This window comes from Aquarana catesbeiana, linkage group LG07 (genome assembly GCF_042186555.1).
Source record: "Aquarana catesbeiana isolate 2022-GZ linkage group LG07, ASM4218655v1, whole genome shotgun sequence".
Classification (NCBI taxonomy): Eukaryota; Metazoa; Chordata; class Amphibia; order Anura; family Ranidae; genus Aquarana; species Aquarana catesbeiana.
Window position 1 is genome coordinate 813,356 of NC_133330.1, and position 71,380 is coordinate 884,735.

Here is a 71,380-nt window from a genome sequence, read left to right on the forward strand (position 1 = left end):
CGTGATGTATACCCCCTTCTCTGTGATGTGTATCCCCTCCTCTGTGATGTGTTCCCCCTCCCCTGTTATGTATACCCCCTCAGTCATATGCACCCCCTTTGTGATGTGTACTCCCCCTCTGTGATGTGCACTCCCTCTTCTGTGATGTGTACCCCCTCTTCTGTGATGTGTACCCCCTCCTCTGTGATGTGCACCCCCTCCTCTGTGATGTGCGCCCCCTCCTCTGTGATGTGTGTCCCCTCCTCTGTGATATGTACCCCTTCCTCTGTAATGTGTACCCCTTCCTCTGTAATGTGTACCCCCTCCTCTGTGATGTGTGTCCCCTCCTTTGTGATGTGTACCCCCTCCTCTGTGATGTGTGTCCCCTCCTCTGTAATGTGTACCCCCTCCTCTGTGATGTGCACCCCCTCCTCTGTGATGTGCGCCCCCTACTCTGTGATGTGTGTCCCCTCCTCTGTGATGTGTACCCCCTCCTCTGTAATGTGTACCCCTTCCTCTGTGATGTGCACCCCCTCCTCTGTGATGTGTACCCCCTCCTCTGTGATGTGTGTCCCCTCTTCTGTGATGTGCACCCCCTCCTCTGTGATGTGTACCCCCTCCTCTGTGATGTGTGTCCCCTCTTCTGTGATGTGTACCCCCTCCTCTGTAATGTGTACCCCTTCCTCTGTGATGTGCACCCCCTCCTCTGTGATGTGTACCCCCTCCTCTGTGATGTGTGTCCCCTCCTTTGTGATGTGTACCCCCTCCTCTGTGATGTGTGTCCCCTCCTCTGTAATGTGTACCCCCTCCTCTGTAATGTGTACCCCCTCCTCTGTGATGTGTGTCCCCTCCTCTGTGATGTGTGTCCCCTCCTCTGTGATGTGCACCCCTTCCTCTGTGGTGTGTACCCCCTCCTCTGTGATGTGTGTCCCCTCCTTTGTGATATGTACCCCCTCCTCTGTGATGTGCACCCCCTCCTCTGTGATGTGTACCCCCTCCTCTGTGATGTGTACCCCCTCCTCTGTAATGTGTACCCCTTCCTCTGTGATGTGTACCCCCTCCTCTGTGATGTGTACCCCCTCCTTTGAGATGTGTGCCCCCTCCTTTGTGATGTGTACCCCCTCCTCTGTGATGTGTACTGTCACGGAACGCCCCACACTCCGCTTGAGTGCTTCCGTCATATACCGCTTCCTAAGTTCTGGAACACGAGTCCAATGGATCTGGCTATAGGAACCCCAAGAACTAGACAACACCAGTCTTGGAGTACATCAGAACTGCTCTTTATTTTGAGATCTCACAGACCTTTTATACAGCAGGGATGACTCAAAGCTAACCTAATTAACATGACCTAATTTACTACAAAATGTACCCAGACCAGATGACAGTCTTGTGGGCACCGAGCTTCACACATTAATACAATTAACAATACAAACAACAATCTCCCCCCTCCTCAGCCTAGACCATTCGTCTATTAGCCAATGCTGGTGGCTAATGTGATCAGCTCTCTCAATTAACATAAACACATGTTGATAACACCAGCATCTCCTCACAGGATGTGTCCCAGCAGAATGAATCAGTCTTATCAGCAGGGGGCTGCTGGAGGAATCCCCCCTCCCTCTTCAGGGACACAAATATACAGTAAGGAGTCCCCATACAATATATACACGACTGAGTCCGATTAATACAGTTCAGACTGGATTTCTCATTCACCTCAAATGCTAGGGCCCATAATCGGTGGGCAACAGGCTTGCACACAGTCCTCTCCAACAGCCTCCGCTCTGGCCATGCCCGTGACATGTACCCCCTCCTCTGTAATGTGTACCCCTTCCTCTGTGATGTGTACCCCCTCCTCTGTGATGTGTGTCCCCTCCTCTGTGATGTGCACCCCTTCCTCTGTAATGTGCACCCCCTCCTCTGTGATGTGCACCCCCTCCTCTGTGATGTGCACCCCCTCCTCTGTAATGTGTACCCCCCTCCTCTGTGATGTGTACCCCTTCCTCTGTGATGTGTACCCCCTCCTCTGTGATGTGTACCCCCTCCTCTGTAATGTGTACCCCTTCCTCTGTGATGTGTACCCCCTCCTCTGTGATGTGTACCCCCTCCTCTGTAATGTGTACCCCCTCCTCTATAAAGTGTACCCCCTCCTCTGTAATGTGTACCCCCTCCTCTGTGATGTGTGTCCCCTCCTCTGTGATGTGTGTCCCCTCCTCTGTGATGTGCACCCCTTCCTCTGTAATGTGTACCCCTTCCTCTGTGATGTGCACCCCTCCTCTGTGATGTGCGCCCCCTACTCTGTGATGTGTGTCCCCTCCTCTGTGATGTGTACCCCTTCCTCTGTAATGTGTACCCCTTCCTCTGTGATGTGCACCCCCTCCTCTGTGATGTGCGCCCCCTCCTCTGTGATGTGCGCCCCCTACTCTGTGATGTGTGTCCCCTCCTCTGTGATGTGTACCCCTTCCTCTGTAATGTGTACCCCTTCCTCTGTGATGTGCACCCCCTCCTCTGTGATGTGTACCCCCTCCTCTGTGATGTGTGTCCCCTCCTCTGTGATGTGCACCCCCTCCTCTGTGATGTGCGCCCCCTCCTCTGTGATGTGTGTCCCCTCCTCTGTGATGTGTACCCCTTCCTCTGTAATGTGTACCCCTTCCTCTGTAATGTGTACCCCCTCCTCTGTGATGTGTGTCCCCTCCTTTGTGATGTGTACCCCCTCCTCTGTGATGTGTGTCCCCTCCTCTGTGATGTGTACCCCCTCCTCTGTGATGTGCACCCCCTCCTCTGTGATGTGCACCCCCTCCTCTGTGATGTGCGCCCCCTACTCTGTGATGTGTGTCCCCTCCTCTGTGATGTGTACCCCCTCCTCTGTAATGTGTACCCCTTCCTCTGTGATGTGCACCCCCTCCTCTGTGATGTGTACCCCCTCCTCTGTGATGTGTGTCCCCTCCTCTGTGATGTGCACCCCCTCCTCTGTGATGTGCGCCCCCTCCTCTGTGATGTGTGTCCCCTCCTCTGTGATGTGTACCCCTTCCTCTGTAATGTGTACCCCTTCCTCTGTGATGTGTACCCCTTCCTCTGTAATGTGTACCCCTTCCTCTGTGATGTGTCCCCTCCTCTGTGATGTGTATCCCCTCCTCTGTGGCGTGCGTCCCTTCCTCTGTGACGTGCGCCCCCCCCCTCTGTAACGTGTACCCCTTCCTCTGTAATGTGTACCCCCTCCTCTGTGATGTGTACCCCCTCCTCTGTGATGTGTACCCCTTCCTCTGTAATGTGTACCCCCTCCTTTGTGATGTGTACCCCCTCCTCTGTAATGTGTACCCCCTCCTCTGTGATGTGCACCCCCTCCCCTGTGATGTGTTCCCCCTTCTGTGATGTGTACCCCTTCCTCTGTAATGTGTACCCCTTCCTCTGTGATGTGTACCCCTTCCTCTGTAATGTGTACCCCTTCCTCTGTGATGTGTCCCCTCCTCTGTGATGTGTACCCCCTCCTCTGTAATGTGTACCCCCTCCTCTGTGATGTGTACCCCTTCCTCTGTGATGTGTACCCCCTCCTCTGTAATGTGCACCCCTTCCTCTGTAATGTGTGCCCCCTCCTCTGTAATGTGCACCCCTTCCTCTGTAATGTGTACCCCCTCCTCTGTGATGTGTACCCCCTCCTCTGTAATGTGCACCCCTTCCTCTGTAATGTGTACCCCTTCTTCTGTGATGTGTACCCCCTCCTCTGTGATGTGTACCCCTTCCTCTGTGATGTGTACCCCCTCCTCTGTGATGTGTACCCCCTCCTCTGTAATGTGTACCCCCTCCTCTATAAAGTGTACCCCCTCCTCTGTAATGTGTACCCCCTCCTCTGTGATGTGTGTCCCCTCCTCTGTGATGTGTGTCCCCTCCTCTGTGATGTGCACCCCTTCCTCTGTGGTGTGTACCCCCTCCTCTGTGATGTGTGTCCCCTCCTTTGTGATATGTACCCCCTCCTCTGTGATGTGCACCCCCTCCTCTGTGATGTGTACCCCCTCCTCTGTAATGTGTACCCCTTCCTCTGTGATGTGTACCCCCTCCTCTGTGATGTGTACCCCCTCCTCTGTGATGTGTGCCCCCTCCTTTGTGATGTGTACCCCCTCCTCTGTGATGTGTACCCCCTCCTCTGTAATGTGTACCCCTTCCTCTGTGATGTGTACCCCCTCCTCTGTGATGTGTGTCCCCTCCTCTGTGATGTGCACCCCTTCCTCTGTAATGTGCACCCCCCCTCTGTGATGTGCACCCCCTCCTCTGTGATGTGCACCCCCTCCTCTGTAATGTGTACCCCCCTCCTCTGTGATGTGTACCCCTTCCTCTGTGATGTGTACCCCCTCCTCTGTGATGTGTACCCCCTCCTCTGTAATGTGTACCCCTTCCTCTGTGATGTGTACCCCCTCCTCTGTGATGTGCACCCCCTCCTCTGTAATGTGTACCCCCTCCTCTGTTAAGTGTACCCCCTCCTCTGTGATGTGTACTCCCTCCTCTGTGATATGTACCCTCCTCTGTGATGTGTGCCCCCTCCTCTGTAATGTGCACCCCTTCCTCTGTAATGTGTACCCCCTCCTCTGTGATGTGTACCCCCTCCTCTGTAATGTGCACCCCTTCCTCTGTAATGTGTACCCCTTCTTCTGTGATGTGTACCCCCTCCTCTGTGATGTGTACCCCTTCCTCTGTGATGTGTACCCCCTCCTCTGTGATGTGTATCCCCTCCTCTGTGGCGTGCGTCCCTTCCTCTGTGACGTGCGCCTCCCCTCTGTAATGTGTACCCCTTCCTCTGTAATGTGTACCCCCTCCTCTGTGATGTGTACCCCCTCCTCTGTGATGTGTACCCCCTCCTCTGTGATGTGTACCCCCTCCTCTGTAATGTGTACCCCCTCCTCTGTGATGTGCACCCCCTCCCCTGTGATGTGTTCCCCCTCTGTGATGTGTATCCCTTCCTTTGTGATGTGTACCCCCTCTTCTGTAATGTGTACCTCTTCCTCTGTGATGTGTGCCCCCTCCTCTGTGATGTGTGCCCCCTCCGCTGTGATGTGTACCCCTTCCTCTGTGATGTGTACCCCCTCCTCTGTGATGTGTGCCCCCTCCTCTGTGATGTGTGCCCCTTCCTCTGTGACGTGCACCCCCTCCTCTGTGATGTGCACCCCCTCTTCTGTGAAGTGTTCCCCCCTCTTCTGAGATGTGTTCCCCCCTCTTCTGTGATGTGTTCCCCCTTTTCTGTGATGTGTACCCCCTCCTCTGTGATGTGCACCCCCTCCCCTGTGATGTGCACCCCCCTCTCTGATGTGCACCCCCCTCTCTGATGTGTACCCCCTGTGATGTATACCCCCGTGATGTACACCCCCTTCTCTGTGATGTGTATCCCCTCCTCTGTGATGTGTTCCCCCTCCCCTGTTATGTATACCCCCTCAGTCATATGCACCCCCTTTGTGATGTGTACTCCCCCTCTGTGATGTGTACCCCCTCCTCTGTGATGTGTGCCCCCTCCCCTGTGATGTGTGCCCCCTCCTCTGTGATGAGCGCCCCCCTCTATAATGTGTACCACCCTGTGATGTGTACCCCCCTCCTCTGTGATGTGTACCCCCTTCTCTGATGTGTACCCCCTTGGTGATGTGCACCCCCTTTGTGATGTGTACTCCCCCTCTGTGATGTGCACCCCCTCTTCTGTGATGTGTACCCCCTCTTCTGTGATGTGTACCCCCTCCTCTGTGATGTGCACCCCCTCCTCTGTGATGTGCACCCCCTCCTCTGTGATGTGTGTCCCCTCCTCTGTGATGTGCACCCCCTCCTCTGTGATGTGCACCCCCTCCTCTGTAATGTGTCCCCCCCTCCTCTGTGATGTATACCCCCCGTGATGTATACCCCCTTCTCTGTGATGTGTATCCCCTCCTCTGTGATGTGTTCCCCCTCCCCTGTTATGTATACCCCCTCAGTCATATGCACCCCCTTTGTGATGTGTACTCCCCCTCTGTGATGTGCACTCCCTCTTCTGTGATGTGTACCCCCTCTTCTGTGATGTGTACCCCCTCCTCTGTGATGTGCACCCCCTCCTCTGTGATGTGCGCCCCCTCCTCTGTGATGTGTGTCCCCTCCTCTGTGATGTGTACCCCTTCCTCTGTAATGTGTACCCCTTCCTCTGTAATGTGTACCCCCTCCTCTGTGATGTGTGTCCCCTCCTTTGTGATGTGTACCCCCTCCTCTGTGATGTGTGTCCCCTCCTCTGTAATGTGTACCCCCTCCTCTGTGATGTGCACCCCCTCCTCTGTGATGTGCGCCCCCTACTCTGTGATGTGTGTCCCCTCCTCTGTGATGTGTACCCCCTCCTCTGTAATGTGTACCCCTTCCTCTGTGATGTGCACCCCCTCCTCTGTGATGTGTACCCCCTCCTCTGTGATGTGTGTCCCCTCTTCTGTGATGTGCACCCCCTCCTCTGTGATGTGTACCCCCTCCTCTGTGATGTGTGTCCCCTCTTCTGTGATGTGTACCCCCTCCTCTGTAATGTGTACCCCTTCCTCTGTGATGTGCACCCCCTCCTCTGTGATGTGTACCCCCTCCTCTGTGATGTGTGTCCCCTCCTTTGTGATGTGTACCCCCTCCTCTGTGATGTGTGTCCCCTCCTCTGTAATGTGTACCCCCTCCTCTGTAATGTGTACCCCCTCCTCTGTGATGTGTGTCCCCTCCTCTGTGATGTGTGTCCCCTCCTCTGTGATGTGCACCCCTTCCTCTGTGGTGTGTACCCCCTCCTCTGTGATGTGTGTCCCCTCCTTTGTGATATGTACCCCCTCCTCTGTGATGTGCACCCCCTCCTCTGTGATGTGTACCCCCTCCTCTGTGATGTGTACCCCCTCCTCTGTAATGTGTACCCCTTCCTCTGTGATGTGTACCCCCTCCTCTGTGATGTGTACCCCCTCCTTTGAGATGTGTGCCCCCTCCTTTGTGATGTGTACCCCCTCCTCTGTGATGTGTACTGTCACGGAACGCCCCACACTCCGCTTGAGTGCTTCCGTCATATACCGCTTCCTAAGTTCTGGAACACGAGTCCAATGGATCTGGCTATAGGAACCCCAAGAACTAGACAACACCAGTCTTGGAGTACATCAGAACTGCTCTTTATTTTGAGATCTCACAGACCTTTTATACAGCAGGGATGACTCAAAGCTAACCTAATTAACATGACCTAATTTACTACAAAATGTACCCAGACCAGATGACAGTCTTGTGGGCACCGAGCTTCACACATTAATACAATTAACAATACAAACAACAATCTCCCCCCTCCTCAGCCTAGACCATTCGTCTATTAGCCAGGGCTGGTGGCTAATGTGATCAGCTCTCTCAATTAACATAAACACATGTTGATAACACCAGCATCTCCTCACAGGATGTGTCCCAGCAGAATGAATCAGTCTTATCAGCAGGGGGCTGCTGGAGGAATCCCCCCTCCCTCTTCAGGGACACAAATATACAGTAAGGAGTCCCCATACAATATATACACGACTGAGTCCGATTAATACAGTTCAGACTGGATTTCTCATTCACCTCAAATGCTAGGGCCCATAATCGGTGGGCAACAGGCTTGCACACAGTCCTCTCCAACAGCCTCCGCTCTGGCCATGCCCGTGACATGTACCCCCTCCTCTGTAATGTGTACCCCTTCCTCTGTGATGTGTACCCCCTCCTCTGTGATGTGTGTCCCCTCCTCTGTGATGTGCACCCCTTCCTCTGTAATGTGCACCCCCTCCTCTGTGATGTGCACCCCCTCCTCTGTGATGTGCACCCCCTCCTCTGTAATGTGTACCCCCCTCCTCTGTGATGTGTACCCCTTCCTCTGTGATGTGTACCCCCTCCTCTGTGATGTGTACCCCCTCCTCTGTAATGTGTACCCCTTCCTCTGTGATGTGTACCCCCTCCTCTGTGATGTGCACCCCCTCCTCTGTAATGTGTACCCCCTCCTCTGTAAAGTGTACCCCCTCCTCTGTGATGTGTACCCCCTCCTCTGTGATGTGTACCCCCTCCTCTGTGATGTGTGTCCCCTCCTCTGTGATGTGTGCCCTCCTCTGTAATGTGCGCCCCCTCCTCTGTAATGTGTACCCCCTCCTCTGTGATGTGTACCCCTTCCTCTGTGATGTGTACCCCCTCCTCTGTAATGTGTACCCCCTCCTCTGTGATGTGCGCCCCCTCCTCTGTAATGTGCACCCCTTCCTCTGTAATGTGTACCTCCTCCTCTGTGATGTGTACCCCCTCCTCTGTAATGTGCACCCCTTCCTCTGTAATGTGTACCCCTTCTTCTGTGATGTGTACCCCCTCCTCTGTGATGTGTACCCCTTCCTCTGTGATGTGTACCCCCTCCTCTGTGATGTGTATCCCCTCCTCTGTGGCGTGCATCCCTTCCTCTTTGACGTGCGCCCCCCCCTCTGTAATGTGTACCCCTTCCTCTGTAATGTGTACCCCCTCCTCTGTGATGTGTACCCCCTCCTCTGTGATGTGCACCCCCTCCCCTGTGATGTGTTCCCCCTCTGTGATGTGTATCCCTTCCTTTGTGATGTGTACCCCCTCTTCTGTAATGTGTACCTCTTCCTCTGTGATGTGTGCCCCCTCCTCTGTGATGTGTGCCCCCTCCGCTGTGATGTGTACCCCTTCCTCTGTGATGTGTACCCCCTCCTCTGTGATGTGTGCCCCCTCCTCTGTGATGTGTGCCCCTTCCTCTATGACGTGCACCCCCTCCTCTGTGATGTGCACCCCCTCTTCTGTGACGTGTTCCCCCCTCTTCTGAGATGTGTTACCCCTCTTCTGTGATGTGTTCCCCCTTTTCTGTGATGTGTACCCCCTCCCCTGTGATGTGCACCCCCCTCTCTGATGTGCACTCCCCTCTCTGATGTGTACCCCCTGTGATGTATACCCCCCGTGATGTATACCCCCTTCTTTATGATGTGTATCCCCTCCTCTGTGATGTGTTCCCCCTCCCCTGTTATGTGTACCCCCTCAGTCATATGCACCCCCTTTGTGATGTGTACTCCCCCTCTGTGATGTGTACCCCCTCCTCTGTGATGTGTGCCCCCTCCTCTGTGATGTGTGCCCCCTCCTCTGTGATGAGCGCCCCCCTCTATAATGTGTACCACCCTGTGATGTGTACCCCCCCTCCTCTGTGATGTGTACCCCCTTCTCTGATGTGTACCCCCTTGGTGATGTGCACCCCCCTCTGTGATATGTACCCCCTTTTTTGTGATGTGTACCCCTGTAACCAAATGTCCCACACTCCGCTTGAGTGCTTTCATCATATACCGCTTCCTCCCAGTCTGAATTTAGATATCAGATATTCTAACCGCTCACGACCAGAAAACAAGACAATACTCATTTGGTTGCTGAACATGAACTGATTTATTTGAGATGACACACAAATATATACAGCAGGCTGACAATACAAACTGTAACCAGAAACCTAATTAACATGAGCTAATTATCTAATCATTTACGCAGACTAGGTGACTCAGAAATATGACCTTTCAGGGCAGCCATGCCGTCTCCTCACTCCCAATTTACAATACAGATAAGTAGAAACACATCCCCCAATAGTTTGCTAGGAGACAAACAGCAAAAAGCACTCACATGAGTGTAGACGGGTAGGCCGCACACCCCATACAGTGCATCAAAAAGACAAGAAAGAACCCCCTATCGGGGCTTTTAAGCAGCCAATAAAATGCAGTATAGATGGTTGAAAAAATTAGATTTTATTAGTACAAAAAATATAAATAACGTTAAAAGAGAAAATTCATTGAAATAAATACTGACTGTTGGAGTCAGGACACGAACTGAGTATGGCGTACATATGCAACAGACAACAGCCTATAGTGAAAACCAATGCAAGACACAATGTATACGAGGGCAGCCTAGATTTCCCCAATTGTAAGTCCTTGGGGTTAGATAACAATGAATGCCTCTAAATAAAAACAGTAAGCCATACAGTATATGTGGGACAATGATAATTGTATGTAATAATCCTGACGCGTTTCGACCCTTCCCGGGTCTTCTTCAGAGGATGGCTGTCCACACTAAAAGAAAGGGGGTAGCATTTATCAAACATAACATCGAATTTCCACGGTGCCGAAACCATACATGCATACCTTGTAATGTAACTGAATAAATTGTATAGTTACCTATCGCAAGAATTGTGACACTACAATGTCATTTTTGACATTGCAAAATGTTTGAGATGATACAATTACTCCTTCGCTCCCCTGTCTCCCCCGTGTCGGACCAACTCCCCCGGGGACGGGTGAAGGACCAGATGAATCTTACGAGAGATCACGCTTACCAGCCCCCCATGTGGGAGAGGGAGGGAAGGGAAGGGGCGAGACGGGCAATCCAAAACCGCACCCAGATGGAATTCACGTTAGTGCTAGAAATCAAAAATGAAAAATAACGAAGGGTCAGTTGGTTCATACCCTATAGTTGGGAAGTTTACCAACCATGAGGTTCTGTATGCTTGCTAAATTATAAGTCCATGGATGTACAGGAGGGCACTGCTAAAGAATGAAAAACGGGAAGGGAAAAAAGGGGGGAAAAGGAGGGGAGGGGAAGGGGAGGGAGGGGAAAGAGGAGGGGAGAAGGAAGAGGGGGAAGGGAAAAGCGTGTGAGGAAAGAGTGAAAAGAAAAGAAAAAGGTGACTAAAGAAAGAGTGAGTGAAATACAATTGAACTAGAAAATAGCAAATGCCCTGCTGACAGTTGTTCACCATGCGACTTCAAAATATATAAGGGAATTGATGGGGTAAAAGTGCCAACAGACCACAAAAGAATAGCCCAGTGAGCAGAGGGAGGGAAGAGGGGGAAGGACAGGCCAGCGGCGCTGGATGGGACAAAGGAAAGAATAGAAAACAGGGGGGGGGGAGTGGGGGGAGGGGGGAAAAAGGGAGGGGGGCAGGGAGGGGGGAAAAAGGGGAGGGAGGGGGGGGGGAAGGGGAGGGGGAGGTGGAAAAAGGGGGGGAAAAAAGGAAGGGGAGGAAGGCGGGGAGGGAGGGGGGGGGGAGAGAGGGGGAAAGGGGGAGGGGGAAGGGGGGAGGGGGAAGGGGAAAAGAGGGAGAAGAAAAGGAAAGGGGGGGGGGGAAGAAAGCTGGGGACGGGCAAGAAAGTAAAGGAAGAGAAGGAAGGAAAAAAAAACAAGGGAAAAGGGGGGGGAGAAAAAAGGGGGGAAGGGGAGGAGGAAAGAAAAATAAATAAAAATAAAAGAGACAGGGGGGGGGAGGGGTGTACAGGAGGAGTGTGGTGGTAAATGAATAGAAGTGAGTGAGGGGTGATGGGGATGGGAGATGGGGGTGTGGGGAGAGGGATGTGGGGGAATGGGAAGAAATGAATATGTGTGTGAGATGCACAGTGACAGTTTGCTAGGAGACAAAGGAGTGTTAATTAGCACAATAAACTATTGGGTAAAACCCGGGCTTTCCAGATCTTATTAATCAGCATTCCTTTCACATACATCTGTCCAATGAGTCCCAAGCTGGCCGAGACCATCATGGCCTCCTTAATAATGTCTTTTTGCATTAGATAACAGAATATCTTCCAAAATGCTTGTAGCTCCCTCAAATGCTAGGGCCCATAGTCGGTAGGCAAGAGGCTAGCATTCAGTCCCCTCCAAAAGCCTCTGTCCCGGGTGAGTCTGTCACATTTCACCCCATCAAAATTCGACTAACAAGGTCCAAGACCTCCACCTGGTCTGGACATGTGTTAGTCAGGCAGAGTGAACTCACATAGTCTTCCCGCATGATCTCATTTCTTGGCTGCAAGGAATAGTTGACCTCAGTAAGTGTGGGTCAGAGGTCATTGACTCTCTGTCCGGCTGCCAGCACTTCAGCTGGGTGGTTTTTAACATTCCGGGGCTCGATCTGCTGCTGGACTGAGGGGTCGATCACTCCAGCTTCCTGAAGCTGTAGAGACACTGTAGGTGCTAGGCAGAGGCCCTGCTAGGTGATCTGCCCTGTTGCCACTGATTCAGCTGGGAGTAGAAGCTTTACTACATCAGCTTGTCACTGGAGAGAGGGGCCGACTGCCCCGGCTCCCTGGAACTCCACAGTTGTTGCCGGTGCTGGGCAGAGGTTGGTAGAACTCTGCCCTGTTGCCAGCACTTCTGCTGGGCACTCCACAACCTCGGCTTCGGCTAACCGTTGGGGCAGGAAGCTGGATTCCTCCACTCCCAAACTGTGTAGCTGCCATTGGGGAGGTGAGCCGGCTGCTTCCTTTTCCATTCCCTCATCTGCCTGCTGGGACGACATGTCTATGGTACTGTCTCCCAGGTGCACTGATCTTTGCTTGGGAGGAAAGACCGCTTCCTCCACCTTGGCCGTCTGTTGGGGAGGGATGACAAACACCTCTCTCTTCTCCCCCTGTATCCTGATCTGCTGCTGGGAAGTGACTGCTACCTTTTCTCCCTGAGCCTCCGGAACTGCCACAGATGTGGGGCAGAGGTCTTGGACCCTCTGTCCGGTGGCCAGAGCTTCAGCTGGGGAAGTTCCTTGTAACTCCACAGATACTGCTGTTGGTGCTTAGCAGAGCACAGTGAAGTTTGGCCCTGATACCAGCTCTTCTGCTGGAGGCTCATCAGGTTGTTCTTCCTCAGCAGAAAAGTCTATCAAGTACCCTGTCTCTGCAACTGGTGTCTGTCGATAGTTCAGCATCTCCTGTCTGTGGAACCCAGTAGATGCTATCAGTGCTGAGCAGAGGTTAGCAGAGCTCTGCCCCGTTGTCAGCACTTCAGCTTTGGGGATGGCAATCTCCAGACTTTCCACTGCCAATTCTCTGGCATTCTGCTGGATAGGCACATTCCTCCATTCAACCTCGTCTTGTGCAGAAACAGGTTTGTCAAGGTCAGTCAACACTTGCTGCATCTGCCATAAGCCCTCCGCCTCCATAGCTGCTGGGGCAGGTTGGCAAAGCACACTATTACTCTGCCACCTTGCCGACTCTTCAGCCAGGATTTCAGAGTTGTCAACTGGTATTTCCTGATAGTCCCAGGCAAAGGGAGCCCAGCCCTGGTACTGAGCAATGTCTAGCAGCCGTCTGTAGGCGATCTCCAGCTCCCATTCCTGAATGGCCAGAAACTCTATATCTTCCAGTGCCCTTTCGAGACATTCAGTAGCTCTTCTCTGAAATCCATAATTTCATCCAACTGCCACTTCAAATCACTCCCAAAGTTAGGGTCCCTTGTCAGCTTCACATACAATAGTCCCAAGCCGCCGTAACTAAAGCCTTCTGTTGGGCTGTCATCTGCTATTCAAGGGTATGCTTGGGATACATGCCACCGGAGGGCTCTGTAGCTCTCATCCAGCTGCATCTCTGCCCAGACCAGCCTGCTTAATTCAGCTGTCTGCTCTTTGTATGTTTTTTCTCCCAAAAACCGCACCCGCAGTCCATACTGTGACCAGTACCTTTCCTGGATGGAGGGGAGAACTTTTCCCTGGTGGTGCTGCTCACGGGCTAGTGCTTCCTTCCAAAGTTCACAACGGATAGAATCACACCATCCCAGCAGGGCCTGCTCTGATACTGGTCCTCTGTGCTGTATCTGCATCTCTCGCAACCTCCTTCTGAATTCCTCTTCCATGGCGGCTGGTATCTGTACCTCTCCTCTCCTCTCCTGCTATACGGACCTTGGATCCAGGTGGAAGTTTGGATGTTCCAGACTGCAGGAAGCGTCCCGCTGCTGCCACCAATGTAATGAAACGTCTCACACTCCGCTTGAGTGCTTTCATCATATACCACTTCCTCCTAGTCTCAATATAGATATCAGATATTCCAACTGCTAACAACCATAAACAAGTCAATACTCGTTTGGTTGCTCACCATGAACTGATTTATTTGAAATGACACACAAATATATACAGCAGGCTGACAATACAAACTGTAACCAGAAACCTAATTAACATGAGCTAATTATCTAATCATTTACCCAGACTAGGTGACTCAGAGATATGACCTTTCAGGGCAGCCATGCCGTCTCCTCACTCCCAACTTACAATACACATAAGTAGAAATACATCCCCCAATAGTTTGCTAGGAGACAAAGGTATGTTAATGAGCACAATAAACTATTGGGTAAAAGACCCGGCTTTCCAGATCTCATTAATCAGCATTCCTTTCACATACATCTGTCCACTGAGTCCCAAGCTGGCAGAGTGTCAGAAACCAAGAAATCAGACCGAGACAGAAGTACAGTAAAATCACACTTGTTTAATAATAAAAGTAAAAAGAACAAACATAGTCAAAACATAGCCAAAGTTCAGTAACCGGAACAGATAGTCAGCCAAGCCAGAAGTCAGGGATCAATGTAGAGAAACAGCAAGCAGGATCTGGAGCCAGAAGGGATGTCAGCAAAGCAAGTCTTTTAAAAGGAACACAGGAGATAGTTTCTGTGATGTTGACCAAGGCGAAGGCAGAGCTCCTCTGGACTGGACGGCTTAAGTAGGCAGGACTGACGAGCAGGATATCATCAACAGCTGAGTAACTGTGGAGAGAGATGGGAGCTGGCAATTAGCCGACGGCTGAGCGGCCAGCTCAGAGAAGGAAGGGCTAAGCCCAGCCCTAACAGTACCCCCTCCTCAACAACCCCTCCCCCTTGGAGGACCACCAGGCTTGAGGGGAAAATGCCTTAGGAAATCACAGAGGAGGACAGGGGCATGTACGTCCAAGGACCCAAGAGCGTTCCTCTGGACCGTACCCTTTCCAATACACCAGGTACTGTATGCACCCACGGAACCTATGGGAGTCAACAATGGACTGTACTTCATACTCCTCATGGTACCCAACCTGTGGCACTAAGGTGGTAAAGAGGTTGCAGACCAAAGGTTTTAATAAGGAGACATGAAATACATTTGAAATACACATATTAGGTGGAAGGTCTAATGCGGAAGCGACTGGGTTAATCCTGCGAAGAATACCGAAAGGCCCAATAAACCGAGGTGCAAACTTCAGAGAGGGAACACAAAGTCGCAGGTTGCGAGATGACAGCCAGAATCTGTCCCCAACCCTCTGTCCCCAACGTGGTAGGAAGGCACAGGCAGGCATCTGAGGACTTGTGCTCAAGTAGAATGAAGACCACGGGGATGCTCCCCTAACACAGGAACACTCTGCGGAACAAACGAGTCAGGCAACATGGAAGGTTGGAAACCATAATTCGCCATAAACGGGGACAATCGGGAAGCAGAATTCAAGGCACTGTTGTGAGCAAACTCCGCCCACGGTAGTAGGTCTGACCAGTTGTGGTGATGATCAGAAATTTAGCAACGTAGGAATTGCTCCAAGGACTGATTGGCTCATTCTGTGGCCCCATAAGACTGCGGGTAATATGCAGAGGAGAAAGCAAGCTGAATTCCCAACTGTGCACAAAAGGCTCGCCAGAACCGGGACACAAACTGACTACCCCTGTCCGAGACAATCACCTTGGGTAACCCATGTAAACGAAAGATCTCCCGAGCAAAAATAGAAGCCAGTTCCTTAGAAGTGGGCAACTTAAGTGGAATACAATGAGACATTTTTGAGAACCGGTCAACCACCATAAGGATAACAGTGTTGCCTTGGGAGTTGGTCAACTCCACAATGAAATCCATAGACAAGTGGGTCCAGGACCCCTCTCCATTGGGTATGGGTTGTAGGAGGCCCACTGGAAGGTGTCGTGGAGTCTTACTCTGAGTACACACGGAACAGGCAGCTACGAAGGCAGTTACAGTTATCAGCATATAGACTAGGCCACCAGAATTGAAGGGAAAAGGCCCAGAAGAGTTGATTCTTCCTAGGGTGGCCAACAGCCTTGGGAGAATGGTAGGTCTGGAGCATGGCAGTACGGAGACTCTCTGGGACAAAGCAGCAGTCACAAGGTCTCAGGCGGAGCATGGACCTAAGCAGCAAGAATTTTGTCACCCAAAGGAGAAGTGAGACTGGTGCAAACCGCAGCCAGAATACGAGCAGGAGGAATCACTGGAACCGGAACCGACTCCGACTTGGAAGTGGAGGAAAATTGTTGTGACAAGGCATCAGTCCTTACATTCTTAGTACTGGGTAAGAATGAGACAATGTAATTGAAACTTGATAAGAAAAGAGCCCATTGCTCCCTTCTGGGAGAGAGGCATTTAGCCTCAGACAAGAATGTGAGATTCTTATGGTCAGTAAGAATGAGAACCGACACAGCGGTACCTTCAAGGAGATGTCTCCATTCTTTCAGGGCTAAAATGATTGCCAACAGCTCTCTGTCACCAATCTTGTAATTGCACTCCCCAGGTGACAATTTCTTGGAAATGTAGCCACAAGAATGCATAGCACTCTCAGAGGTAGGATGTTGAGTAGGGATGAGCCGAACACCCCCCGGTTCGGTTCGCACCAGAACCCGCGAACGGACCGAAAGTTCGCACGAACGTTAGAACCCCATTGACGTCTATGGGACTCGAACGTTCGAAATCAAAAGTGCTCATTTTAAAGGCTAATTTGCATGGTATTGTCCTAAAAAGGGTTTGGGGACCCGGGTCCTACCCCAGGGGACATGTATCAATGCAAAAAAAACTTTTAAAAACGGCCGTTTTTTCGGGAGCAGTGATTTTAATGATGCTTAAAGTAAAAAAAAAAAAGTGAAATATTCCTTTAAATATCGTACCTGGGGGGTGTCTATAGTATGCCTGTAAAGTGACGCGTGTTTCCCATGTTTAGAACAGTCCCTGCACCAAATGTCATTTTTAAAGGAAAAAATCTCATTTAAAACTGCTTGCGGGTTTAATGTCATGTCGGGTCATGGCAATATGGATGAAAATCAGTGAGACAAACGGCATGGGTACCCCCCAGTCCATTACCAGTCCCTTTGGGTCTTGTATGGATATTAAGGGGAACCCCGCACCCAAATTAAAATAAGGAAAGGTGTGGGGCCACCAGGCCCTATATACTCTGAACAGCAGTATACAGGCGGTGCAAACAAGACAGGGACTGTAGGTTTGTTGTTAAGTAGAATCTGTTTGTAATTTTGAACATTTTTAACGTGTTTAGCTCCAGCCAAAAAATCTTTTCTAAGCTTTTTGGAAAACATAGGGAAGGGTTATCACCCCTGTGACATTTGTTTTGCTGTCTTTCCTCCTCTTCAGAAGATTTCACCTCACTTTTTTGTCCCAATGAAAAATGTTTTTTGAAAATTTGGGTTTTTTTGTGGAACAAGGATTGGAAAGCATCAGTGGAAAGGAGAACTTGTTTTCCCATATTAACTCTTACAGGAGAGAATTTCCCTTCCTAGGGGTAGATTTCATCTCACTTCCTGTTGTCTCCTTCCGTTTGCAAGTAGGAGTCGTTTGTAAGTTAGATGTTTGAAAGTAGGGTCCTGCCCTATATACTCAGCAGAAATTTGGGCCTTAGGTGTTGCTGTGGCCACAACACTGTAAGCCCTCACAGGGCCCTGCTGTGAAATATTAGATCAAGAATTGTAATTACATGCCCCTGTTGAACAGGAGCTGAAAAATTAGGCCTTAGGCACTGGTGCTGGTGCCACAACACTGCAACCCCTCACAGACACTCTAGTTGGAACGCAGGAACGAGCCCTGCTGCAAATTATTGCTTCAAAAATTGTAATTACACGCCCCTGTTAGACAGGGGCAGAAAAATTGGGCCTTAGGCACTGGTGCTGGTGCCACAACACTGCAACCCCTCACAGACACTCTAGTTGGAACGCAGGAACGAGCCCTGCTGCAAATTATTGCTTCAAAAATTGTAATTACACGCCCCTGTTAGACAGGGGCAGAAAAATTGGGCCTTAGGCACTGGTGCTGGTGCCACAACACTGCAACCCCTCACAGACACTCTAGTTGGAACGCAGGAACGAGCCCTGCTGCAAAGTATTGCATCAAAAATTGTAATTACACGCCCCTGTTAGACAGGGGCAGAAAAATTGGGCCTTAGGCACTGGTGCTGGTGCCACAACACTGCAACAAGCTATCAGCGTGATGATTGAGGAGGAAGAGGATAATTACTCAGGGATAGTCACTCAGCATCAGCATAGGCAGTCTTTGAAGGGATCTGAGATTTCAAAAAAAATTATTCGGTTACATCAGCATCAGGTGCTTGGTAGCTGGTGGTGATCCAAGACTCATTCATTTTTATGAAGGTCAGCCGATCGACCGAGTCGGTGGACAGACGCACCCTGTGATCGGTTACCACGCCTCCAGCAGCACTGAATGTGCGTTCCGAAAGAACGCTGGATGCAGGACAGGCCAGTAGCTCAATTGCATACTGTGCAAGCTCTGGCCAGTGATCCATCCTCAAGACCCAGTAACCCAGAGGATTTTCGGTGGGAAAGGTGTCCAAGTCTGATCTTGCCCCTAGGTATTCCTGCACCATGTAAAACAGACGCTGGCGATGGTTGCTGGAACCGATCATACCTTGGGGCTGCGGACCAAAAAATTGTCTGAACGCATCGGTCAGACGGCCACCTTCTCCACCGCTCCTTCTTTGACTGACCGAAGCCTCAGCAACACGTTGTCCAGAAACAGGAGTTTGTAACCTCCCAGTCTCTGGGAACGCGTTGCACAGACCTTTCTGCAAGGCCTCCCGAAGATGTTTCATCCTCTGCTCCCTCTGCGATGGCAAGATAAGGTCCGCAACCTTACCCTTGTAACGTGGATCAAGGAGGGTTGCCAGCCAGTATTGGTCCTTCTCCTTGATACCACGAATACGAGGATCCTTACGCAGGCTTTGCAGGATCAGGGAGGCCATGCAGCGTAGGTTTGCTGAGGCATTCGGTCCGGAGTCCTCTGGGTCACTAAGAACGACATGGTCCGCAGCCACCTCCTCCCAGCCACGTACAAGTCCATGTGTTTCTTGGGACTGATCCCTTAAAGACTGCTGCTGATGCTGAGTGCCAGGCTCCACCTCCATACTGACACAATCTTCCTCCTCCTCCTCTTCCTCCTCGTCCTCTTCCTGTGTGATCGGCGGGCACGCAGGAACACTGTCTGGATAAAGGGGGCCTTGAGAGCTAAGGAAGTCCTCCTCTTCCTGCCTCTGTTCTGCCTCAAGTGCCCTGTCCATTATTCCACGCAGCGTGTGCTCCAACAGGTGGACAAGGGGGACAGTGTCACTGATGCATGCACTGTCACTGCTCACCATCCTCGTGGCCTCCTCGAATGGTGACAGGACAGTGCATGCATCCCTGATCATGGCCCACTGGCGTGGGGAAAAAAAACCAAGCTCCCCTGACCCTGTCCTGGTGCCATAGTCGCACAGGTACTCATTTATGGCCCTCTGCTGCGTGTGCAGCCGCTGCAGCATGGCCAACGTTGAGTTCCACCTGGTGGGCATGTCACAGATTAGGCGGTTCTTGGGCAGGTTAAACTCCTTTTGGAGGTCCGTCAGCCGAGCACTGGCATTATATGACCGGCGGAAATGCACACAGACTTTCCTGGCCTGCCTCAGGACATCCTGTAAGCCCGGGTACCTGCCCAAGAACCGCTGCACCACCAAGTTAAGGACGTGAGCCAAACAGGGCACATGGGTCATTTGTCCCTGTCGGAGGGCAGAGAGGAGGTTGGTGCCATTGTCGCAAACCACCATTCCTGCCTTAAGTTGGCGTGGCGTCAACCACCTCTGAACCTGCCCCTGCAGAGCTGACAGAACCTCTGCCCCAGTGTGGCTCCTGTCCCCCAAGCACACCAGCTCAAGCACCGCATGGCATCTTTTGGCCTGCGTACTTGCGTAGCCCCTTGAACGCCTACGGAGCACCGCTGGTTCCGAGGAAGAGGCCATGGAGGAAGAAGAAGAGGAGGGGGTGGAGGAGAGAGGTGTGTCACAATCAGCATTTTGGAGGCGTGGTGGCGGAACAACCTCCAACACTACTGCACCTTGTCCTGCATCCTTCCCAGCTGCCAGCAGAGTCACCCAATGCGCCGTGAAACTTAGGTAACGTCCCTGTCCATGCCTGCTGGACCATGAGTCAGCGGTAATATGCACCTTACCGCTGACCGCCCTGTCCAGCGAGGCATGGACATTGCCTTCCACATGCCGGTAGAGAGCCGGAATCGCCTTCCGTGAGAAAAAGTGGCGTTTGGGTACCTGCCACTGAGGAACCGCACATTCCACAAACTCACGGAAGGGGGCAGAGTCTACCAACTGAAAAGGCAGCAGTTGAAGTGCTAGCAATTTTGCCAAGCTAGCATTCAACCGCTGGGCATGTGGATGGTTGGGAGCAAACTTCTTTCGGCGGTGCAGCAGCTGGGGCAGGGAAATTTGCCTGGTACAATCTGACGTCGGTGTACCAAAAGCAGATTGCCCACAAGTACTTGGCTGTGACACACCTAATTCTACACCTTCATTCCTCTCACTGCAGGTCTCAGAGAGGACTGAAGGTCTAGTGGGGTTGGAAATCTCAGCTGATGAGGAGCAAGGAGAGATCCTCTTTGTTCTTTGGTGTGGGTCTTTTAGATACGCTTGCCAACGAACTGCATGGCAGGTCAACATATGTCTGGTCAAGCATGTGGTACCCAAGCGGGAGATATTTTGGCCACGCGAGATACGCTTGAGACATATGTTGCAAATAGCAGCGGTGCGATCTGATGCACTCGTCTCAAAAAAGGCCCACACCAAAGAACTTTTTGAATAACGCGCAGAGACTGCAGCGCCCTGCACATGTGGAGCTTTGGGGTGTGATGCAGTCAATGTGCTGCCCTTAGGCTGGCCCCTGGAGGGCATCCTGCCTCGTTGGTGATGTGCTGCCGCCTCCTCCTCCTCCTCCTCCTCCTCTCTCCTATCAGGCACCCACGTTGAGTCAGTGACCTCATCATCCCCTCCCTCCTCATCACTGGAGCAAACCTGGCAGTATGCTGCAGCAGGGGGAGCATGACTGCCAGATTGCTGTCCTTCTTGGGCACCCCCTCTGTCCGCGCTCATGTTACTGCCTTCATCGAGCTCAGTATCGTCATCAGAGCCTTCCAAACGCTGGGCATCCTCCTGGAGCATGTACCCAACACTGTGGTCAAACAGTTCGAGGGAATCCTCATGAGGACATGGTGGAGCTAGGGAAGGAGTCACTGATGACATTGAGCTGAGGGAAGAGGCCGCTGCTTTGCCAGACAAAGCACCCTGGGCATGGGTGAGAGAGGATGAGGAGGATGAGGACGGCTTGGTCATCCACTCGACCAAGTCTTCCGCATGTTGCGGCTCAACATGGCCAGCTGCCGAAAAAAAGGCCAAGCGTGTCCCATGGCCACGTGCTGATGAGGATGCACCGTCTCCACGACCAGCACTAGACACAGAGCCTGCTTGCCCTCTCTTATTGGCTTGTGACTGTCTGCCTCTCCTTCTTGGCCTTCCAGACATACTAATGGCCTGTAGCTGCACTAAGCTGGGATAGAACACCTGTAATTTTCTTCAAGTAGCTTTATATACTGTAACCAGACAAGCCTGCCTGTCAGTAGGAAGATAAGAGGAACGGATCTAGCTGAACACTGTGAGCAGGACGCACTGTACTAAATGTAAATAGTCTAGCTGCCTGACCGTGGTACTAATAGGATCAAATAGAACACCTGTAATTTTCTTCAGGTAGCTTTATATACTGTAACCAGACAAGCCTGCCTGTCATTAGGAAGATAACAGGAACGGATCTAGCTGTACACTGTGAGCAGGACGCACTGTACTAAATGTAAATAGTCTAGCTGCCTGACCGTGGTACTAATAGGATCAAATAGAACACCTGTAATTTTCTTCAGGTAGCTTTATATACTGTAACCAGACAAGCCTGCCTGTCAGTAGGAAGATAACAGGAACGGATCTAGCTGTACACTGTGAGCAGGACGCACTGTACTAAATGTAAATAGTCTAGCTGCCTGACCGTGGTACTAATAGGATCAAATAGAACACCTGTAATTTTCTTCAGGTAGCTTTATATACTGTAACCAGACAAGCCTGCCTGTCAGTAGGAAGATAACAGGAACGGATCTAGCTGTACACTGTGAGCAGGACGCACTGTACTAAATGTAAATAGTCTAGCTGCCTGACCGTGGTACTAATAGGATCAAATAGAACACCTGTAATTTTCTTCAGGTAGCTTTATATACTGTAACCAGACAAGCCTGCCTGTCAGTAGGAAGATAACAGGAACGGATCTAGCTGAACACTGTGAGCAGGACGCACTGTACTAAATGTAAATAGTCTAGCTGCCTGACCGTGGTACTAATAGGATCAAATAGAACACCTGTAATTTTCTTCAGGTAGCTTTATATACTGTAACCAGACAAGCCTGCCGGTCAGTAGGAATTTAACAGGAACGGATCTAGCTGAACACTGTGAGCAGGACGCACTGCATTAAATGTAAATAGTCTAGATAGAAGATAACAGGAACAGATCTAGCTAAACTGAATACAGTGTATATATATATATGCAACACCTGGGATGCATATATATACACAATACACTGTAAGTGCAGCTAACTGACTGACTGTTCTGCCTAATCTATCTAACTCAAATCAAATGACACTGTCTCTCTCTCTCTCTATCTCTCAGCACACCGGAACACACACTACACAGGGCCGCCGTGCAGGCGGCCTTATATAGTGTGGGGTGTGTACTAAATCCCCTGAGCCATAATTGGCCAAAGCCACCCTGGCTTTGGCCAATTACAGCTCTCTCTACTGACAGCGCTGTGATTGGCCAAGCATGCGGGTCATAGTGCATGCTTGGCCAATCATCAGCCAGCAATGCACTGCGATGCCGCAGTGAATTATGGGCCGTGACGCGCCACACGAATTTAGCGCGAACGGCCCATAACGTTCGCAATTCGGCGAACGATCGAACAGCCGATGTTCGAGTCGAACATGGGTTCGACTCGAACACGAAGCTCATCCCTAATGTTGAGACAGAAGGGTGCCAACACCAGTCTCAGAAACATCGACCTCAAGGATAAAAGGTAATGTAGGGTCAGGATGTGCCAACACAGGAGCAGAAACAAAGGCAGCCTTGAGACTCTCAAAGTCCTTAATGGACTACGGAGACCAACTCTGTATGTTACCATCCTTTCTGGTCATATCAGTCAGGGGCTTGACCAGAGATAAGAAGTTATGAATAAACTTCCCATAATAGTTGGCAAAGCCCAGGAAACCCTGCAGAGGATGTAACCCCACGGGTCAGGCCACTGTAGGACTGCGGAAAGTTTTTCTGGGTCCATCAAAAAACCAGCAGTGGAAACGACATAGCCCAGGAATTTAATCTGTTCACGATGGAACTCGCACTTCAGTTTACTCCAGTTTACAGTAGAGATTGTTCTCTCTTAGTTTCTAAAGCACACGACAGACATCTGTGTTGTGGCTCTCCAGGGACTGGAAAATTTGAGGATATCATCGAGATAAACCACCACACATAACTGCAACAAATCTCAGGGGACATCGTTAATAAATTCCTGGAAAACTGCTGGGGCGTTACAAAGGCCAAAAGGCATTACAAGGTACTCATAATGGGCTGTTCTGGTATTAAACACAGTTTTCCACTCCTCGCCCTTCTTAATCTTCACGAGATTGTATGCCCGGCTCAAATCAAGCTTCGTGAAAACTGTTGCTCCGTGGGGCGGTCAAATAACTCCATAATCAACACAATCGGATAGGCATTCTTAATCGTGAAAACAATTGAGACCCCTATACTCAATACAAGGTTTCAGTTCACCATTCTTCTTCTTCACAAAGAAGAAACCAGCACCAGCAGGAGACAAGGATTTGCAGATAAATCCTTGAGAAAGTGTGTCTGCAACATACTCCTCCATGGCCTTACCCTCCAAAACCAACAAAGGGTAAACCTGACCACAAGGGGGAGTGGCACCAGGTTGAAGGTCAATTGCGCAATCATTATACGGCCGGTGTGGAGGCAAACTACCAGCTTGACCTTTGTCAAAGACATCGCTAAAATCACGGTACTCCTCCAGCAGGGAGGAGAGTGAAGAGGTGCACAGAATCTTGGCTACCTTCTGGAAGCATGTCTCACTGCATTGTGTTGACCAGGAGAGAACTTCAGCACAGAGCCAATCAAAAGAGGGGCTGTGTCTCTGTAACCAAGGATAACCAATAGCCAGCAAAAACTTAGGTGAGGAAATAACTTGGAATTGGATTATCTCATCGTGAAGAGCCCCTACGGCCATGGACAATGGAACCGTCTCATGAGTCACATGGGCAGGCTGTGGAGGTCTCCCATCAAGAGCCTCAATGGCAAGTAGAGTGTCACGCAGCTGCAGAAGAATGGAGTGCTTCGATACAAAGGCAGCATCAATGAACAGACCTGCAGCCCCAGAGTCGATTGGAGCCTGTATCTCGACAGATGACTCAGCCCAAGAAAGGGTGACCGAAACCAGGGGCTTATCCTTCTGGATAACTGGGGATGAAACAACGCCACCTAAGGTCTGTCCATGACATGACCTTAAAGTTCGGGCGTTCCCTGGACGGGTAGGACAAGACTTCAAAAAGTGACCTGCCTGGCCACAATAAAGGCTCAATCTCTCCCTCCTCCTAAAGGTTCTCTCATCCACAGACAGACACGTGAAGACCAAGTGCATGGGTTCATCTTCACTGACCGACTCTGTACCAGGAGGCATGGGAGGTGAGGGAGGCACAGGTGGGACTGCAAAGCTCAGAGACAAACGTACAGGAGGCTTCCGCAAGCGCTCCTTAAAAGAGTCTTTCTCTGAGTCTGGAGTCAATGAGGATGGCAAACGTGATCAACCTCTCCAGCTCAGTGGGTATATCTCGGGCTGCTATCTCATCCTTGATGGTATCTGAGAGACCATGAGAAAAAGCAGCCATGAGGGCCTCATTGTTCCAAGCAACCTCTGCTGCCAGAGTACGGAATTCAATGGCGTAGTCGGCAACAGTTCCCGTACTCTGATGGACATGAGGCACTTGGCAGCAGAAGCGGAGTGTCAAATACCCTTTTAAAAGAGACCACAAACTCAGGGTAACTCAAGACAACAGGTTTTTGTGTCTCCCATAGAAGGTTTGCCCAGGCCAAGGCTCTCTCAGAAAGCAAAGATATCACAAAACCTACTTTACTTCTATCCGTGGGAAACGCCTGGGGCAGCATCTCAAAGTAAATCTCAACCTGGTTGAGAAACCGTCTGCATTGGACTGGATCACCCCCAAATCACTGGGGAAGCGGAGCGGAACCAGACATACCTCTTATAGAGGTAATACTCAAGGTGTCCACAGAGACTGAAGCAGCAGCAGGGACAGCCTGCAACTCAGGTTGTACCGGAGCAGCCACAGTGGAAGATTCCAGGTGAGCCATGTGACTCAGGAACGTTTGTGACGCCATGGCAAACTGATCCATGCGGTGATCCTGTTCATCCAACCTGGAAAAAATATTACCAACAAGTGGATTGACTGTATCTTCTGAATTCATGGCCTTCGCCTACTATCAGAAACCATGAAAGCAGACCGAGACAGAAGTACAGTTAAATCACACTTGTTTAATAATAAAAGTAAAAAGAACAAAATAGTCAAAACATAGCCAGAGTTCAGTATTCGGAACGGATAGTCAGCCAAGCCAGAAATCAGGGATCAATGTAAAGAAACAGCAAGCAGGATACAGAGCCAGAAGGGATGTCAGCAAAGCCAGTCTTTAAAGAGGAACACAGGAGATAGTTTCTTGTGATGTGACCAAGGCGAAGGCAGAGCTCCTCTGGACTGGACGGCTTAACTAGGCAGGACTGACGAGCAGGATATCATCAACAGCTGAGTAACTGTGGAGAGATAGGAGCTGGCAATTGGCCGACAGCTGAGCGGCCAGCTCAGAGAAGGAAGGGCTGAGCCCAGACAAAGAGACCATCATAGTAAATTAGAGGTCCGCACTTAGGACATTAAAGGGTTGCAGCCTCCCCCTAATTAGTTCCCACTGGGACCTATTTGAGTATAAAAAGGAAAAATGGGGATATGGCGCTACCCTGTAGTGACGCAATTATAAGTTTAAATTAAAATAAAAATAAAAAGATCGAAAGTGAACAAGTAGTGCAGAACCCAGTGCATCTATACACACTCTAGGGTGCAAATCTATATGAATAAACAGATTTATGAGTAAGTGGTATATAAGTGCATAAAAATATAAGCATACAGTACGCTAAAACACAAAAAACGCTAAATCTCAAAAAACCACAAAAAAAGCAAAACAATGTTTTCAGTGCATCCGCCCTTATAACAACCAGCGGTGATAGAAAATGCTTGAGTGTATAATCACATGGCATGATAACGTTTAAAAACACCAATTTAATAAAAAAATAAAAAGAGAACACTCACATGGTAGGAGATCAAAAACAGCTCATATAAAGTCAATCGCGGTAATCGTAAGTTGGAGTCACGCTCACACGTCACACCCGGAAGCTCTGGCTGGAACACAAGTTGGGACGCACGCTAAAGGACTGGCTTCCTGGTCTCATCCTTGCTTACGGCCGTGCTGCACTGGGTCTGCTGTTTTATAGTTTTATAGATTACACATTTTTTAAAATAAACTGAGCTTACTTCACTACGGGAGTCCCCTGTTTCTTTTTGTCTGGAGGAGAGGACTGATTGGTGGTGCTAAGATACAGAGGGGTCCAGGTCTGGAGTGTATGCCGGGAGCTCTGAATCGGATCGCTGGTGCAAGCCTGCGGAGGAGTGCAGTACAAAGCGGGACATCTAAGGGGACATCCATCCTAAGCCACCCACTCTATGCCTATTACCCCTGTAGGGGTGACTACTTCTGGTGAGTGGGGAAACACTGGGGGAGCACCTGGAGTCACCAGTTTCTATGAGCACAGAAGTCACCGTGTTTTATCTTTATTTTTTCTCTGGATTGCACATGTTGGGAAGATACCCTTGTAATCCCGGCTTGGATGTTTTTTATATACACTTTATATGAGCTAATTAGTGTTTTAACTATATAATTGTATACATACACGCATTTTTTGGCATAAGTTTAGTATATGTTTCACATTTAACCTCACCAGGAGCAGAGGGAATTGGATTAATGCATACATTGATTATACACTCAAGCATTTTCTATCACCGCTGGTTGTTATAAGGGCGGATGCACTGAAAACATTGTTTTGCTTTTTTTGGGTTTTTTTGGGGATTTAGCATTTTTTGAGTTTTAGCGTACTGTATGCTTATATTTTTATGCACTTATATACCACTTACTCATAAATATGTTTATTGATATAGATTTGCACCCTAGAGTGTGTATAGATGCACTGGGTTCTGCACTACTTGTTCACTTTCAATCTTTTTATTTTTATTTTTATTTAAACTTATAATTGCGTCACTGCAGGGTAGCGCCATATCCCCATTTTTCCTTTTTAAACTCAAAGAGACCATCATGGCCTCCTTAATCACTTCAGCCCCGGACCATTTGGCTGGCAAAAGACCAGAGCATGTGCCGAGCCGCCAGGAAGTCAGAACTACGCTAATCACAGGCAGGGAGACATTTCCTGATCTCTGCAGCCGCACATCGGGACAATGTCTCACCGCCGGTGATTAGGGCAGTTCTGACTTCCTGGCGGGATCTGCACATGCGCTGTGCGAACACACCGGAGCTCATCCTTAGCGGTTAATAATGTCCTTTTGCTTTACATAACAGAATATATTCCAAAATGCTTGTAGCTCCCTCAAATGCTAGGGCCCATAGTCAGTAAGCAAGAGGCCAGCATTCAGTCCCCTCCAAAATCATCTGTCACAATCCCCTTCTCTGTGATGTGTACCCCCTCCTCTGTGATGTGTACCCCCTCCTCTGTGATGTGTACCCCCTCTTCTGTGATGTGTACCCCCTCTTCTGTGATGTGTACCCCCTCCTCTGTGATGTGTACCCCCTCTTCTGTGATGTGTACCCCCTCTTCTGTGATGTGTACCCCCTCCTCTGTGATGTGTACCCCCTCCTCTGTGATGTGTACCCCCTCTTCTGTGATGTGTACCCCCTCTTCTGTGATGTGTACCCCCTCCTCTGTGATGTACACCCCCTCCTCTGTAATGTGTACCACCTCTTCTGTGATGTGTCCCCTCCTCTGTGATGTACACCCCCTCCTCTGTAATGTGTACCCCCTCATCTGTGATGTGTACCCCTCCTCTGTGATGTACACCCCCTTCTCTGTAATGTGTACCCCCTCCTCTGTGATGTGTACCCCCTCCTCTGTGATGTGTACCCCCTCTTCTGTGATGTGTACCCCCTCCTCTGTGATGTGTACCCCCTCTTCTGTGATGTGTACATCCTCTTCTGTGATGTGTACCCCCTCCTCTGTGATGTGTACCCCCTCCTCTGTGATGTGTACCCCCTCCTCTGTGATGTGTACCCCCTCTTCTGTGATGTGTACATCCTCTTCTGTGATGTGTACCCCCTCTTCTGTGATGTGTACCCCCTCCTCTGTGATGTGTACCCCCTCTTCTGTGATGTGTACCCCCTCCTCTGTGATGTGTACCCCCTCTTCTGTGATGTGTACCCCCTCCTCTGTGATGTGTACCCCCTCCTCTGTGATGTGTACCCCCTCTTCTGTGATGTGTACCCCCTCCTCTGTGATGTGTACCCCCTCTTCTGTGATGTGCACCCCCTCCTCTGTGATGTACACCCCCTCCTCTGTAATGTGTACCCCCTCTTCTGTGATGTGTCCCCTCCTCTGTGATGTACACCCCCTCCTCTGTAATGTGTACCCCCTCATCTGTGATGTGTACCCCTCCTCTGTGATGTACACCCCCTTCTCTGTAATGTGTACCCCCTCATCTGTGATGTGTACCCCCTCCTCTGTGATGTACACCCCCTCCTCTGTAATGTGTACCCCCTCATCTGTGATGTGCACCCCCTCTTCTGTGATGTGTACCCCCTCATCTGTGATGTGTACCCCCTCTTCTGTGATGTGTACCCCCTCCTCTGTGATGTACACCCCCTCCTCTGTAATGTGTGCCCCCTCTTCTGTGATGTGTACCCCCTCTTCTGTGATGTGTACCCCCTCTTCTGTGATGTGTACCCCCTCCTCTGTGATGTACACCCCCTCCTCTGTAATGTGTACCCCCTCTTCTGTGATGTGTACCCCCTCCTCTGTGATGTACACCCCCTCCTCTGTAATGTGTACCCCCTCATCTGTGATGTGTACCCCCTCCTCTGTGATGTACACCCCCTCCTCTGTAATGTGTACCCCCTCATCTGTGATGTGCACCCCCTCTTCTGTGATGTGTACCCCCTCATCTGTGATGTGTACCCCCTCTTCTGTGATGTGTACCCCCTCCTCTGTGATGTACACCCCCTCTTCTGTGATGTGTACCCCCTCCTCTGTGATGTGTACCCCCTCTTCTGTGATGTGTACCCCCTCTTCTGTGATGTGTACCCCCTCCTCTGTGATGTGTACCCCCTCCTCTGTGATGTGTACCCCCTCTTCTGTGATGTGTACCCCCTCTTCTGTGATGTGTACCCCCTCCTCTGTGATGTGTACCCCCTCTTCTGTGATGTGTACATCCTCTTCTGTGATGTGTACCCCCTCTTCTGTGATGTGTACCCCCTCCTCTGTGATGTGTACCCCCTCTTCTGTGATGTGTACCCCCTCCTCTGTGATGTGTACCCCCTCTTCTGTGATGTGTACCCTCTCCTCTGTGATGTGTACCCCCTCCTCTGTGATGTGTACCCCCTCTTCTGTGATGTGTACCCCCTCCTCTGTGATGTGTACCCCCTCTTCTGTGATGTGCACCCCCTCCTCTGTGATGTACACCCCCTCCTCTGTAATGTGTACCCCCTCTTCTGTGATGTGTCCCCTCCTCTGTGATGTACACCCCCTCCTCTGTAATGTGTACCCCCTCATCTGTGATGTGTACCCCTCCTCTGTGATGTACACCCCCTTCTCTGTAATGTGTACCCCCTCATCTGTGATGTGTACCCCCTCCTCTGTGATGTACACCCCCTCCTCTGTAATGTGTACCCCCTCATCTGTGATGTGCACCCCCTCTTCTGTGATGTGTACCCCCTCATCTGTGATGTGTACCCCCTCTTCTGTGATGTGTACCCCCTCCTCTGTGATGTACACCCCCTCCTCTGTAATGTGTACCCCCTCTTCTGTGATGTGTACCCCCTCTTCTGTGATGTGTACCCCCTCTTCTGTGATGTGTACCCCCTCCTCTGTGATGTACACCCCCTCCTCTGTAATGTGTACCCCCTCTTCTGTGATGTGTACCCCCTCCTCTGTGATGTACACCCCCTCCTCTGTAATGTGTACCCCCTCATCTGTGATGTGTACCCCCTCCTCTGTGATGTACACCCCCTCCTCTGTAATGTGTACCCCCTCATCTGTGATGTGCACCCCCTCTTCTGTGATGTGTACCCCCTCATCTGTGATGTGTACCCCCTCTTCTGTGATGTGTACCCCCTCCTCTGTGATGTACACCCCCTCCTCTGTAATGTGTACCCCCTCTTCTGTGATGTGTACCCCCTCTTCTGTGATGTGTACCCCCTCCTCTGTGATGTACACCCCCTCCTCTGTAATGTGTACCCCCTCTTCTGTTATGTGTACCCCCTCCTCTGTGATGTACACCCCCTCCTCTGTAATGTGTACCCCCTCATCTGTGATGTGCACCCCCTTTTCTGTGATGTGTACCCCCTCTTCTGTGATGTGTACCCCCCTCTTCTGTGATGTGTACCCCCTCCTCTGTGATGTACACCCCCTCCTCTGTAATGTGTACCCCCTCTTCTGTGATGTGTACCCCCTCCTCTGTGATGTACACCCCCTCCTCTGTAATGTGTACCCCCTCTTCTGTGATGTGTACCCCCTCTTCTGTGATGTGTACCCCCTCTTCTGTGATGTGTACCCCCTCCTCTGTGATGTACACCCCTCCTCTGTAATGTGTACCCCCTCCTCTGTGATGTGTACCCCCTCCTCTGTGATGTACACCCCCTCCTCTGTAATGTGTACCCCCTCATCTGTGATGTGCACCCCCTCTTCTGTGATGTGTACCCCCTCTTCTGTGATGTGTACCCCCTCCTCTGTGATGTGTACCCCCTCTTCTGTGATGTGTACCCCCTCTTCTGTGATGTGTACCCCCTCCTCTGTGATGTGTACCCCCTCTTCTGTGATGTGTACCCCCTCCTCTGTGATGTGTACCCCCTCTTCTGTGATGTGTACCCCCTCTTCTGTGATGTGTACCCCCTCCTCTGTGATGTACACCCCCTCCTCTGTAATGTGTACCCCCTCTTCTGTGATGTGTCCCCTCCTCTGTGATGTACACCCCCTCCTCTGTAATGTGTACCCCCTCATCTGTGATGTGTACCCCTCCTCTGTGATGTACACCCCCTTCTCTGTAATGTGTACCCCCTCATCTGTGATGTGTACCCCCTCCTCTGTGATGTACACCCCCTCCTCTGTAATGTGTACCCCCTCATCTGTGATGTGCACCCCCTCTTCTGTGATGTGTACCCCCTCATCTGTGATGTGTACCCCCTCTTCTGTGATGTGTACCCCCTCCTCTGTGATGTACACCCCCTCCTCTGTAATGTGTACCCCCTCTTCTGTGATGTGTACCCCCTCTTCTGTGATGTGTACCCCCTCCTCTGTGATGTACACCCCCTCCTCTGTAATGTGTACCCCCTCTTCTGTGATGTGTACCCCCTCCTCTGTGATGTACACCCCCTCCTCTGTAATGTGTACCCCCTCATCTGTGATGTGTACCCCCTCCTCTGTGATGTACACCCCCTCCTCTGTAATGTGTACCCCCTCATCTGTGATGTGCACCCCCTCTTCTGTGATGTGTACCCCCTCTTCTGTGATGTGTACCCCCTCCTCTGTGATGTACACCCCCTCCTCTGTAATGTGTACCCCCTCTTCTGTGATGTGTACCCCCTCTTCTGTGATGTGTACCCCCTCCTCTGTGATGTACACCCCCTCCTCTGTAATGTGTACCCCCTCTTCTGTGATGTGTACCCCCTCCTCTGTGATGTACACCCCCTCCTCTGTAATGTGTACCCCCTCATCTGTGATGTGCACCCCCTTTTCTGTGATGTGTACCCCCTCTTCTGTGATGTGTACCCCCCTCTTCTGTGATGTGTACCCCCTCCTCTGTGATGTGTACCCCCTCTTCGGTGATGTGTACCCCTCCTTTGTGATGTGTACCCCCTCTTCTGTGATGTGTACCCCTCCTCTGTGATGTGTACCCCCTCTTCTGTGATGTGTACCCCCTCTTCTGTGATGTGTACCCCCTCCTCTATGATGTGTACCCCCTCTTCTGTGATGTGTACCCCCTCTTCTGTGATGTGTACCCCCTCCTCTGTGATGTACACCCCCTCCTCTGTAATGTGTACCCCCTCTTCTGTGATGTGTACCCCCTCCTCTGTGATGTACACCCCCTCCTCTGTAATGTGTACCCCCTCTTCTGTGATGTGTACCCCCTCTTCTGTGATGTGTACCCCCTCTTCTGTGATGTGTACCCCCTCCTCTGTGATGTACACCCCTCCTCTGTAATGTGTACCCCCTCCTCTGTGATGTGTACCCCCTCCTCTGTGATGTACACCCCTCCTCTGTAATGTGTACCCCCTCATCTGTGATGTGCACCCCCTCTTCTGTGATGTGTACCCCCTCTTCTGTGATGTGCACCCCCTCTTCTGTGATGTGTACCCCCTCCTCTGTGATGTACACCCCCTCCTCTGTAATGTGTACAGCCTCTTCTGTGATGTGTGCCCCCTCTTCTGTGATGTGTACCCCCTCATCTGTGATGTGTACCCCTCCTCTGTGATGTACACCCCCTCCTCTGTAATGTGTACCCCCTCATCTGTGATGTGCACCCCCTCTTCTGTGATGTGTACCCCCTCATCTGTGATGTGTACCCACTCTTCTGTGATGTGTACCCCCTCCTCTGTGATGTACACCCCCTCCTCTGTAATGTGTACCCCCTCTTCTGTGATGTGTACCCCCTCCTCTGTGATGTACACCCCCTCCTCTGTAATGTGTACCCCCTCTTCTGTGATGTGTACCCCCTCCTCTGTGATGTACACCCCCTCCTCTGTAATGTGTACCCCCTCATCTGTGATGTGCACCCCCTCTTCTGTGATGTGTACCCCCTCATCTGTGATGTGTACCCCCCTCTTCTGTGATGTGTACCCCCTCCTCTATGATGTGTACCCCTCCTTTGTGATGTGTACCCCCTCTTCTGTGATGTGTACCCCTCCTCTGTGATGTGTACCCCCTCCTCTGTGATGTGTACCCCCTCTTCTGTGATGTGTACCCCCTCCTCTGTGATGTACACCCCCTCCTCTGTAATGTGTACCCCCTCTTCTGTGATGTGTACCCCCTCCTCTGTGATGTACACCCCCTCCTCTGTAATGTGTACCCCCTCATCTGTGATGTGTACCCCCTCCTCTGTGATGTACACCCCCTCCTCTGTAATGTGTACCCCCTCATCTGTGATGTGCACCCCCTCTTCTGTGATGTGTACCCCCTCTTCTGTGATGTGTACCCCCTCCTCTGTGATGTACACCCCCTCCTCTGTAATGTGTACCCCCTCTTCTGTGATGTGTACCCCCTCTTCTGTGATGTGTACCCCCTCCTCTGTGATGTACACCCCCTCCTCTGTAATGTGTACCCCCTCTTCTGTGATGTGTACCCCCTCCTCTGTGATGTACACCCCCTCCTCTGTAATGTGTACCCCCTCATCTGTGATGTGCACCCCCTTTTCTGTGATGTGTACCCCCTCTTCTGTGATGTGTACCCCCCTCTTCTGTGATGTGTACCCCCTCCTCTGTGATGTGTACCCCCTCTTCGGTGATGTGTACCCCTCCTTTGTGATGTGTACCCCCTCTTCTGTGATGTGTACCCCTCCTCTGTGATGTGTACCCCCTCTTCTGTGATGTGTACCCCCTCTTCTGTGATGTGTACCCCCTCCTCTATGATGTGTACCCCCTCTTCTGTGATGTGTACCCCCTCTTCTGTGATGTGTACCCCCTCCTCTGTGATGTACACCCCCTCCTCTGTAATGTGTACCCCCTCTTCTGTGATGTGTACCCCCTCTTCTGTGATGTGTACCCCCTCTTCTGTGATGTGTACCCCCTCCTCTGTGATGTACACCCCTCCTCTGTAATGTGTACCCCCTCCTCTGTGATGTGTACCCCCTCCTCTGTGATGTACACCCCTCCTCTGTAATGTGTACCCCCTCATCTGTGATGTGCACCCCCTCTTCTGTGATGTGTACCCCCTCTTCTGTGATGTGCACCCCCTCTTCTGTGATGTGTACCCCCTCCTCTGTGATGTACACCCCCTCCTCTGTAATGTGTACAGCCTCTTCTGTGATGTGTGCCCCCTCTTCTGTGATGTGTACCCCCTCATCTGTGATGTGTACCCCTCCTCTGTGATGTACACCCCCTCCTCTGTAATGTGTACCCCCTCATCTGTGATGTGCACCCCCTCTTCTGTGATGTGTACCCCCTCATCTGTGATGTGTACCCACTCTTCTGTGATGTGTACCCCCTCCTCTGTGATGTACACCCCCTCCTCTGTAATGTGTACCCCCTCTTCTGTGATGTGTACCCCCTCCTCTGTGATGTACACCCCCTCCTCTGTAATGTGTACCCCCTCTTCTGTGATGTGTACCCCCTCCTCTGTGATGTACACCCCCTCCTCTGTAATGTGTACCCCCTCATCTGTGATGTGCACCCCCTCTTCTGTGATGTGTACCCCCTCATCTGTGATGTGTACCCCCCTCTTCTGTGATGTGTACCCCCTCCTCTATGATGTGTACCCCTCCTTTGTGATGTGTACCCCCTCTTCTGTGATGTGTACCCCTCCTCTGTGATGTGTACCCCCTCCTCTGTGATGTGTACCCCCTCTTCTGTAATGTGTACCCCCTCTTCTGTGATGTGTACCCCCTCTTCTGTGATGTGTACCCCCTCTTCTGTGATGTGTACCCCCTCCTCTGTGATGTACACCCCCTCCTCTGTAATGTGTACCCCCTCTTCTGTGATGTGTACCCCCTCCTCTGTGATGTACACCCCCTCCTCTGTAATGTGTACCCCCTCATCTGTGATGTGCACCCCCTTTTCTGTGATGTGTACCCCCTCTTCTGTGATGTGTACCCCCCTCTTCTGTGATGTGTACCCCCTCCTCTGTGATGTGTACCCCCTCTTCGGTGATGTGTACCCCTCCTTTGTGATGTGTACCCCCTCTTCTGTGATGTGTACCCCTCCTCTGTGATGTGTACCCCCTCTTCTGTGATGTGTACCCCCTCTTCTGTGATGTGTACCCCCTCCTCTATGATGTGTACCCCCTCTTCTGTGATGTGTACCCCCTCTTCTGTGATGTGTACCCCCTCCTCTGTGATGTACACCCCCTCCTCTGTAATGTGTACCCCCTCTTCTGTGATGTGTACCCCCTCCTCTGTGATGTACACCCCCTCCTCTGTAATGTGTACCCCCTCTTCTGTGATGTGTACCCCCTCTTCTGTGATGTGTACCCCCTCTTCTGTGATGTGTACCCCCTCCTCTGTGATGTACACCCCTCCTCTGTAATGTGTACCCCCTCCTCTGTGATGTGTACCCCCTCCTCTGTGATGTACACCCCTCCTCTGTAATGTGTACCCCCTCATCTGTGATGTGCACCCCCTCTTCTGTGATGTGTACCCCCTCTTCTGTGATGTGCACCCCCTCTTCTGTGATGTGTACCCCCTCCTCTGTGATGTACACCCCCTCCTCTGTAATGTGTACAGCCTCTTCTGTGATGTGTGCCCCCTCTTCTGTGATGTGTACCCCCTCATCTGTGATGTGTACCCCTCCTCTGTGATGTACACCCCCTCCTCTGTAATGTGTACCCCCTCATCTGTGATGTGCACCCCCTCTTCTGTGATGTGTACCCCCTCATCTGTGATGTGTACCCACTCTTCTGTGATGTGTACCCCCTCCTCTGTGATGTACACCCCCTCCTCTGTAATGTGTACCCCCTCTTCTGTGATGTGTACCCCCTCCTCTGTGATGTACACCCCCTCCTCTGTAATGTGTACCCCCTCTTCTGTGATGTGTACCCCCTCCTCTGTGATGTACACCCCCTCCTCTGTAATGTGTACCCCCTCATCTGTGATGTGCACCCCCTCTTCTGTGATGTGTACCCCCTCATCTGTGATGTGTACCCCCCTCTTCTGTGATGTGTACCCCCTCATCTGTGATGTGTACCCCCTCCTCTGTGATGTGTACCCCTCCTTTGTGATGTGTACCCCCTCTTCTGTGATGTGTACCCCTCCTCTGTGATGTGTACCCCCTCCTCTGTGATGTGTACCCCCTCTTCTGTAATGTGTACCCCCTCCTCTGTGATGTGTACTCCCTCCTCTGTAATGTGTACCCCCTCCTCTGTGATGTGTACCCCCTCCTCTGTGATGTGTACCCTCTCCTCTGTAATGTGTACCCCTCCTCTGTAATGTGTACCCCTTCCTCTGTGATGTGTACCCCCTCTTCTGTGATGTGTACCCCCTCTTCTGTGATGTGTACCCCCTCCTCTGTGATGTACACCCCCTCCTCTGTGATGTGTACCCCCTCTTCTGTGATGTGTACCCCCTCTTCTGTGATGTGTACCCCCTCCTCTGTGATGTGCACCCCCTCTTCTGTGATGTGTACCCCCTCTTCTGTGATGTGTACCCCCTCCTCTGTGATGTACACCCCCTCCTCTGTAATGTGTACCCCCTCATCTGTGATGTGCACCCCCTCTTCTGTGATGTGTACCCCCTCTTCTGTGATGTGTACCCCCCCCTCTTCTGTGATGTGTACGCCCTCCTCTGTGATGTGTACCCCCTCTTCTGTGATGTGTACCCCTCCTTTGTGATGTGTACCCCCTCTTCTGTGATGTGTACCCCCTCCTCTGTGATGTGTACCCCCTCCTCTGTGATGTGTACCCCCTCCTCTGTAATGTGTACCCCCTCTTCTGTGATGTGTACCCCCTCCTCTGTAATGTGTACCCCCTCTTCTGTGATGTGTACCCCCTCCTCTGTAATGTGTACCCCCTCTTCTGTGATGTGTACCATCTCCTATGTGATGTGTACCCCCTCTTCTGTGATGTGTCCCCTCCTCTGTGATGTACACCCCCTCCTCTGTGATGTGTACCCCCTCTTCTGTGATGTGTACCCCCTCCTCTGTAATGTGTACCCCCTCTTCTGTGATGTGTACCATCTCCTATGTGATGTGTACCCCCTCTTCTGTGATGTGTCCCCTCCTCTGTGATGTACACCCCCTCCTCTGTGATGTGTACCCCCTCTTCTGTGATGTGTACCCCCTCCTCTGTGATGTGTACCCCCTCCTCTGTGATGTGTACCCCCTCTTCTGTGATGTTCACCCCCTCCTCTGTGATGTGTACCCCCTCCTCTGTAATGTGTACCCCCTCTTTTGTGATGTGCACCCCCTCTTCTGTGATGTGTACCCCTCCTTTGTGATGTGCACCCCCTCCTCTGTAATGTGCACCCCCTCTTCTGTGATGTGCACCCCCTCTTCTGTGATGTGTACCCCCTCCTCTGAGATGTGTACCCCCCTCCTCTGTGATGTGCACCCCCTCCTCTGTGATGTGTGTCCCCTCTTCTGTGATGTGTACCCCCTTCCTCTGTGGAACCAGAGCAGTGAGTGCACAGTCCCAGGAGGAGAAGGAGGCGGAGTCAGAGCAGTAGGTGCACAGTCCCAGCAGGAGGAGGAGGCGGAGTCAGAGCAGTAGGTGCATAGTCCCAGCAGGAGAAGGAGGCGGAGCCAGAGCAGTAGGTGCATAGTCCCAGCAGGAGGAGGAGGCGGAGTCAGAGCAGTAGGTGCACAGTTCCAGCAGGAGGAGGAGGAGGAGGCGGAGTCAGAGCAGTAGGTGCACAGTCCCAGCAGGAGAAGGAGGCGGAGCCAGAGCAGTAGGTGCACAGTCCCAGCAGGAGAAGGAGGCGGAGTCAGAGCAGTAGGCGCATAGTCCCAGCAGGAGGAGGAGGCGGAGTCAGAGCAGTAGGTGCACAGTCCCAGCAGGAGGAGGAGGCGGAGTCAGAGCAGTAGGTGCACAGTCCCAGCAGGAGGAGGAGGCGAAGTCAGAGCAGTAGGTGCAGAGTCCCAGCAGGAGGAGGAGGCGGAGTCAGAGCAGTAGGTGCATAGTCCCAGCAGGAGGAGGAGGCGGAGTCAGAGCAGTAGGTGCATAGTCCCAGCAGGAGGAGGAGGCGGAGTCAGAGCAGTAGGTGCATAGTCCCAGCAGGAGGAGGAGGCGGAGTCAGAGCAGTAGGTGCATAGTCCCAGCCGGAGGAGGAGGCGGAGTCAGAGCAGTAGGTGCATAGTCCCAGCAGGAGAAGGAGGCGGAGCCAGAGCAGTAGGTGCATAGTCCCAGCAGTAGGAGGAGGCGGAGTCAGAGCAGTAGGTGCATAGTCCCAGCAGGAGAAGGAGGCGGAGCCAGAGCAGTAGGTGCATAGTCCCAGCAGGAGGAGGAGGCGGAGTCAGAGCAGTAGGTGCACAGTTCCAGCAGGAGGAGGAGGAGGAGGCGGAGTCAGAGCAGTAGGTGCATAGTCCCAGCAGGAGGAGGAGGCGGAGTCAGAGCAGTAGGTGCATAGTCCCAGCAGGAGAAGGAGGCGGAGCCAGAGCAGTAGGTGCATAGTCCCAGCAGGAGGAGGAGGCGGAGTCAGAGCAGTAGGTGCACAGTTCCAGCAGGAGGAGGAGGAGGAGGCGGAGTCAGAGCAGTAGGTGCACAGTCCCAGCAGGAGAAGGAGGCGGAGCCAGAGCAGTAGGTGCACAGTCCCAGCAGGAGAAGGAGGCGGAGTCAGAGCAGTAGGCGCATAGTCCCAGCAGGAGGAGGAGGCGGAGTCAGAGCAGTATGTGCACAGTCCCAGCAGGAGGAGGAGGCGGAGTCAGAGCAGTAGGTGCACAGTCCCAGCAGGAGGAGGAGGCGAAGTCAGAGCAGTAGGTGCAGAGTCCCAGCAGGAGGAGGAGGCGGAGTCAGAGCAGTAGGTGCACAGTTCCAGCAGGAGGAGGAGGCGGAGTCAGAGCAGTAGGTGCACAGTCCCAGCAGGAGGAGGAGGCGGAGCCAGAGCAGTAGGTCACAGTCCCAGCAGGAGGAGGAGGCGGAGTCAGAGCAGTAGGTGCACAGTCCCAGCAGGAGGAGGAGGCGGAGTCTTAGCAGTAGGTGCATAGTCCCAGCAGGAGAAGGAGGCGGAGCCAGAGAAGTAGGTGCATAGTCCCAGCAGGAGGAGGAGGCGGAGTCAGAGCAGTAGGTGCACAGTCCCAGCAGGAGAAGGAGGCGGAGTCAGAGCAGTAGGTGCATAGTCCCAGCAGGAGAAGGAGGTGGAGTCAGAGCAGTAGGTGCATAGTCCCAGCAGCAGGAGGAGGCGGAGCCAGAGCAGTAGGTGAAGAGTCCCAGCAGGAGGAGGAGGCGGAGTCAGAGCAGTATGTGCACAGTCCCAGCAGGAGAAGGAGGCGGAGTCAGAGCAGTAGGTGCATAGTCCCAGCAGCAGGAAGAGGCGGAGTCAGAGCAGTAGGTGCACAGTCCCAGCAGGAGGAGGAGGCGGAGTCAGAGCAGTAGGTGCATAGTCCCAGCAGGAGGAGGAGGCGGAGTCAGAGCAGTAGGTATACAGTCCCAGCAGGAGGAGGAGGTGGAGTCAGAGCAGTAGGTGCATAGTCCCAGCAGGAGGAGGAGGCGGAGTCAGAGCAGTAGGTGCACAGTCCCAGCAGGAGGAGGAGGCGGAGTCAGAGCAGTAGGTGCATAGTCCCAGCAGGAGGAGGAGGCAGAGTCAGAGCAGTAGGTGCACAGTCCCAGCAGGAGGAGGAGGCGGAGTCAGAGCAGTAGGTGCACAGTCCCAGCAGGAGGAGGAGGCGGAGTCAGAGCAGTAGGTGCACAGTCCCAGCAGGAGGAGGAGGCGGAGTCAGAGCAGTAGGTGCATAGTCCCAGCAGGAGGAGGAGGCGGAGCCAGAGCAGTAGGTCACAGTCCCAGCAGGAGGAGGAGGCGGAGTCAGAGCAGTAGGTGCAGAGTCCCAGCAGGAGGAGGAGGCGGAGTCAGAGCAGTAGGTGCATAGTCCCAGCAGGAGGAGGAGGCGGAGTCAGAGCAGTAGGTGCATAGTCCCAGCAGGAGGAGGAGGCGGAGTCAGAGCAGTAGGTGCATAGTCCCAGCAGGAGGAGGAGGCGGAGCCAGAGCAGTAGGTCACAGTCCCAGCAGGAGGAGGAGGCGGAGTCAGAGCCGTAGGTGCATAGTCCCAGCAGGAGGAGGAGGCGGAGTCAGAGCAGTAGGTGCATAGTCCCAGCAGGAGGAGGAGGCGGAGTCAGAGCAGTAGGTGCATAGTCCCAGCAGGAGGAGGAGGCGGAGTCAGAGCAGTAGGTATACAGTCCCAGCAGGAGGAGGAGGTGGAGTCAGAGCAGTAGGTGCATAGTCCCAGCAGGAGGAGGAGGCGGAGTCAGAGCAGTAGGTGCACAGTCCCAGCAGGAGGAGGAGGCGGAGTCAGAGCAGTAGGTGCATAGTCCCAGCAGGAGGAGGAGGCAGAGTCAGAGCAGTAGGTGCACAGTCCCAGCAGGAGGAGGAGGCGAAGTCAGAGCAGTAGGTGCAGAGTTCCAGCAGGAGGAGGAGGCGGAGCCAGAGCAGTAGGTGCACAGTTCCAGCAGGAGGAGGAGGCGGAGTCAGAGCAGTAGGTGCACAGTCCCAGCAGGAGGAGGAGGCGGAGCCAGAGCAGTAGGTCACAGTCCCAGCAGGAGGAGGAGGCGGAGTCAGAGCAGTAGGTGCATAGTCCCAGCAGGAGGAGGAGGCGGAGTCTTAGCAGTAGGTGCATAGTCCCAGCAGGAGAAGGAGGCGGAGTCAGAGCAGTAGGTGCACAGTCCCAGCAGGAGGAGGAGGCGGAGTCTTAGCAGTAGGTGCATAGTCCCAGCAGGAGAAGGAGGCGGAGCCAGAGAAGTAGGTGCATAGTCCCAGCAGGAGGAGGAGGCGGAGTCAGAGCAGTAGGTGCACAGTCCCAGCAGGAGAAGGAGGCGGAGTCAGAGCAGTAGGTGCATAGTCCCAGCAGCAGGAGGAGGCGGAGTCAGAGCAGTAGGTGCACAGTCCCAGCAGGAGGAGGAGGCGGAGTCAGAGCAGTAGGTGCATAGTCCCAGCAGGAGGAGGAGGCGGAGTCAGAGCAGTAGGTGCATAGTCCCAGCAGGAGGAGGAGGCGGAGTCAGAGCAGTAGGTATACAGTCCCAGCAGGAGGAGGAGGTGGAGTCAGAGCAGTAGGTGCATAGTCCCAGCAGGAGGAGGAGGCGGAGTCAGAGCAGTAGGTGCACAGTCCCAGCAGGAGGAGGAGGCGGAGTCAGAGCAGTAGGTGCATAGTCCCAGCAGGAGGAGGAGGCAGAGTCAGAGCAGTAGGTGCACAGTCCCAGCAGGAGGAGGAGGCGGAGTCAGAGCAGTAGGTGCACAGTCCCAGCAGGAGGAGGAGGCGGAGTCAGAGCAGTAGGTGCATAGTCCCAGCAGGAGGAGGAGGCGAAGTCAGAGCAGTAGGTGCAGAGTCCCAGCAGGAGGAGGAGGCGGAGTCAGAGCAGTAGGTGCATAGTCCCAGCAGGAGGAGGAGGCGGAGTCAGAGCAGTAGGTGCATAGTCCCAGCAGGAGGAGGAGGCGGAGTCAGAGCAGTAGGTGCATAGTCCCAGCAGGAGGAGGAGGCGGAGTCAGAGCAGTAGGTGCACAGTTCCAGCAGGAGGAGGAGGCGGAGTCAGAGCAGTAGGTGCACAGTTCCAGCAGGAGGAGGAGGCGGAGCCAGAGCAGTAGGTGCACAGTTCCAGCAGGAGGAGGAGGCGGAGTCAGAGCAGTAGGTGCACAGTCCCAGCAGGAGGAGGAGGCGGAGCCAGAGCAGTAGGTCACAGTCCCAGCAGGAGGAGGAGGCGGAGTCAGAGCAGTAGGTGCATAGTCCCAGCAGGAGGAGGAGGCGGAGTCTTAGCAGTAGGTGCATAGTCCCAGCAGGAGAAGGAGGCGGAGTCAGAGCAGTAGGTGCACAGTCCCAGCAGGAGGAGGAGGCGGAGTCTTAGCAGTAGGTGCATAGTCCCAGCAGGAGAAGGAGGCGGAGCCAGAGAAGTAGGTGCATAGTCCCAGCAGGAGGAGGAGGCGGAGTCAGAGCAGTAGGTGCACAGTCCCAGCAGGAGGAGGAGGCGGAGTCTTAGCAGTAGGTGCATAGTCCCAGCAGGAGAAGGAGGCGGAGCCAGAGAAGTAGGTGCATAGTCCCAGCAGGAGGAGGAGGCGGAGTCAGAGCAGTAGGTGCACAGTCCCAGCAGGAGAAGGAGGCGGAGTCAGAGCAGTAGGTGCATAGTCCCATCAGGAGAAGGAGGTGGAGTCAGAGCAGTAGGTGCATAGTCCCAGCAGGAGGAGGAGGCGGAGTCAGAGTAGTAGGTGAACAGTCCCAGCAGCAGGAGGAGGCGGAGTCAGAGCAGTAGGTGAAGAGTCCCAGCAGGAGGAGGAGGCGGAGTCAGAGCAGTATGTGCATAGTCCCAGCAGGAGAAGGAGGCGGAGTCAGAGCAGTAGGTGCATAGTCCCAGCAGGAGGAGGAGGCGAAGTCAGAGCAGTAGGTGCAGAGTTCCAGCAGGAGGAGGAGGCGGAGCCAGAGCAGTAGGTGCACAGTTCCAGCAGGAGGAGGAGGCGGAGTCAGAGCAGTAGGTGCACAGTCCCAGCAGGAGGAGGAGGCGGAGCCAGAGCAGTAGGTCACAGTCCCAGCAGGAGGAGGAGGCGGAGTCAGAGCAGTAGGTGCATAGTCCCAGCAGGAGGAGGAGGCGGAGTCTTAGCAGTAGGTGCATAGTCCCAGCAGGAGAAGGAGGCGGAGTCAGAGCAGTAGGTGCACAGTCCCAGCAGGAGGAGGAGGCGGAGTCTTAGCAGTAGGTGCATAGTCCCAGCAGGAGAAGGAGGCGGAGCCAGAGAAGTAGGTGCATAGTCCCAGCAGGAGGAGGAGGCGGAGTCAGAGCAGTAGGTGCACAGTCCCAGCAGGAGAAGGAGGCGGAGTCAGAGCAGTAGGTGCATAGTCCCAGCAGGAGGAGGAGGCGGAGTCAGAGCAGTAGGTGAAGAGTCCCATCAGGAGAAGGAGGTGGAGTCAGAGCAGTAGGTGCATAGTCCCAGCAGGAGGAGGAGGCGGAGTCAGAGTAGTAGGTGAACAGTCCCAGCAGCAGGAGGAGGCGGAGTCAGAGCAGTAGGTGAAGAGTCCCAGCAGGAGGAGGAGGCGGAGTCAGAGCAGTATGTGCATAGTCCCAGCAGGAGAAGGAGGCGGAGTCAGAGCAGTAGGTGCATAGTCCCAGCAGCAGGAGGAGGCGGAGTCAGAGCAGTAGGTGCACAGTCCCAGCAGGAGGAGGAGGCGGAGTCAGAGCAGTAGGTGCATAGTCCCAGCAGGAGGAGGAGGCGGAGTCAGAGCAGTAGGTGCATAGTCCCAGCAGGAGGAGGAGGCGGAGTCAGAGCAGTAGGTATACAGTCCCAGCAGGAGGAGGAGGTGGAGTCAGAGCAGTAGGTGCATAGTCCCAGCAGGAGGAGGAGGCGGAGTCAGAGCAGTAGGTGCACAGTCCCAGCAGGAGGAGGAGGCGGAGTCAGAGCAGTAGGTGCATAGTCCCAGCAGGAGGAGGAGGCAGAGTCAGAGCAGTAGGTGCACAGTCCCAGCAGGAGGAGGAGGCGGAGTCAGAGCAGTAGGTGCACAGTCCCAGCAGGAGGAGGAGGCGGAGTCAGAGCAGTAGGTGCACAGTCCCAGCAGGAGGAGGAGGCGAAGTCAGAGCAGTAGGTGCAGAGTCCCAGCAGGAGGAGGAGGCGGAGTCAGAGCAGTAGGTGCATAGTCCCAGCAGGAGGAGGAGGCGGAGTCAGAGCAGTAGGTGCATAGTCCCAGCAGGAGGAGGAGGCGGAGTCAGAGCAGTAGGTGCATAGTCCCAGCAGGAGGAGGAGGCGGAGTCAGAGCAGTAGGTGCACAGTTCCAGCAGGAGGAGGAGGCGGAGTCAGAGCAGTAGGTGCACAGTTCCAGCAGGAGGAGGAGGCGGAGCCAGAGCAGTAGGTGCACAGTTCCAGCAGGAGGAGGAGGCGGAGTCAGAGCAGTAGGTGCACAGTCCCAGCAGGAGGAGGAGGCGGAGCCAGAGCAGTAGGTCACAGTCCCAGCAGGAGGAGGAGGCGGAGTCAGAGCAGTAGGTGCATAGTCCCAGCAGGAGGAGGAGGCGGAGTCTTAGCAGTAGGTGCATAGTCCCAGCAGGAGAAGGAGGCGGAGTCAGAGCAGTAGGTGCACAGTCCCAGCAGGAGGAGGAGGCGGAGTCTTAGCAGTAGGTGCATAGTCCCAGCAGGAGAAGGAGGCGGAGCCAGAGAAGTAGGTGCATAGTCCCAGCAGGAGGAGGAGGCGGAGTCAGAGCAGTAGGTGCACAGTCCCAGCAGGAGGAGGAGGCGGAGTCTTAGCAGTAGGTGCATAGTCCCAGCAGGAGAAGGAGGCGGAGCCAGAGAAGTAGGTGCATAGTCCCAGCAGGAGGAGGAGGCGGAGTCAGAGCAGTAGGTGCACAGTCCCAGCAGGAGAAGGAGGCGGAGTCAGAGCAGTAGGTGCATAGTCCCATCAGGAGAAGGAGGTGGAGTCAGAGCAGTAGGTGCATAGTCCCAGCAGGAGGAGGAGGCGGAGTCAGAGTAGTAGGTGAACAGTCCCAGCAGCAGGAGGAGGCGGAGTCAGAGCAGTAGGTGAAGAGTCCCAGCAGGAGGAGGAGGCGGAGTCAGAGCAGTATGTGCATAGTCCCAGCAGGAGAAGGAGGCGGAGTCAGAGCAGTAGGTGCATAGTCCCAGCAGCAGGAGGAGGCGGAGTCAGAGCAGTAGGTGCACAGTCCCAGCAGGAGGAGGAGGCGGAGTCAGAGCAGTAGGTGCATAGTCCCAGCAGGAGGAGGAGGCGGAGTCAGAGCAGTAGGTGCATAGTCCCAGCAGGAGGAGGAGGCGGAGTCAGAGCAGTAGGTGCACAGTCCCAGCAGGAGAAGGAGGCGGAGTCAGAGCAGTAGGTGCATAGTCCCAGCAGCAGGAGGAGGCGGAGTCAGAGCAGTAGGTGCACAGTCCCAGCAGGAGGAGGAGGCGGAGTCAGAGCAGTAGGTGCATAGTCCCAGCAGGAGGAGGAGGCGGAGTCAGAGCAGTAGGTGCATAGTCCCAGCAGGAGGAGGAGGCGGAGTCAGAGCAGTAGGTGTACAGTCCCAGCAGGAGGAGGAGGCGGAGTCAGAGCAGTAGGTGCATAGTCCCAGCAGGAGGAGGAGGCGGAGTCAGAGCAGTAGGTGCACAGTCCCAGCAGGAGGAGGAGGCGGAGTCAGAGCAGTAGGTGCACAGTCCCAGCAGGAGGAGGAGGCGGAGTCAGAGCAGTAGGTGCACAGTCCCAGCAGGAGGAGGAGGCGGAGTCAGAGCAGTAGGTGCAGAGTCCCAGCAGGAGGAGGAGGCGGAGTCAGAGCAGTAGGTGCATAGTCCCAGCAGGAGGAGGAGGCGGAGCCAGAGCAGTAGGTGCACAGTCCCAGCAGGAGGAGGAGGCGGAGTCAGAGCAGTAGGTGCATAGTCCCAGCAGCAGGAGGAGGCGGAGTCTGAGCAGTAGGTGCACAGTCCCAGCAGGAAGAGGAGGCGGAGTCAGAGCAGTAGGTGCATAGTCCCAGCAGGAGGAGGAGGCGGAGTCAGAGCAGTAGGTGCATAGTCCCAGCAGGAGGAGGAGGCGGAGTCTGAGCAGTAGGTGCACAGTCCCAGCAGGAAGAGGAGGCGGAGTCTGAGCAGTAGGTGCACAGTCCCAGCAGGAAGAGGAGGCGGAGTCAGAGCAGTAGGTGCATAGTCCCAGCAGGAGGAGGAGGCGGAGTCAGAGCAGTAGGTGCATAGTCCCAGCAGGAGGAGGAGGCAGAGTCAGAGCAGTAGGTGCATAGTCCCAGCAGGAGGAGGAGGCAGAGTCAGAGCAGTAGGTGCATAGTCCCAGCAGGAGGAGGAGGCAGAGTCAGAGCAGTAGGTGCATAGTCCCAGCAGCAGGAGGAGGCGGAGTCAGAGCAGTAGGTGCACAGTCCCAGCAGGAGGAGGAGGCGGAGTCAGAGAAGTAGGTGCATAGTCCCAGCAGAAGAAGGAGGCGGAGCCAGAGCAGTAGGGCAGTGCAAGCTGTGTACACTACCTTTCTTCTCTATCCCAAAGTATTCCTCTGACTCAAGTTCCAGGGTTGGGAATTTCTGGATTTTTTATGAAGGAAACTGAAATGGAACCAAATGGAATGTTATCTAACCTGAAGAGCTTACAATCTCTATGGTTGGAGTCATTACCCTCCTCAGAGTCCTCAGCTTCTGATCACTCATCATTGTACTCAGGAGGCCTCCGGCTCTTTATGACGCCTCACGTTTGAAAACAAATTAAGATGCAATCTGCATAAGTCTTGAGCTTCTCTAACAAAGACGGATGAATTAATTAGAACCTGTTCTCGATTGTTTGCTATGTCTCAATGACTCCGAGTCACATCCACCACCGTAGAGGGTGATTTATCAGTCTACCACAGTCATGGCATCTGGAGGGGCCCCCAAACCACTGAGGAACTACAAGTCTCAGCATGTCATGTCAGAGAGACGATATATAGGAAACCCACAGACTCCATATGTTGTGAAGAGACAAGATCCAGAAAGCCAGAAATGATCTGCTGTGCCGAGATAAATATGGAAGAGAATTTGGAAGCCTTTAAATGTCCAGCTGATGATGGACTACAAGTCCCATCATTTCCTGCCAGCTGCTAATAATTGTATTCATATATGTACCACCAAAGGTAGAAATATAATTGTCTCCTGTAATCACAGGAGGTCAGGGGATCAGTAGGGATGAGGTCAGGTGATCAGTAGGGATGAGGTCAGGTGATCAATAGGGATGAGGTCAGGTGATCAGTAGGGATGAGGTCAGGTGATCAATAGGGATGAGGTCAGGAGATCAGTAGGGATGAGGTCAGGTGATCCGTAGGAATGAGGTCAGGTGATCCATAGGAATGAGGTCAGGGGATCAGTAGGGAGGAGGTCAGGTGATCAGTAGGGATGAGGTCAGGTGATCAGTAGGGATGAGGTCAGGTGATCAGTAGGGAGGAGATCAGGTGATCAGTAGGGAGGAGGTCAGGTGATCAGTAGGGAGGAGGTCAGGTGATCAGTAGGGATGAGGTCAGGTGATTAGTAGGGATGAGGTCAGGTGATCAGTAGGGATGAGGTCAGATCAGTAGGGATGAGGTCATGTGATCAGTAGGGATGAGGTCAGGTGATCAGTAGGGATGAGGTCAGGGCTCTGTACAGGACACACAAGTTCTTCCACACCAAACTGGTCACACCATGTCTTTATAGAGCTGGCTGAAGGGTGAGAAAGTGTTAATATGACTAAAACATTAAAATAGCTGACAGATGAATATTTTTATTTTAGGGTCTTTGATAAAGAGACACAACTACTACTAGCTTTTTCCTATAGAGGGCGCCAGATAACCTGGAATCGTCCTCCACAAGGATATATAGACTCAGCTGCAGTCTACTCAATAGCTCTCCAGGCCACCTTACAGTCTTGGGCGTCTAACCATGGTTTCGTCCTTCTTCAGTACGTCAATGACCTACTGTTGTGTAGTCCCTCCCAGGAAGCCTGTCAGAAAGATTCTGTTTTACTGTTAGAAAATTTAGCACAGACGGGTCACAAAGTGTCTAAGAAGAAGTTACAATGGTGTCAGGAAATAGTTGAATATCTTGGTTTGACTCTGTCCCATGGTGAAAGGAGAATTAGTCACAAGAGAGCTGCGGCTCTCGTGGGTCTGTCCCACCCACATACCAAGAATGAAGTATTAATCTTCTTAGGTATAATTGGTTACTACCGCCAATGGATACCTGATTTCTCCTACTATAACACATTTCTGAGACAAGTTGTTCTACCTGACAATCCTGACCTTGCGAAATGGAATGATGAAATGGTTAATGGTTCTGTGTACCTTGAAGAACTACTATGGTAACGGCTCCTGGTCTGGGATTCCCTGAATACTGTAAAATGTTTCATTTGTTTACAAGGAACATCTATAAAACCATGGCTGGAGTCCTTGCACACGAACATGGAGGAAAGCTGAGACCTGTAGTCTTCTAGAGTAGTCCCAGTTCCGGTACGAGGAATGCCGGCGTGTCTGAGGACTTTGACCTCTTGTGCCATGGCTGTAGAATTGGCTACATCATTTACATTAGGCCACCCTAAGGAACTACACACTACATACCAGATTGTGTATCTGCTAAAACAATCTTAATACCCAGCACATGTCTGCACAACGACTGTGTATGAAGTCATCCTCATGAGCACCCCGCAGATCAGGTACAGCGCCCCCACGGCAGGCCCTGCCCCCATCTAGAATGCCCTGCTTGGAATAAAAGGGTGAAACAGACGAATTGGCCCCCTCCCATGATTGTATAGACATTGTACATCAGGACACATCACCTCCAGCCAGCCAACATCCCGCAGCATTTTGTACTGACAAAACATGGAAAATTTACTGGCGGAGCACAATTTTTACTGGCAACCTGAGAAATTACAGAAGTCCTATTGAAAACTAACACAGTGAATATTTTAACAGTATAAACAAGACATGGAAACATTGACAATACCGATACCAAGGTAAAAAGTCAACACCGCGTGAACATATATGCCCCTGATATTTACTGGCAGTTGTAAAAAAAATCACAGATTTTTACAAACTGTCAGTAAATTTACTGGCAGTTGGCAACCCTTAGAAGGAGCAAATACTGTGTTTGTGGATGGGTCTTGCTCTCGCCCCGATGATCACACCTATTATGCAGTGATAACATTACCTGACATAGTAATAGAGGCACAACCCATCCCTTATCAATCAGCTCCAGCAGAAGAGATTATTGATCTCACTAGAGCGTGTCCGATTCTTAAAGGACAAGTAGTAAACATTTCCACACATTCCATCTATGCTTTCGGAGTCGCACACAACTTCAGAGGCGTGGTTACATTACTGGCGATAGAAAATCCGTCTCCCATTCTTCCCTAGTCACCAACCTCCTTGATGATATTACACTAGTAAGGTAGCAATCATTCACTGTACAGCACACACAGTACTGATGACATTTCAAAGGGAAATGCAATGGCCAACGCCGCTGCTAAACAAGCTGCTTTGATGGTCCCAGCTTTTATCCAAATGCCCCCCATTACACCCCCAACTTTGCCCTGGGAACAGGTTTTGCAGGACCTACAGGCTATGGCTTTACCAGACAATCAGGCCTATTGGCATACACAGGGTCTGACAATGAGTTCTGAGACTGGACTCCTTGCCAAAGAGGGGGAACCAGGCATACCAAAAGTAAGTGCGCCTTTATTCATCTCACACTACCATGGCATAGATCATAAAGGATGGAAAGCTACAGCTGAAATGTTAACACAAGACTTCAAATAGAGTGGAAATTCCACATTCCATATCACCCATAGAGTTCAGGTATAGTGAAAAGAATAAACCAAACAATTAAAGATAAAATAAGGAAAGCTACATTTGCCAAATGGAAACCTGTGCTGCCTGCGGTTTTAGCAGAAATAAGAATGTTCCCTTCCAAGACCAATCACTTGTCCCCTTTTGAGATCCTGATGGGTTGACCTTTTCCCACGCCCTGGATTAAGAAACCCTTAGTAACAGAGCAGGAGATCTAAGCTTGATACAGGAAGAATATTGTAGAAACTTGATTATGAAGTTGAATGGCATCTACGGTAAAGTAGTCTCTTCTTTTTCATTACCCTCACAGGAACCAACACACGAGTTCCAACCCAGAGATGTGGTCATAATTTGCCAGCTGAACCGGACCAAGAAGCAAAATTACCCTTTTGGCCCGCCCACTAGCGTAGTCACAGTGACCAGAACCACTGTCCTCACGGAACAATCTGGAGCCTGGATCCACACCGAGAGGATAAAGAAAGTGCCACAAAGGACCCTGAAGCAAGACACAGATAAAGGAGGTGAAGCAGGTGATGCAAATCCTCGAAGAGCAAGTGAAAAAGGTGATAATAAAACTCTGAAAAACATGACCTCACTTCTCTCACCTCAGACTTCTGGGAAAGCCTTGTGTCTACTCTTTATGCTGGCACTGATGGTGTTTCTGCCCACATGGATCATTACTAACTGTATTTTATTATCCTGAGGGCTTGGGCAACCTAAAGGTCATATGCAGCCCCCCTTCTAATGCAACAGTAACTAGACAAAGGAGGGAATTCAACATGGAGGGCCCAAAGGACTCATACCCCCTACTGATAAAATGTTGTTACTTCAGTATAAGTATTCTTATGCTCAGAAGTCTGGTCACGATAAATGTTGGGTATGTAGTAAATTGCATCCAAGCACACTCCGAATTCCTCTCTTAGCTGCCCCTGTAAATATAACTCAGTTTTTGAATGGTACTCCTCCTGTAACTATAACCAATATATCGGCCATATATGCAAATAACACAATTTCCCTCCCAATAATTGGTAGAAGCCACTCATTGGTGTTTTAACTTAGGAAATTCCTTAAATAAAGGTCAAAGGATATGCCGAAGTAGCCATTGAATCCATAAGTGCTGCTCTGACTGGACTCTGTGAAGTAGTGGAGGACTATGAGTGCTGCACATGGATTCATAATATCAGTATCAAAGTTACGGATTATTATGATATAATTGATAAATACCGAAAGGAGGTGTCAAACCTCCAAGCTGAAGACAGAGATATTGCCAAAGATGAGTGGAACCCCTTTAAGGGACTAGAAAGTTTCAGTGATTTTCTTTGGTTCTATTTTCTCTTGGTTCCGACAGGCAACAATGTTAATTTTAATGTGCCTGGTTTTTATCCTTGTTATATATATATATTGTTCAAGCTTATTCAATGTATCTGAATTATACAACGCAACAAAATAATCCCACACAATATTAAGTGATCATGGTGAAATCACTTTGTGATTTAAGAGGGGATTGAAGGGTGAGAAAGAGTTAACAAGACTGAGACATGAAATAGCTGACAGATGAATATCTTTATTTTTAGGGTCTTGTTTGTCGCAATGAACACAGAATAGATAAGGTCTGGTTATGAAATTATGTCTTCAGACAAAGTCAACCCGTCAGCATTTCATGACCTATGAACTAGTTTAAATGATGTCTCATGTGATGACTCCGTCCTCCTCCCTCCCTTCCCTGGCTTTGTACACGGGGGGGGCACAGTCATGTCTTTATGGAACTGGCTTTGTACATGGGGGGGGGCACAGTCATGTCTCTATGGAGCTGGCTTTGTACAGGGGGGGCACAGTCATGTCTTTATGGAGCTGGCTTTGTACATGGGGGGGCACAGTCATGTCTCTATGGAGCTGGCTTCGTACGGGGGGGGCACAGTCATGTCTCTATGGAGCTGGCTTTGTACACGGGGGGGCACAGTCATGTCTCTATGGAGCTGGCTTTGTACATGGGGGGGGCACAGTCATGTCTCTATGGAGCTGGCTTCGTACGGGGGGGGCACAGTCATGTCTCTATGGAGTTGGCTTTGTACACGGGGGGCACAGTCATGTCTTTATGGAGCTGGCTTTGTACACGGGGGGCACAGTCATGTCTCTATGGAGTTGGCTTTGTACAGGGGGGGGCACAGTCATGTCTTTATGGAGCTGGCTTTGTACAGGGGGGGCACAGTCATGTCTCTATGGAGCTGGCTTTGTACAGGGGGGGCACAGTCATGTCTTTATGGAGCTGGCTTTGTACACGGGGGGCACAGTCATGTCTTTATGGAGCTGGCTTTGTACAGGGGGGGGGCACAGTCATGTCTCTATGGAGCTGGCTTTGTACAGGGGGGGGGCATAGTCATGTCTTTATGGAGCTGGCTTTGTACGGGGGGGCATAGTCATGTCTTTATGGAGCTGGCTTTGTACACAGGGGGGGCACAGTCATGTCTTTATGGAGCTGGCTTTGTACACGGGGGGGGGGCACAGTCATGTCTTTATGGAGCTGGCTTTGTACAGGGGGGGGCACAGTCATGTCTTTATGCAGCTGGCTTTTTACGGGGGGGGCACAGTCATGTCTCTATGGAACTGGCTTTGTATAGGGGGGGCACAGTCATGCAGGAACAGAAAAGGGTCTTCACTAAACTGTTACCACAAGGTTGGAGGATCACAATTGTCTCCAGTGTCTTTGTATGATGGAGGATTACCGGGACCCTGCACTAGAGACCCCTGAACCCCATCATTGGGAGAACTGTCTACAAACACGTGTCCATATAGTGGGTGTCATGGTTGGGTTACACAAAATCTGGTCTTGCTAGAGTATGTTGATTCCCCCAAAATGTTGATATAAAAAAAGGTTCTCGAGATACACCAATCAAAGTGTTTGCTGCAGAGTAGCTTTGCCGATAACGCTGATATCTGGGCCCATTCCACTTCATTGACTTCCACATCTTACACCTGGGCAGAACACAGCCAAGAAGGACTCTTCTGCATCCACCTACTGATATGTGAACTGAGCTCAGAGTGAATGCTGAATTTGGATCAGTCTTCAGATTTGGTTTAGATTAGCCCTCCTCTTGGAAGGGGGAGGGGGGGTCATTATAAGAGCTAAATTGGCATGGCTGGCACGTATGATTCTGGGTACCTGATATCAATCGCTGATTAAAAGAGCGATAGTGTAGGAGAGAGAAAAAAAAGTATGATTAATGACAGATATTAAAATCCCATTCAAATATATATGGAACTCATAAATACTGCAAGACAGGGTAAGAACACATTTCTTCAGGTTCATCAAGAAATGAAAATACTTTTAATATCTAATCCTCCGGAGAGGCAGAAACTGTTCTCTTCCCACAATGCTCAGGGACAGGATTATCAATGATCCAGACTTTGTGAAGTGAAAGGAATTATCATGGGAATGAATGAGTTCATGAACAGAATGGGAGAAAACGTGGACTCATTTCATTTAGAGAACCCAAGTCCATGATAGAAGACTTGTGGGCTTCATTGTCTATGGAATTCTGACTATCTTTAAGAAATACGCTAACTGCTGCTTGGTTACAGTAGCCAGAAATCTGCCCGGTTTGAAAAGTGTGGATCGCACTTCATAGGGTTTCCAGCCTTCGTGTTGATTAACTGCGATTCCAACGTTGGGTCCCTGGATGTAAGGCGTTTTAATTTAAGTTATTCTTGTATTTTGGGTAAACTCAATGGACTTGTGTCTTTAATGTAACCTACTTAAATCTGTAACTTTGTGAGAATCTGTAGGAGTTTCTGGTTTTAGTCCTATGATTGCCATAAAGCCAAATGCTTCTACCTCCATCCTGATTCCTGACCCAACCCAAAACATGTCCCTGTAACACATCTCCTACATATGCTCCTAACACCAGTTCCCCCAGGGGCCCTCATCTGCCTTTCTAATGCTGGAAGTGCAATAAAGCTGGCTGTGGCCAGTGTGAAGCCGACTACGTTGACCCCAAAGGCTTCTGTGCTGGAGATTGGAGAAGACCAGAAAACCATCCAGCGAGACCACAGATATGAGTGTGGAAGACTAATTACCATTCTATGTGCTACAAAGTGTGAACTAGGAAGAGCCAGGAGGAATAAATATTGAATAGAGGGAAATCAAAGGGTCCGAAAATACATGTATGTAAAATATTGGTGTATGTAGAACCGAGAACAGAATTATGAGGAGATATACCGGTAACTTCCTCCAAGTAATACACCAATTTTAGACTCATTATTTGTACAAAAGAACATTTTTCAGACAGGCGATACAGAGATACAAAGTAACATTGTTTATAAACATTGATCAGACGGGAGATAGAGAGACACAAAGTAACATTGTTTATAAACATTGATCAGATGGGAGATAGAGAGACACAAAGTAACATTGTTTATAAACATTGATCAGACAGGAGATGCAGAGATACAAAGTAACATTGTTTATAAACATTGATCAGACAGGAGATAGAGAGATACAAAGTAACATTTGTAGTTACTCTGTTCCATTCATTTGCAGATCAGTATAAGTGGTAATCCTTATATAATATCAGTTAAAACAACCTGAAAACCTTTACATAAAATGCGTTCTTGCTTAACCCATTATTAACCCTCAGCCCCTACTAACCCCCCCTCCCCATCTCCACTTATCATATTTCTCCTGATTTTGCTTTTTTATACTTTGATTTTTCTGGTGTCATATGGGGGTTGTTTAGCTCGGTGGGAGATGCATTTCAGTGAGTCACGTCAGTTCCAACTATATTTAAGGGCTTACTGGACAACTTTTATTAAACACAAAATTCATGTAAAGGAAAGTCCTTTACATCAGGATTTCCCACACAGGGGTTTTAGTTTCACAAAACATTAAATGCCAAGCCACCTGGCTCCCTCATGGGCAGCTCTACTGCTCTTGTCAGGGTCCTTCAGACCAAGAACTTCCAGCTCCCTGGGCTCTTCTGGCTCATTCGGCATTTCTGGCTCTCAGTTGAGGTTCTCCAGGCACCCTCTCACTTCTCTCAGACTAATAAATTCCCTCAGTCCTCTGGACTCGCCTAGTCACCTCAGCTCTCCCCATCCTCCAGAGTCACTTAGCTGTCCTGACTCTCTTAGTCTTGTGGGTGAGGAATCTCTCCTCCAACATGGAGTGCAGTCTCCTGAGTGGGACATCTCTTTTAATGGCAGTACCACTGTCTACTGGATGGAGCACACACCTGCCTTTTGATGGAAGCCCTGAGCCATGGTTAGATCCTCTCCTATACCAAGTGTACACATGGCCTCACACAACCTGCAGTTCCCCAGTAGGACCTGCTCTAAGGACTGAAGGCTTCATCCCACCCAAGATTCTTTGAAGCCTTCAGAGTCCGGACCCTGATACAGGATTACAAACCCAAAGAAAAGGAATACCCCGGTCTTCTCTGTTCAGACATAACACTCCGGAGCCCTGAACTTGGCATTAGTGAGAACCCCGAGTCACTTTCCCTTTATACACATGGTGGAGGGGCCTCCCACTGCAGATATTAATATTACAACTTTCTTTTCTTTGTATTCATTTTCCTTGTTAGTTTTTTTTGTGTTGCATTTTAAAGATTTGCAAAATTGGGACAAAAAAGTGTGATTTGTAGTTTTGTAAATAACTTGCAATGATTTGTACCAGAATCATAAATTTAGTGTCATTATAAATGATAGAGTAACATTTAATCGTTTTATCTACAAAATACATTAATTGGATGTTCAACTAAGATCCATCAGATATTTTTTAAAAAGTGCATTTTTAGTTTTGTCTATAAATTATATAATTTTTTTGAAGACAACATCACAAAAATAAATCCTTATTTGTCCTATAAAAAGATATCTGTATTGCTTTGAATTGTAATTGTTGGCAAAAGTGTTACTGAAATAATAGAACAAAATATAACAGAGCACACATACAAAAAAGACATTTACCTCCAGCAAGGCCAGTTTAAAACACCTAGACAATTTCAAAAATATGGGGATTTTTTGGTCACACTATATTGCTATATGGTGCTAAGCCAACTTACTGCGACAAAGTACCCCATTATTAGGGGGTCCTACTAATAAATGTCTTTGTTGCATGTGTGCGCTGTAATATTTTGTTCTGTTGTTGGTCTTATGGCTGCACCATCTTTGATGCATCTTTTAGGGTGTGCCCCCCAAATATTTTGTTTGTCTATTATTTGGATACTGACCAAATCCTTTTGGGTGAGGAGCACCCCACTCTTTCATTAAGTACCTCTCATTAGTGTCCACCTGTGTCATGGGTGGAGACCTCATAGTTCTCCCATAGAGAGGAGTGTATGGAGGAGTGTATAGAAGAGTGTATAGAGGCGTGTATAGAGGAGTGTATAGAAGAGTGTATGGAGGGGGTGTATAGAGGAGTGTATGGAGGAGTGCTTGGAGGAGTGTATAGAGGAGTGTATAGAGGAGTGTATAGAGGAGTGTATGGAGGAGTGTATAGAGGAGTGTATAGAGGAGTGTATAGAGGAGTGTATGGAGGAGTGTATAGAGGAGTGTATAGAAGAGTGTATAGAAGAGTGTATGGAGGAGTGTATAGAGGAGTGTATAGAGGAGTGTATAGAGGAGTGTATGGAGGGGGTGTATAGAGGAGTGTATGAAGGAGTGTATGGAGGGGGTGTATAGAGGAGTGTATAGAGGAGTGCATGGAGGAGTGTATAGAGGAGTGTATAGAGGAGTGTATGGAGGAGTGTATAGAGGAGTGTATAGAGGAGTGTATAGAGGAGTGTATAGAGGAGTGTATAGAAGAGTGTATGGAGGAGTGTATAGAGGAGTGTATAGAGGAGTGTATGGAGGAGTGTATAGAGGAGTGTATAGAAGAGTGTATGGAGGAGTGCATGGAGGAGTGTATAGAGGAGTGTATAGAAGAGTGTATAGAGGAGTGTATGGAGGAGTGTATAGAGGAGTGTATAGAAGAGTGTATGGAGGAGTGTATAGAAGAGTGTATGGAGGAGTGCATGGAGGAGTGCATGGAGGAGTGCATGGAGGAGTGTATAGAGGAGTGTATAGAAGAGTGTATGGAGGAGTGTGTGGAGGAGTGTATAGAAGAGTGTATAGAAGAGTGTATGGAGGAGTGCATGGAGGAGTGTATGGAGGAGTGTATAGAGGAGTGTATAGAGGAGTGTATAGAGGAGTGTATGGAGGAGTGTATAGAAGAGTGTATGGAGGATTGCATGGAGGAGTGTATGGAGGAGTGTATAGAGGAGTGTATAGAGGAGTGCATGGAGGATGTATAGAGGAGTGTATAGAAGAGTGTATAGAAGAGTGTATGGAGGAGTGCATGGAGGAGTGCATGGAGGAGTGTATAGAGGAGTTAGTTAGTTTTTTTTGTGTTGCATTTTAAAGATTTGCAAAATTGGGACAAAAAAGTGTGATTTGTAGTTTTGTAAATAACTTGCAATGATTTGTACCAGAATCATAAATTTAGTGTCATTATAAATGATAGAGTAACATTTAATCGTTTTATCTACAAAATACATTAATTGGATGTTCAACTAAGATCCATCAGATATTTTTTAAAAAGTGCATTTTTAGTTTTGTCTATAAATTATATAATTTTTTTGAAGACAACATCACAAAAATAAATCCTTATTTGTCCTATAAAAAGATATCTGTATTGCTTTGAATTGTAATTGTTGGCAAAAGTGTTACTGAAATAATAGAACAAAATATAACAGAGCACACATACAAAAAAGACATTTACCTCCAGCAAGGCCAGTTTAAAACACCTAGACAATTTCAAAAATATGGGGATTTTTTGGTCACACTATATTGCTATATGGTGCTAAGCCAACTTACTGCGACAAAGTACCCCATTATTAGGGGGTCCTACTAATAAATGTCTTTGTTGCATGTGTGCGCTGTAATATTTTGTTCTGTTGTTGGTCTTATGGCTGCACCATCTTTGATGCATCTTTTAGGGTGTGCCCCCCAAATATTTTGTTTGTCTATTATTTGGATACTGACCAAATCCTTTTGGGTGAGGAGCACCCCACTCTTTCATTAAGTACCTCTCATTAGTGTCCACCTGTGTCATGGGTGGAGACCTCATAGTTCTCCCATAGAGAGGAGTGTATGGAGGAGTGTATAGAAGAGTGTATAGAGGCGTGTATAGAGGAGTGTATAGAAGAGTGTATGGAGGGGGTGTATAGAGGAGTGTATGGAGGAGTGCTTGGAGGAGTGTATAGAGGAGTGTATAGAGGAGTGTATGGAGGAGTGTATAGAGGAGTGTATAGAGGAGTGTATAGAGGAGTGTATGGAGGAGTGTATAGAGGAGTGTATAGAAGAGTGTATAGAAGAGTGTATGGAGGAGTGTATAGAGGAGTGTATAGAGGAGTGTATAGAGGAGTGTATGGAGGGGGTGTATAGAGGAGTGTATGAAGGAGTGTATGGAGGGGGTGTATAGAGGAGTGTATGGAGGAGTGCATGGAGGAGTGTATAGAGGAGTGTATAGAGGAGTGTATGGAGGAGTGTATAGAGGAGTGTATAGAGGAGTGTATAGAGGAGTGTATAGAGGAGTGTATAGAAGAGTGTATGGAGGAGTGTATAGAGGAGTGTATAGAGGAGTGTATGGAGGAGTGTATAGAGGAGTGTATAGAAGAGTGTATGGAGGAGTGCATGGAGGAGTGTATAGAGGAGTGTATAGAAGAGTGTATAGAGGAGTGTATAGAGGAGTGTATAGAAGAGTGTATGGAGGAGTGTATAGAAGAGTGTATGGAGGAGTGCATGGAGGAGTGCATGGAGGAGTGCATGGAGGAGTGTATAGAGGAGTGTATAGAAGAGTGTATGGAGGAGTGTGTGGAGGAGTGTATAGAAGAGTGTATGGAGGAGTGTATGGAGGAGTGTATAGAGGAGTGTATAGAGGAGTGTATAGAGGAGTGTATGGAGGAGTGTATAGAAGAGTGTATGGAGGATTGCATGGAGGAGTGTATGGAGGAGTGTATAGAGGAGTGTATAGAGGAGTGCATGGAGGATGTATAGAGGAGTGTATAGAAGAGTGTATAGAAGAGTGTATGGAGGAGTGCATGGAGGAGTGCATGGAGGAGTGTATAGAGGAGTGTATAGAGGAGTGTATGGAGGAGTGTATAGAGGAGTGTATAGAGGAGTGTATGGAGGAGTGTATGGAGGAGTGTATGGAGAAGTGTATGGAGGAGTGTATGGAGGAGTGTATAGAAGAGTGTATAGAAGAGTGTATGGAGGAGTGTATGGAGGAGTGTATGGGGGAATGTATAGAAGAGTGTATAGAAGAGTGTATAGAGGAGTGTATAGAAGAGTGTATAGAAGAGTGTATGGAGGAGTGTATGGAGGAGTGTATGGAGGAGTGTATAGAAGAGTGTATAGAAGAGTGTATAGAGGAGTGTATGGAGGAGTGTATAGAAGAGTGTATAGAGGAGTGTATGGAAGAGTGTATAGAGGAGTGTATGGAGGAGTGTATAGAAGAGTGTATAGAGGAGTGTATAGAAGAGTGTATGGAGGAGTGTATAGAGGAGTGTATAGAAGAGTGTATGGAGGAGTGTATAGAGGAGTGTATAGAGGAGTGTATGGAGGAGTGTATAGAGGAGTGTATAGAGGAGTGTATAGAGGAGTGTATGGAGGAGTGTATAGAGGAGTGTATAGAAGAGTGTATGGAGGAGTGTATAGAGGAGTGTATAGAGGAGTGTATAGAGGAGTGTATGGAGGAGTGTATAGAGGAGTGTATAGAAGAGTGTATGGAGGAGTGTATGGAGGAGTGTATGGAGGATGTATACAGGAGTGTATAGAAGAGTGTATGGAGGAGTGCATGGAGGAGTGTATAGAGGAGTGTATAGAGGAGTGTATAGAGGAGTGTATAGAAGAGTGTATGGAGGAGTGTATGGAGGAGTGTATAGAAGAGTGTATAGAGGAGTGTATAGAGGAGTGTATAGAAGAGTGTATGGAGGACTGCATGGAGGAGTGTATGGAGGAGTGTATAGAGGAGTGTAAAGAGGAGTGTATAGAGGAGTGTATAGAAGAGTGTGTAGAAGAGTGTATGGAGGAGTGCATGGAGGAGTGCATGGAGGAGTGCATGGAGGAGTGTATAGAGGAGTGTATGGAGGAGTGTATAGAGGAGTGTATGGAGGAGTGTATAGAGGAGTGTATGGAGGAGTGTATGGAGGAGTGTATGGAGGAGTGTATGGAGGAGTGTATAGAAGAGTGTATAGAGGAGTGTATAGAGGAGTGTATGGAGGAGTGTATAGAGGAGTGTATAGAAGAGTGTATAGAGGAGTGTATGGAGGAGTGTATAGAGGAGTGTATGGAGGAGTGTATAGAGGAGTGTATGGAGGAGTGTATAGAGGAGTGTATAGAGGAGTGTATAGAGGAGTGTATAGAAGAGTGTATGGAGGAGTGTATAGAAGAGTGTATGGAGGAGTGCATGGAGGAGTGTATGGAGGAGTGTATAGAGGAGTGTATAGAGGAGTGTATAGAGGAGTGTATGGAGGAGTGTATAGAAGAGTGTATGGAGGATTGCATGGAGGAGTGTATGGAGGAGTGTATAGAGGAGTGTATAGAGGAGTGCATGGAGGATGTATAGAGGAGTGTATAGAAGAGTGTATAGAAGAGTGTATGGAGGAGTGCATGGAGGAGTGCATGGAGGAGTGTATAAAGGAGTGTATAGAGGAGTGTATGGAGGAGTGTATAGAAGAGTGTATAGAGGAGTGTATGGAGGAGTGTATGGAGGAGTGTATGGAGAAGTGTATGGAGGAGTGTATGGAGGAGTGTATGGAGGAGTGTATAGAAGAGTGTATAGAAGAGTGTATGAAGGAGTGTATGGAGGAGTGTATGGGGGAGTGTATAGAAGAGTGTATAGAAGAGTGTATAGAGGAGTGTATAGAAGAGTGTATAGAAGAGTGTATGGAGGAGTGTATGGAGGAGTGTATAGAAGAGTGTATAGAAGAGTGTATAGAGGAGTGTATGGAGGAGTGTATAGAAGAGTGTATAGAGGAGTGTATGGAAGAGTGTATAGAGGAGTGTATGGAGGAGTGTATAGAAGAGTGTATAGAGGAGTGTATAGAAGAGTGTATGGAGGAGTGTATAGAGGAGTGTATAGAAGAGTGTATGGAGGAGTGTATAGAGGAGTGTATAGAGGAGTGTATGGAGGAGTGTATAGAGGAGTGTATAGAGGAGTGTATAGAGGAGTGTATAGAAGAGTGTATAGAGGAGTGTATGGAGGAGTGTATAGAAGAGTGTATAGAGGAGTGTATGGAAGAGTGTATAGAGGAGTGTATGGAGGAGTGTATAGAAGAGTGTATAGAGGAGTGTATAGAAGAGTGTATGGAGGAGTGTATAGAGGAGTGTATAGAAGAGTGTATGGAGGAGTGTATAGAGGAGTGTATAGAGGAGTGTATGGAGGAGTGTATAGAGGAGTGTATAGAGGAGTGTATAGAGGAGTGTATAGAAGAGTGTATGGAGGAGTGTATAGAGGAGTGTATAGAGGAGTGTATAGAGGAGTGTATGGAGGAGTGTATAGGGGAGTGTATAGAAGAGTGTATGGAGGAGTGTATGGAGGAGTGTATGGAGGATGTATACAGGAGTGTATAGAAGAGTGTATAGAAGAGTATATGGAGGAGTGCATGGAGGAGTGCATGGAGGAGTGTATAGAGGAGTGTATAGAGGAGTGTATAGAGGAGTGTATAGAAGAGTGTATGGAGGAGTGTATGGAGGAGTGTATAGAAGAGTGTATAGAGGAGTGTATAGAGGAGTGTATAGAAGAGTGTATGGAGGACTGCATGGAGGAGTGTATGGAGGAGTGTATAGAGGAGTGTAAAGAGGAGTGTATAGAGGAGTGTATAGAAGAGTGTATAGAAGAGTGTATGGAGGAGTGCATGGAGGAGTGCATGGAGGAGTGTATAGAGGAGTGTATGGAGGAGTGTATAGAGGAGTGTATGGAGGAGTGTATGGAGGAGTGTATGGAGGAGTGTATGGAGGAGTGTATGGAGGAGTGTATGGAGGAGTGTATAGAAGAGTGTATAGAAGAGTGTATGGAGGAGTGCATGGAGGAGTGTATGGAGGAGTGTATAGAGGAGTGTATAGAAGAGTGTATGGAGGAGTGTATAGAAGAGTGTATAGAAGAGTGTATGGAGGAGTGTATGGAGGAGTGTATAGAGGGGTGTATAGAGGAGTGTATGGAGGAGTGTATAGAGGAGTGTATAGAGGAGTGTATAGAAGAGTGTATGGAGGAGTGCATAGAGGAGTGTATGGAGGAGTGTATAGAGGGGTGTATAGAGGAGTGTATGGAGGAGTGTATAGAGGAGTGTATAGAGGAGTGTATAGAAGAGTGTATGGAGGAGTGTATAGAGGAGTGTATAGAAGAGTGTATGGAGGAGTGTATAGAGGAGTGTATGGAGGAGTGTATAGAGGGGTGTATAGAGGAGTGTATGGAGGAGTGTATAGAGGAGTGTATAGAGGAGTGTATAGAAGAGTGTATGGAGGAGTGTATGGAGGAGTGTATAGAAGAGTGTATAGAAGAGTGTATGGAGGAGTGTATAGAGGAGTGTATAGAAGAGTGTATAGAAGAGTGTATGGAGGAGTGTATGGAGGAGTGTATGGAGGGGGTGTATAGAGGAGTGTATGGAGGAGTGTATACAGGAGTGTATAGAGGAGTGTATGGAGGAGTGTATGGAGGAGTGTATAGAAGAGTGTATAGAGGAGTGTATAGAGGAGTGTATGGAGGAGTGTATGGAGGAGTGTATAGAGGAGTGTATAGAAGAGTGTATAGAGGGGTGTATAGAGGAGTGTATGGAGGAGTGTATGGAGGAGTGTATAGAAGAGTGTATAGAGGGGTGTATAGAGGAGTGTATGGAGGAGTGTATAGAGGAGTGTATAGAGGAGTGTATAGAAGAGTGTATGGAGGAGTGTATGGAGGAGTGTATAGAAGAGTGTATAGAGGAGTGTATAGAGGAGTGTATGGAGGAGTGTATAGAGGAGTGTATGGAGGAGTGTATAGAAGAGTGTATGGAGGAGTGTATAGAGGAGTGTATAGAGGAGTGTATGGAGGAGTGTATGGAGGAGTGTATAGAAGAGTGTATGGAGGAGTGTATAGAGGAGTGTATGGAGGAGTGTATGGAGGAGTGTATGGAGGAGTGTATAGAGGAGTGTATGGAGGAGTGCATGGAGGAGTGTATAGAGGAGTGTATAGAGGAGTGTATAGAAGAGTGTATAGAGGAGTGTATAGAAGAGTGTATGGAGGAGTGTATGGAGGAGTGTATAGAAGAGTGTATAGAAGAGTGTATGGAGGAGTGTATAGAGGAGTGTATAGAAGAGTGTATAGAAGAGTGTATGGAGGAGTGTATGGAGGAGTGTATGGAGGGGGTGTATAGAGGAGTGTATGGAGGAGTGTATACAGGAGTGTATAGAGGAGTGTATGGAGGAGTGTATAGAAGAGTGTATAGAGGAGTGTATAGAGGAGTGTATGGAGGAGTGTATGGAGGAGTGTATAGAGGAGTGTATAGAAGAGTGTATAGAGGGGTGTATAGAGGAGTGTATGGAGGAGTGTATGGAGGAGTGTATAGAGGGGTGTATAGAGGAGTGTATGGAGGAGTGTATAGAGGAGTGTATAGAGGAGTGTATAGAAGAGTGTATGGAGGAGTGTATGGAGGAGTGTATAGAAGAGTGTATAGAGGAGTGTATAGAGGAGTGTATGGAGGAGTGTATAGAGGAGTGTATGGAGGAGTGTATAGAAGAGTGTATGGAGGAGTGTATAGAGGAGTGTATAGAGGAGTGTATGGAGGAGTGTATGGAGGAGTGTATAGAAGAGTGTATGGAGGAGTGTATAGAGGAGTGTATGGAGGAGTGTATGGAGGAGTGTATGGAGGAGTGTATAGAGGAGTGTATGGAGGAGTGCATGGAGGAGTGTATAGAGGAGTGTATAGAGGAGTGTATAGAAGAGTGTATGGAGGAGTGTATAGAAGAGTGTATAGAGGAGTGTATGGAGGAGTGTATGGAGGAGTGTATGGAGGAGTGTATGGAGGAGTGTATAGAGGAGTGTATGGAGGAGTGTATAGAGGAGTGTATGGAGGAGTGTATGGAGGAGTGTATAGAGGAGTGTATGGAGGAGTGTATGGAGGAGTGTATAGAGGAGTGTATAGAGGAGTGTATGGAGGAGTTTATGGAGGAGTGTATAGAGGAGGGTATGGAGGAGTTTATGGAGGAGTGTATAGAGGAGTGTATAGAGGAGTGTATGGAAGAGTGTATAGAGGAGTGTATAGAGGAGTGTATGGAGGAGTGTATGGAGGAGTGTATGGAGGAGTGTATGGAGGAGTGTATAGAAGAGTGTATGGAGGAGTGTATAGAGGAGTGTATAGAAGAGTGTATGGAGGAGTGTATAGAGGAGTGTATGGAGGAGTGTATAGAGGGGTGTATAGAGGAGTGTATAGAAGAGTGTATGGAGGAGTGTATAGAGGAGTGTATAGAGGAGTGTATAGAAGAGTGTATGGAGGAGTGTATGGAGGAGTGTATAGAGGAGTGTATAGAAGAGTGAATGGAGGAGTGTATGGAGGGGGTGTATAGAGGAGTGTATGGAGGAGTGTATAGAGGAGTGTATGGAGGAGTGTATACAGGAGTGTATAGAGGAGTGTATGGAGGAGTGTATAGAAGAGTGTATAGAGGAGTGTATAGAGGAGTGTATGGAGGAGTGTATGGAGGAGTGTATAGAAGAGTGTATGGAGGAGTTTATGGAGGAGTGTATGGAGGAGTGTATGGAGGAGTGTGTAGAAGAGTGTATAGAAGAGTGTATGGAGGAGTGTATGGAGGAGTGTATAGAGGAGTGTATAGAGGAGTGTATGGAGGAGTGTATAGAGGAGTGTATAGAGGAGTGTATAGAGGAGTGTATGGAGAAGTGTATGGAGGAGTGTATAGAGGAGTGTATGGAGGAGTGTATAGAAGAGTGTATGGAGGAGTGTATAGAAGAGTGTATAGAGGAGTGTATAGAGGCGTGTATGGAGGAGTGTATGGAGGAGTGTATAGAAGAGTGTATGGAGGAGTGTATAGAGGAGTGTATGGAGGAGTGTATGGAGGAGTGTATAGAGGAGTGTATGGAGGAGTGCATGGAGGAGTGTATAGAGGAGTGTATAGAGGAGTGTATAGAGGAGTGTATAGAAGAGTGTATGGAGGAGTGTATAGAGGAGTGTATGGAGGAGTGTATAGAGGGGTGTATAGAGGAGTGTATAGAAGAGTGTATGGAGGAGTGTATAGAGGAGTGTATAGAGGAGTGTATAGAAGAGTGTATGGAGGAGTGTATAGAAGAGTGTATAGAAGAGTGTATGGAGGAGTGTATGGAGGAGTGTATGGAGGAGTGTATAGAGGAGTGTATAGAAGAGTGAATGGAGGAGTGTATGGAGGGGGTGTATAGAGGAGTGTATGGAGGAGTGTATAGAGGAGTGTATGGAGGAGTGTATACAGGAGTGTATAGAGGAGTGTATGGAGGAGTGTATAGAAGAGTGTATAGAGGAGTGTATAGAGGAGTGTATGGAGGAGTGTATGGAGGAGTGTATAGAAGAGTGTATGGAGAAGTTTATGGAGGAGTGTATGGAGGAGTGTATGGAGGAGTGTGTAGAAGAGTGTATAGAAGAGTGTATGGAGGAGTGTATGGAGGAGTGTATAGAGGAGTGTATAGAGGAGTGTATGGAGGAGTGTATAGAGGAGTGTATAGAGGAGTGTATAGAGGAGTGTATGGAGAAGTGTATGGAGGAGTGTATAGAGGAGTGTATGGAGGAGTGTATAGAAGAGTGTATGGAGGAGTGTATAGAAGAGTGTATAGAGGAGTGTATAGAGGCCTGTATGGAGGAGTGTATGGAGGAGTGTATAGAAGAGTGTATGGAGGAGTGTATAGAGGAGTGTATAGAGGAGTGTATGGAGGAGTGTATGGAGGAGTGTATAGAGGAGTGTATGGAGGAGTGCATGGAGGAGTGTATAGAGGAGTGTATAGAGGAGTGTATAGAAGAGTGTATGGAGGAGTGTATGGAGGAGTGTATAGAGGAGTGTATAGAGGAGTGTATGGAGGAGTGTATAGAGGAGTGTATGGAGGAGTGTATGGAGGAGTGTATAGAGGAGTGTATGGAGGAGTGTATAGAGGAGTGTATAGAGGAGTGTATGGAGGAGTGTATAGAGGAGTGTATGGAGGAGTGTATGGAGGAGTGTATAGAGGAGTGTATGGAGGAGTGTATGGAGGAGTTTATGGAGGAGTGTATAGAGGAGTGTATGGAGGAGTGTATAGAAGAGTGTATGGAGGAGTGTATAGAGGAGTGTATGGAGGAGTGTATGGAGGAGTTTATGGAAGAGTGTATAGAGGAGTGTATGGAGGAGTGTATAGAAGAGTGTATGGAGGAGTGTATAGAGGAGTGTATAGAGGAGTGTATGGAGGAGTTTATGGAGGAGTGTATAGAAGAGTGTATGGAGGAGTGTATAGAGGAGTGTATAGAAGAGTGTATGGAGGAGTGTATAAAGGAGTGTATGGAGGAGTTTATAGAGGAGTGTATAGAGGAGTGTATGGAGGAGTGTATAGAAGAGTGTATAGAGGAGTGTATAGAGGAGTGTATGGAAGAGTGTATGGAGGAGTGTATAGAGGAGTGTATGGAGGAGTGTATGGAGGAGTGTATAGAAGAGTGTATAGAGGAGTGTATGGAGGAGTGTATAGAAGAGTGTATAGAGGAGTGTATAGAGGAGTGTATGGAGGAGTGTATAGAGGAGTGTATAGAAGAGTGTATAGAAGAGTGTATAGAAGAGTGTATGGAGGAGTGTATAGAGGAGTGTATAGAGGAGTGTATAGAAGAGTGTATGGAGGAGTGTATAGAGGAGTGTATAGAAGAGTGTATGGAAGAGTGTATGGAGGAGTGCATGGAGGAGTGTATGGAGGAGTGTATAGAGGAGTGTATAGAGGAGTGTATAGAGGAGTGTATAGAGGAGTGTATAGAAGAGTGTATGGAGGAGTGTATGGAGGAGTGTATAGAGGAGTGTATAGAAGAGTGTATAGAAGAGTGTATGGAGGAGTGCATGGAGGAGTGTATGGAGGAGTGTATAGAGGAGTGTATAGAGGAGTGTATAGAGGAGTGTATGGAGGATGTATAGAGGAGTGTATAGAAGAGTGTATAGAAGAGTGTATGGAGGAGTGCATGGAGGAGTGCATAGAGGAGTGTATAGAGGAGTGTATAGAGGAGTGTATGGAGGAGTGTATAGAAGAGTGTATAGAGGAGTGTATGGAGGAGTGTATAGAAGAGTGTATGGAGGAGTGTATGGAGGAGTGTATGGAGGAGTGTATAGAGGAGTGTATAGAAGAGTGTATGGAGGAGTGTATAGAGGAGTGTATAGAAGAGTGTATGGAGGAGTTTATAGAGGAGTGTATGGAGGAGTGTATAGAGGGGTGTATAGAGGAATGTATGGAGGAGTGTATAGAGGAGTGTATGGAGGAGTGTATAGAAGTGTGTATAGAGGAGTGTATGGAGGAGTGTATAGAGGAGTGTATAGAGGGGTGTATAGAGGGGTGTATAGAAGAGTGTATAGAGGAGTGTATAGAGGAGTGTATGGAGGAGTGTATGGAGGACTGTATAGAAGAGTGTATGGAGGAGTGTATAGAAGAGTGTATAGAGGAGTGTATGGAGGAGTGTATAGAGGAGTGTATAGAGGAGTGTATGGAGGAGTGTATAGAGGAGTGTATGGAGGAGTGTATAGAGGAGTGTATGGAGGAGTGTATGGAGGAGTGTATAGAGGAGTGTATAGAAGAGTGTATGGAGGAGTGTATGGAGGAGTGTATGGAGGAGTTTATGGAGGAGTGTATAGAGGAGTGTATGGAGGAGTGTATAGAAGAGTGTATAGAGGAGTGTATAGAGGAGTGTATGGAGGAGTGTATGGAGGAGTGTGTGGAGGAGTGTATAGAAGAGTGTATGGAGGAGTGTATAGAGGAGTGTATGGAGGAGTGTATAGAAGAGTGTATGGGGGAGTGTATAGAGGAGTGTATGGAGGAGTGTATGGAGGAGTGTATGGAGGAGTGTATAGAGGAGTGTATGGAGGAGTGTATGGAGGAGTGTATAGAGGAGTGTATGGAGGAGTGTATGGAGGAGTGTATAGAGGAGTGTATAGAAGAGTGTATGGAGGAGTGTATGGAGGAGTGTATAGAGGAGTGTATGGAGGAGTGTATAGAAGAGTGTATAGAGGAGTGTATAGAGCAGTGTATAGAGGAGTGTATGGAGGAGTGTATGGAGGAGTGTATAGAAGAGTGTATGGAGGAGTGTATAGAGGAGTGTATAGAAGAGTGTATGGAGGAGTGTATGGAGGAGTGTATGGAGGAGTTTATGGAGGAGTGTATAGAGGAGTGTATGGAGGAGTGTATAGAAGAGTGTATGGAGGAGTGTATAGAGGAGTGTATAGAAGAGTGTATGGAGGAGTGTATGGAGGAGTGTATGGAGGAGTTTATGGAGGAGTGTATAGAGGAGTGTATGGAGGAGTGTATAGAGGAGTGTATAGAGGAGTGTATGGAGGAGTGTATAGAGGAGTGTATAGAGGAGTGTATGGAGGAGTGTATAGAGGAGTGTATAGAGGAGTGTATAGAGGAGTGTATAGAGGAGTGTATGGAGGAGTGTATAGAGGAGTGTATAGAAGAGTGTATGGAGGAGTGTATAGAGGAGTGTATAGAGGAGTGTATAGAAGAGTGTATAGAAGAGTGTATGGAGGAGTGTATAGAGGAGTGTATAGAGGAGTGTATAGAGGAGTGTATGGAGGGGGTGTATAGAGGAGTGTATGGAGGAGTGTATAGAGGAGTGTATAGAGGAGTGTATGGAGAAGTGTATAGAGGAGTGTATAGAAGAGTGTATGGAGGAGTGTATAGAGGAGTGTATGGAGGAGTGTATGGAGGAGTGTATAGAAGAGTGTATAGAGGAGTGTATGGAGGAGTGTATAGAGGAGTGTATAGAAGAGTGTATAGAGGAGTGTATAGAGGAGTGTATGGAGGAGTGTATGAAGGAGTGTGTAGAAGAGTGTATAGAGGAGTGTATAGAGGAGTGTATGGAGGAGTGTATGGAGGAGTGTATGGAGGAGTGTATAGAGGAGTGTATGGAGGAGTGTATGGAGGAGTGTATGGAGGAGTGTATGGAGGAGTGTATGGAGGAGTGTATAGAGGAGTGTATGGAGGAATGTATGGAGGAGTGTATGGAGGAGTGTATAGAGGAGTGTATAGAGGAGTGTATGGAGGAGTGTATGGAGGAGTGTATGGAGGAGTGTATGGAGGAGTGTATAGAAGAGTGTATAGAGGAGTGTATAGAGGAGTGTATGGAGGAGTGTATGGAGGAGTGTATGGAGGAGTGTATAGAGGAGTGTATGGAGGAGTGTATGGAGGAGTGTATGGAGGAGTGTATGGAGGAGTGTATAGAAGAGTGTATAGAGGAGTGTATAGAGGAGTTTATGGAGGAGTGTATGGAGGAGTGTATGGAGGAGTGTATGGAGGAGTGTATAGAGGAGTGTATGGAGTGTTCTGGGTACTTCCAGCTCATTCCGTGTCCTGTGTACTGCCAGCGCATTCCCTGGGTTACTGACCCAGGTTACTCCTGACATGATCTCAGCTCCTGGTTTTGTCTTCTCTCTAGTCCCTGACTCGGCTCCTTCCTGACTCGGCTCCTTCCTGACTCGGCTCCTTCCTGACTCGGCTCCTCCTGACTCGACTCATTGCTGACTTGCTTCATTTCAGACACGGCTCACTCCTGACTCGGCTCACTACTGACTCGGCTCCTTCCTGACTCGGTACTCCTGACTCGGCTCACTCCGGACTCGGCTCACTCCGGACTCGGTTCATTTCAGACACGGCTCACTCCGGACTCGGTTCATTTCAGACTCGGCTCACTCCGGACTCGGTTCATTTCAGACACGGCTCACTCCGGACTCGGTTCATTTCAGACTCGGCCCGCTCCGGACTCGGTTCATTTCAGACTCGGCTTGCTCCTGACTCGGCTCGCTCCTGAATCGCTTCATTTCAGACACGGCTCACTCCGGACTCGGCACTCCTGACTCGGTTCATTTCAGACTCGGCTCGCTCCTGACTCGGCTCACTCCGGACTCAGCTCACGCCGGACTCGGCACTCCTGACTCGGTTCATTTCAGACTCGGCTCACTCCGGACTCGGTTCATTTCAGACATGGCTCACTCAGGACTCGGTTCATTTCAGACTCGGCTCGCTCCTGACTCGGTTCATTTCAGACTCGGCTCACTCCTGACTCGGCTCGCTCCTGACTCGGTTCATTTCAGACTCGGCTCACTCTGGACTCGGTTCATTTCAGACATGGCTCACTCAGGACTCGGTTCATTTCAGACTCGGCTCGCTCCTGACTCGGTTCATTTCAGACTCGGCTCACTCCTGACTCGGCACTCCTGACTCGGTTCATTTCAGACTCGGCTCGCTCTTGACTCGGTTCATTTCAGACTCGGCTCACTCCTGACTTAGCTCGCTCCTGACTCGGTTCATTTCAGACTCGGCTCACTCTGGACTCGGTTCATTTCAGACATGGCTCACTCAGGACTCGGTTCATTTCAGACTCGGCTCACTCCGGACTCGGTTCATTTCAGACACGGTTCACTCAGGACTAGGTTCATTTCAGACTCGGCTCGCTCCTGACATGGTTCATTTCAGACTCGGCTCGCTCTTGACTCGGTTCATTTCAGACTCAGCTCACTCCTGACTTAGCTCGCTCCTGACTCGGTTCATTTCAGACTCGGCTCACTCTGGACTCGGTTCATTTCAGACATGGCTCACTCAGGACTCGGTTCATTTCAGACTCGGCTCACTCCGGACTCGGTTCATTTCAGACACGGTTCACTCAGGACTAGGTTCATTTCAGACTCGGCTCGCTCCTGACTAGGGATGAGCTTCGTGTTCGAGTCGAACCCATGTTCGACTCGAACATCGGCTGTTCGATCGTTCGCCGAATTGCGAACGTTATGGGCCGTTCGCGCTAAATTCGTGTGGCGCGTCACGGCCCATAATTCACTGCGGCATCGCAGTGCATTGCTGGCTGATGATTGGCCAAGCATGCACTATGACCCGCATGCTTGGCCAATCACAGCGCTGTCAGTAGAGAGAGCTGTAATTGGCCAAAGCCAGGGTGGCTTTGGCCAATTATGGCTCAGGGGATTTAGTACACACCCCACACTATATAAGGCCGCCTGCACGGCGGCCCTGTGTAGTGTGTGTTCCGGTGTGCTGAGAGATAGAGAGAGAGAGAGACAGTGTCATTTGATTTGAGTTAGATAGATTAGGCAGAACAGTCAGTCAGTTAGCTGCACTTACAGTGTATTGTGTATATATATGCATCCCAGGTGTTGCATATATATATATACACTGTATTCAGTTTAGCTAGATCTGTTCCTGTTATCTTCTATCTAGACTATTTACATTTAATGCAGTGCGTCCTGCTCACAGTGTTCAGCTAGATCCGTTCCTGTTAAATTCCTACTGACCGGCAGGCTTGTCTGGTTACAGTATATAAAGCTACCTGAAGAAAATTACAGGTGTTCTATTTGATCCTATTAGTACCACGGTCAGGCAGCTAGACTATTTACATTTAGTACAGTGCGTCCTGCTCACAGTGTTCAGCTAGATCCGTTCCTGTTATCTTCCTACTGACAGGCAGGCTTGTCTGGTTACAGTATATAAAGCTACCTGAAGAAAATTACAGGTGTTCTATTTGATCCTATTAGTACCACGGTCAGGCAGCTAGACTATTTACATTTAGTACAGTGCGTCCTGCTCACAGTGTACAGCTAGATCCGTTCCTGTTATCTTCCTACTGACAGGCAGGCTTGTCTGGTTACAGTATATAAAGCTACCTGAAGAAAATTACAGGTGTTCTATTTGATCCTATTAGTACCACGGTCAGGCAGCTAGACTATTTACATTTAGTACAGTGCGTCCTGCTCACAGTGTACAGCTAGATCCGTTCCTGTTATCTTCCTACTGACAGGCAGGCTTGTCTGGTTACAGTATATAAAGCTACCTGAAGAAAATTACAGGTGTTCTATTTGATCCTATTAGTACCACG

General features: G+C 49.9%; 1 long non-coding RNA gene across 1 annotated transcript; it reads left to right on the forward strand.

Moving 5' to 3' along the window:
• The first annotated feature begins 26,357 nt into the window (after positions 1 to 26,357).
• On the forward strand, positions 26,358 to 50,257 carry LOC141102301 (uncharacterized). The gene is made up of 2 exons (XR_012235081.1): positions 26,358 to 26,699; positions 49,609 to 50,257. It is a non-coding gene; the product is annotated as an uncharacterized lncRNA (long non-coding RNA).
• The last annotated feature ends 21,123 nt before the right edge of the window (positions 50,258 to 71,380 follow it).